The 70,766-nt window shown below is 36.3% G+C and overlaps 7 protein-coding genes across 8 annotated transcripts in view; 5 read left to right on the top strand and 2 right to left on the bottom strand.

The window, feature by feature from the left end:
• The window catches only part of LOC122050941 (pentatricopeptide repeat-containing protein At2g35030, mitochondrial-like), a 2,155-nt gene extending 1,905 nt beyond the window's left edge, over nt 1–250 (bottom strand). The window contains exon 1 of the mRNA XM_042611819.1: nt 1–250. This exon is cut by the window's left edge and continues 1,905 nt beyond it. Within this exon, the coding sequence (XP_042467753.1) occupies nt 1–131 (131 nt within the window). The 5' untranslated portion in view covers nt 132–250.
• Nucleotides 251–8,422: 8,172 nt separating this feature from the next.
• LOC122050940 (ACT domain-containing protein ACR12-like) lies at nt 8,423–16,102 on the top strand. Its single transcript, XM_042611818.1, has 10 exons — nt 8,423–8,774; nt 9,381–9,432; nt 9,967–10,086; nt 12,408–12,502; nt 13,852–13,930; nt 14,008–14,067; nt 14,664–14,719; nt 15,327–15,432; nt 15,506–15,574; nt 15,796–16,102. Exons 1-10 carry the CDS (start codon nt 8,614–8,616, stop codon nt 15,856–15,858), a joined length of 861 nt encoding a protein of 286 aa, XP_042467752.1. The 5' UTR covers nt 8,423–8,613; the 3' UTR covers nt 15,859–16,102.
• An 11,732-nt stretch (nt 16,103–27,834) lies between these two features.
• Nucleotides 27,835–29,789, top strand: LOC122050939 (alcohol dehydrogenase 3-like). Its single transcript, XM_042611817.1, has 9 exons — nt 27,835–27,976; nt 28,052–28,188; nt 28,273–28,319; nt 28,410–28,818; nt 28,891–28,966; nt 29,044–29,105; nt 29,168–29,263; nt 29,353–29,514; nt 29,591–29,789. Exons 1-9 carry the CDS (start codon nt 27,940–27,942, stop codon nt 29,705–29,707), a joined length of 1,143 nt encoding a protein of 380 aa, XP_042467751.1. The 5' UTR covers nt 27,835–27,939; the 3' UTR covers nt 29,708–29,789.
• Nucleotides 29,790–30,716: 927 nt separating this feature from the next.
• Nucleotides 30,717–43,595, top strand: LOC122050938 (beta-taxilin-like). Its single transcript, XM_042611816.1, has 11 exons — nt 30,717–31,292; nt 35,007–35,047; nt 36,348–36,456; nt 37,815–37,882; nt 38,016–38,093; nt 38,744–38,808; nt 40,132–40,198; nt 40,303–40,485; nt 42,444–42,500; nt 42,594–42,689; nt 43,177–43,595. Exons 1-11 carry the CDS (start codon nt 30,878–30,880, stop codon nt 43,333–43,335), a joined length of 1,338 nt encoding a protein of 445 aa, XP_042467750.1. The 5' UTR covers nt 30,717–30,877; the 3' UTR covers nt 43,336–43,595.
• Nucleotides 43,596–46,703: 3,108 nt separating this feature from the next.
• On the bottom strand, nt 46,704–49,253 carry LOC122050936. Its single transcript, XM_042611815.1, has 6 exons — nt 49,041–49,253; nt 48,600–48,735; nt 47,883–47,967; nt 47,746–47,793; nt 47,141–47,241; nt 46,704–47,041 (listed from the first exon to the last, which is right to left on the bottom strand). Exons 1-6 carry the CDS (start codon nt 49,201–49,203, stop codon nt 46,909–46,911), a joined length of 666 nt encoding a protein of 221 aa, XP_042467749.1. The 5' UTR covers nt 49,204–49,253; the 3' UTR covers nt 46,704–46,908.
• A 217-nt stretch (nt 49,254–49,470) lies between these two features.
• On the top strand, nt 49,471–57,125 carry LOC122050934 (AT-hook motif nuclear-localized protein 10-like). The gene is made up of 6 exons (XM_042611812.1): nt 49,471–49,861; nt 51,960–52,012; nt 53,041–53,202; nt 53,542–53,700; nt 53,793–53,991; nt 56,818–57,125. The coding sequence occupies exons 1-6, from the start codon at nt 49,522–49,524 to the stop codon at nt 56,868–56,870; spliced, it is 966 nt and encodes a 321-aa protein (XP_042467746.1). The 5' UTR covers nt 49,471–49,521; the 3' UTR covers nt 56,871–57,125.
• Nucleotides 57,126–57,421: 296 nt separating this feature from the next.
• On the top strand, nt 57,422–60,668 carry LOC122050935. 2 transcript variants are annotated; one of them, XM_042611814.1, is made up of 2 exons: nt 57,422–58,029; nt 60,451–60,668. In XM_042611814.1, the coding sequence occupies exon 1, from the start codon at nt 57,583–57,585 to the stop codon at nt 58,009–58,011; it is 429 nt and encodes a 142-aa protein (XP_042467748.1). In that variant the 5' UTR covers nt 57,422–57,582; the 3' UTR covers nt 58,012–58,029; nt 60,451–60,668. The 2 variants fall into 2 exon arrangements, with proteins under 2 accessions (XP_042467748.1, XP_042467747.1); XM_042611813.1 differs by lacking the exon at nt 60,451–60,668 and adding an exon at nt 58,113–58,281.
• The last annotated feature ends 10,098 nt before the right edge of the window (nt 60,669–70,766 follow it).

Here is a 70,766-nt window from a genome sequence, read left to right as displayed (position 1 = left end):
CCGGAGGCCGGGCAGAGAGACGAGGAGTGAGCAAGGTCGGAGAGGCGACGGCGGAGGCACCTGCCGGAGGGGACATGAATATGCCTCCAGAGGTGGAGAGCGGGCATGCACGACGGTCGTAGGGGCTTCATTTTCCTCTTACGGAGGCATACCGCATACCGCCGCCACAGACATCGACCATCCTCAATTTATTGTGGCGCCGCCACCGCCGCCGTCCCAACCCGGCCACTAAAATCAACATTAACCACGTTTGATTAAATTTTAATAAACAAGTTAAATTAAAATTATTATGAAGTTCATAAATTTTGAAAAATATTTTTAAGTCTAATTTAAATTAAATTCATAGTAATATACTTTAAAAAAATTTTAAATATTGAACTGATCTAAGATATTTTGAATGTCTATATTTTAATTAAAATAGATTAATTTTAAATATAGTTGCTACATTGAAAATTGAAAATTGCTAAAAGTGTTTCAAAAAATATAATAGAATATTGATATATATTAGAATATTAAAAATGTTTTAATTTTTTTAATGTAAATATGTATACGTTGAACTAATAAATATAAAATTAATTTTACAAGTATACTCATAAAATTTAATATGAAAGACAAATATAGGAGTGAATATGGGATGATTTATTTGAAAAATAATGAGTCATTTTCTAAATTTTTATGTTTTAATTGATATGAAAATGCAATATCAAAATTCAGAATAACTGTGTGATTAATAGTAGGTAATTAAGAACAATTAACTATATTTATTAAATTAAGTATTTAAGTTACACTATGGATTTTATATAAAAGGTGGAGATTGTCAAGTTTATTAAAGTCCTCGCGTTAAGCCCAGTTTTAAGTACTCCAAACTTATTGGGCATGTGCCCGGGTACGATGCGTTGGTAAAAGGCTGAGCATTTCTCCTAAACAGTGCTGGTTTAATTTTCACTTAAGGTGTACTTGTGGTAATTGAATTTTCTGATGACACATGAATGTTGCTCGTGCTTTCTAGATTTATCTAATGAGTAAAATAGAGCTTTCTAGATTTATTTAATGGTTAGAATATAGAGTCAGGTCTATCATAAGTTTACCCTCGTCGTCTGTTGTAAATATTTTTTGATTTATCTTAATAACTAATAAAAAAAATTATAGGATCAGATCAATCACTTTAGGACTAGTTGAATTTATTATTTTTTTATTTAATGAATTTAGAAGGATGAATTTTCAAAAGGGAGAAATATATTATTTGATGATAATATATTTTTTAAAGGACAAAAAAACGAAAATGTCTATTTTTTTTTTAATCATCAAAGACTGCTATTTTGATTTTTTTTAAAATTAAAAAAGACATCCTACTCATCAACAAATTATCCAATTATCTTCTCGTAGAAACTATAAAATTACAACTGGTACAACATGCCACGTAATATCATATATATATTTAATTTGTTAAAAGTATTTACATTATAATAAATATAATTTTAAATAATTATACTTAGATTGGTAAGAGCTCTATAATCATGGAGCTCATTTAATATCATGTCAATACCACATCAAAAATAAAAAAAAAATAAAAAATCTCTTAACAATTTTTTTATATATATATTTTTATCTCTCCTTCATATTTTACCTTATATATAATTAATTTTTTATAAAATTTAAATTCATAAATTACTAGACATTAATAATTAAAAAAATAAAAATATTAACATATATCAAATAAAAACACATAAATTATAATAATATATAAAAATAAACTTACACATATCTACTCTATGTTAAAAAATTTTCAATCATTTTCTCATGTATCCGAAATTATCTTGGTATCATCTCACTAGTATAGAATTTCATAATTCTTATGAAAGGTCTCAACTTTTTACAAAATCATTTTTCCATTTGATATTCTTTAATATCTCGTCATTCTTTATCGAGGATTTATTTCGTTGTGTCGCACTCTCTGATTTTAGATTTGCCCTTCCTCTTTGTTGTCTGTTGCCCTATCAGACGAATGCGAGCTTCAGAGTCATCTATATCAACACTCGTATCTGGATTTGGATTTAATGCTAAAGTGTTTCCCCCTTATTCGGATGTTTTTACCTTCTTGTTAGAGGAAAAAGCAACTGATTGTGGAGTATATTGTGAAGGCATGGGCAACTATACTTGAAATCCTTATTTTTATTGTTGGCTTTCCACATATTCAGTGCGTTCTCCAACATATTCTCGTCACCCCATCCGCTTTGACGATAAGTATACAAATTATTATAGGTTGCAGAAAATTCATTTACCATCAGCACGAACTTATATTAATGTGATTTGAGCACCTAATAACTTCTCTTCATAGTTTCTATGGGTCGATGTTTATTGCAATAATCAGCAATACGTTTCCAAAAAGCTTGATCCTTCTGGTCATTATCAATGACTGCGTTAGTACTGATAGTTTCCTCTGATTCAACTTTACACTCTTATTGTGATGAGTATGATGGCCACTGAGATGTTGGAATAGACGATCACATTAGAGGTTCTTTGTTGTTGATAGATGAGCCGATATTAACCCTTCTTGCTTCATTTGAAAATATGACTGATGGTTAAGGAGGTGAAAATTGTTGGAGATTGTTAGTGGCCAGCTATCGGAGGGATTGAATAGTCCTACAAAATAAAAATACCATTCTCGAACTTTAAAAAACACTTGCATAAATAATTCAATAAAGAAAGAAACTAAAAAGACGAGGCTCATGGGTTTGACTTAATTACAATCGGGGAGGTTGTTAATCCAAGGAATGAATCGCACTATGTATCTCCTTCAGGTGGAGAAGACTTTTACATTAGTGAAAGCACAGAAATGAGAAACTAATCTAAAAGAAGAGCGCACAAGTGTTGTTACAGTGATTGCTTGTTGTATTGAAAAACTTCTAGACTAAGGCTGTATTTATAACCTTGGTCGGGGTGCCTAGAGGGTTCCAGACACCTGGAAGGGGATAAAACTTTATCCCCTTTGCAATGGATCACGGTCAAATGTGATCTGGTCAAAGTCATATTTCGGGCGCTCGGAAGGGTTCCGGACGCCCGGATTGGTTCGGGCGCTCGGATTGGATCGAGCGCATGGATTGATTCCGGGCGCCCGAACCCTTAAAGTCAACATTGTTGACTTTTTGCGGTCTAGGCTCTCTGCTCGCTTTGGTCCAAATCTTCTGCTCCGTTTGCTTGGGTGATTTCGGCCAACCGAAATAAGGCTCACCTTAATCTAATTTTGGTCTTCTCGAGCAGGCTTCCGCTCTGGCTTCTAGTCCCTAGGAATTGTCGCATGTTTCCTTCTCGTCCACAGTGTACTCATCCGCAACTATTCATCCCTCAGATGCATCGAGCCCGTCGGCTCTCTCCCTTACCGACCTTCTCGCTGGCTGCGTCTCTTGCTCCCCGAGCAATCTTCCGCTCTGGCTTCTCGTCCCTCGGAAACACCGCACGCTTCCTTCTCGTCCGCTAGTGTACTCTTCCGCAGTATCTCGTCCCTCAGGCGCACTGAGCCCGTCGGCTCTCTCTCCTGGCGTCCTTCTCGCTAGTTACATCTTTCGCTCAACTTCTTGTGCTCCTAAGTCCCTGCATACTTAGACACAGGGTCAAAACACTACATGACCTAATTTAACTTGTTTGATCACATCAAAACAACCTGAGGTTCCAACAAAAATATGAAAGATAGAGAAAGTATCCCAAATTGGTTGCTCATAGCTGACCAATCTTGGCGTGAATACATAACAAATAAAGCTAAGGCGCGCTACTCTGAAAGGGAACTAAAACTTTTGAGAACTTTGAAAATTTAGAAAACTTTGTGGAACATATAAAATATTTTAAAATTTTGGATTGTATTACGTGTGAGAGAAAAATTGAGGATACTGAGTATCATGGTTTGGAGGAACGTATGTATTTTGAGAATATGTATTTTCTTTAATTTTTAAAGAATTCAGGAGATTTATAAAAGAAGTATTGAAATTAAAATGAAAGAATGAAAAAAAATAGAAAGAAGGAGATGAATGAAAAAAATAATAATTGGTGATGTATTTATAGAATTTTTTTAATTAAAAAGAATTTGAATATTGAACCATGACTATCAAATAAGCCGTTGTTTAACCTCTCATCTGGTTCAACGTTCAACATCGTGCTCAATATCATCTTCAACACATTGTGTGTGAATTTTTTTTAATAACAAATATTAAAAAAATTACTGACAACCAAGCAGCTCCGCAAAACAAACCTGAGAGATTCTCCCTCATGCCACGTTACCAGTGAGAACTCCTTTCAGTGCTCCTAGGGGAGATACTCCAAAAAAAAAAATATCCATAATGATTGGAACTGAGAACTACTTCGTTATCACATGCACAACACATTGAAAGTAAAAAATCTTAAAGTATCTCTCCGTAAAAAAAACCTCCGAATAATTTTTTCATGAATCTCACATCTGTTAAACCCATGCATCACATATCTCTATCCTAATTTAAAAGCGCCTCCAATATAATATTTAAATTAAAAATTATATTTTAATAAAAATTTAAAAAAAACATAAAGAAACGATTCCATACAAATAGAGCGCTCTTTGCCGAAATGAGAGGGAGTTCCTTCCTTCCGTGCCATCGTAGCGGTAGTTCAGATCATCTGTCTCAAAATTTTTCTATTCCCATATCCTTTTATCGATCAGACAGATCAGAATATATTTCAAGGATACATGACACATCACGAGGATACTGTACACATCTTAAAAATGTTGTGCATCCTTGAAATGTAATCTGATCCATTCGATCGATAAGAGGACACGGGAACAGAAAAATTTTGAAAAAGAAGATCCAAATTGGGATGTCTCGAGGAGTGAGATTTTTTTTAATAAAAAATTAAAGTGGAGCGTGAGGATTTTTTTTTTTAAAAAAAAACAAGTCCTCTTTTTTTATTTTTTGCCCTTTTAAAAACTGAAGATCCGAAAAATACGCCCCCTGGTTCTCGCCGAGCCTGGATTCGACGAAAACCAAACAAACTGTAACAAGGATAGCACAGGAATCAACTAATCTTTCTCAGAGAAGATCAAATCACGGTTTCCCGAAAAACTCCGGCTGTCAAGTCCAGACTTTGTTTGCACACCGATCATCCTTGTCAGGGGCATCCTCGTCAGACTTCTTAGTTTCCAAGGCCAGATTTTCAATTCTAATATCAATCTAAGACAGTCGCCGACTGCTGGAAGAACCAGAGCCAGAGCGTTTAATAGAAACAAGGCGAGATTGAAGAACTCGTAAACCAAACTTTGAATTAGCCAAACGACTTGCCTTCCACGCACAACGCTACCACGTTACAATTTCTCTTCCCCTTTCTAAAACAAGACCTACGACTTCCAGCCATATCTCCACTGCAGTCCCAGTTCAGGTTCTTCAATGCACGCGGCCTTGAAGCTCTCGCATTAATTTGTTAATTTCTCTACTGCCTCGGTTGACTGCAGTGGTTCGACTTCGGTCAAAACGCTGCTACGATTATCCAGAAAAGTCTGAGAATGCGAAGAAATTAACCAAAATGCAGATGCGAACGGAGAGAGAATTTACTTTGGAGGATGAGTCTCATCCTCATCGGCTGCGTCCCCACCCATTAGAACAGGATTCGGAGCTCCGCCTCTGCCACTGGCGCTGCTGCTGGCTATTGCAGCTGGCGCTGCTGCTGCTGCTGGCTATATAGCGGACAGGACAATGCGACAGTCTGGTGGATGCCAGAGAGAGGGATCGATCGGCATGCTATTCCTCCGTACTGAAGTCTTTCTTGACAGGGCGCCCGTCAGGATCGTCGCCGCCGTCGGCCAGGGCGGGGCGGCGGCGATTGATGGGATGGCAACGCTGACTCTGGTTTTACTCCTGTGCTCGTCTGTGCATCCATCGGACCGTTGGTTTATTGCCGTAGAGTTCGAATTGAATGCGGTGCGGTGGACGGCAAATCGTTTTCTCGGATTCATGCGAGTTTTTGTGAATCTGTGCCGGTTCTGCTACCGGTTCGATGAAGATTGTTAAACACAATAAAATAAAAAACAAAATATTCGGCAATTGATCGTAGTGATTTGTTTTTTAAACTTTTTTAATTGATTAATCTTCACCTATCCAGTTTTTTTTCAAACGGATTAAGAGTATCTCTGATAAATAAACATCTTAATGAAATTTTTATAACCTTTAATATATCACATCAACGTCATATAAAAATAAAAATTTTACGATTTTATATTAAAAAAACTCCTTTATAATTTTTTTGACAATCTTATATTATAAATCACAATATAAGAATATCCACGCCAATTTCTCTATTATTATATCTAAAATTTAAAATAAATGATTCACTTTATTAAATTTAAATAATCATTTTTCACTACACATTATATCAAATATCTTAAAATTTTCATCATCCTTAATTTTTTTTATTATTTTCTACTCTTTCTTTTATTTTTTATTATTATATTTATGAAATGAGAGGAATGAGAGAAATTGAAAAAATTGAGCCATAAAGAGAGATAAAAAAAATATTATTTTATTTTTAGGTTAAATGTTTCATTACCTAAATTTAGATATGGTAACTAAAGCAGAGAGTTTTTAATTATCCTATCTAACATTTAGGGTAAAATCTTTGGATAGATTAGTTGTATTATTAATTATAAATTTAATCTTCAAGACAAAAAATAAATTTAAATTTTTAATATGCTTTTAAACTATAAACTTTAAACTTCACATTTACAATAGCTCCATTTTATAAATCTCTTATAAATAGTAGAATATCTTCAATAGTTAAAATTCTAAATAAGTTTTCTTTTATACTTCCAATATATCACATTAATATTATAAAATTTTATTAAAACATCTTTAATAATTAGAGCTCTAAGTGAATTTTTTTTATCCAATTTATAACATGTAGTTGTATGTATTCATTCATATTATATCAATTTCAAGAAAAGAAATAATTTTTTTACTAAACACACAATCCGCACAAAAATAAAAAATATATTTGAGTTTCACTACTGCTCTTAAACTGCAAATCTCAAACCTTACCTCTATAATGATTCAAACTTTTTTATTTAACTTTTTTTATTCTACAAAGCTCTCACAAGTCTTGCATTGGAGATGTCCTAATCTTAAGTTGACTAATCTGGCTCAATAAAAAAATTCTCTCAATTATAAAGGTAAATAAGAAAATGCTGAAGAACCCTCCAGACGGCTAATATTCTTAAGCTCGCTATTTACTGAAGGGAAAATCTCTTGTAATACATTGCAACTGAGATTTCTGGGACAATGGTACAATAATTATGCCTTCCAACAGATAATCAAGTGATTTAAAATTCGAGTTTCAGTTGTGACGTACTACATGGAGTTTTCTCTCCAGTGAAAAATTGACTCAAGAATATTGTTCATCTAAATGAGTCTTTGTAAATGTTTTTTGATTTATTCAGATAGCTGGTAAAAAAAAATTAATAGAGTCCGATCAATTATTTTAAAATTAATCGATTTGAATGATTGAATGCATAATGCTAATTAAAAAAAATCAATGGCATTGTTGAACTTTCAAATTTATCAAATGACAAATTTAGTTTTCATTTTATCCATCACTGGAACGTTACATTCAGGATATGATGTTGATTTTAGAGTTTACTAATACCAAACTAAAATGATTAAAATATTTATTTGTTCTCTGAATCCACATCAGCATCAACTTCTCTAATACATAATTTATTTTAAATTTTATATTTCATATATTCTTTTTTTACATTAGCTAGCTATCGACTATCGTATCAATGTTTTAAATTTAGATTTCATAAATAATATTTTATTAAATTTAAAAAATAAAATTTATTTTTTAAATATTAAAATATTATTTAATTTGAAATAGAGAGAAAATAATAAAAATTTTAGGTTAGTTGATATATTATATAGTAAAAAATAATTATCTAAATTTAATAAAATTGATGATTTATTTTAAATTTTAAAAATATTATAGAGAAATTGATATGAAAATTTGATGTCGAATTTTTTTTTAAAATACAATATTACAGTACATCGCAATTTGAAAAATAGCAACTATGATTAAATAAGATACAATAGGCGAATTATGAGGAATATTTTAACCTAAAATCCTTTATACAGAGAGGTCAAGTAATCTTTGCATAGAGAGATCATATTCAATCAGTCATTTTATATCATTAAAAATTAATTTTAAAATCTATTAGTAAAAGTATCAATTAGGCCAACCTGGGAATAAGTTTGTGTTGCTTAAACATTAGCTATTGATAGTTCGCTAAACGATCGAACACGACCCGGATTTGATTTCTAGCAAAAAACGAAAGACGCCGTAAGGCTCCGGTTATCTATTTCTTAATTGCTCGGCTATGGCGAATTATCTAGTCCCTTCGGCCCTTCCGCCGGCATTAGTTTAAAGGTTTCCAATCAGCCAATTTCTTAAACGTCAGCGACGCACTAATAAAAAAAAAGTGGGGGGCGTCAGCGGCAGGAGGACTGAGGTTGTTAAAAGAGCGCACTCTCCAGCTCTTCCCCCAATCCCGTGCTCTACTTCGATCTCGGCGGAGCGCACTTTCCAGGAGAAACGAGACGTCGCGATCGGATGACTTTCGCAATCGCATTCCTCTCGCTCTCCGCTCCGGCCCTATCCTCCTCTACCGCCCCCCTCCTCCATCTCCATCCTCGCTCCCTTCGCCTTCAGATCCCGCCGCTCGTTCATCGCTCCTTCGGCTCCGTCAGCGGATTCCCACGGAAGATTCGCTTGTGGGTTTCATTTCTCTGCTCTTGCTTGTCCGATCTTTGTCTCGTTAGGTTATTCTTAATGTAGTCTGTTCGACTGGCTTCGGAATAATTGATAGTTGATGGCTTGCGATCTTTGTCCGTTGTTGATTTCTTCGGTTTAGATGATTTGAGGATTGTACTATCAACATAATATTCCTCAACGCAAATTCATCTCCTGTTTCCTTCTCGAAGGATCCAAATCTTGTGAAATATTCACTTTATATAGGAATCGGCAACTTGTATCTGTGGAGATTGAACATGGAATATCCATTAGCGTTTTTGACTTGTTATTTATTATACTAGGGGCACTGAGTTAAATCCCACTATACAGCTTGAATCGGATTATTTCATTTTTTTTTATGTTAAATGTATATCCGATTCATTTTGTTCGCATTTGAGCTTTATAATTTTTCATTTTGTTCGCATTTGACAGTTTCTATAGGTAAGATATAGCATGGTCCAAGTTGTGTACTAATTTTTTACTTATAGAGCTTGTACTTAACTATGTTGGGAACATTGCAACTAAAACAACAATTAAATCACTGAAACCTGACCATTTATCTTTTGTTATCTTACTATACTATGCAGGAACTATCCTCGGTCTTCCAATTCACCTGATATATTAGGATCTTCCTCCCCAGTGAGTCTAAATCTCCTCTTTTGTTTATTTTGATGTTTGATCATAATTATATGCCTAATATGAAGCAGTAAGATCTGTATTAGCTGATATTCTTTCAGTAAATCAAGAGGACAGTGCTACATTGAACTTATCATTTCAGAACCTATTTATTCTAGTTTTTCTAATGACGGATTTCAATATGCCAAATGCCTTGTAGGCATACTACAAGGAAGCTTAGTGGATTTCTTTCTCATTATATTTTCTAAACTTTAATAGTTTTTTATGGCCATTCAACCTAAAATTGAACAATTGCTTTTTCTAGTATCTCTTTAAAATGTGATGATTCAAAGACTGATTGCTAAGATAGTAAATTTTGACCTTCGAATTCTTATTTTGGTGAAAGTGATGGAAGAGATACAAACATGTTAAGGTAATAGTCATGAATTTGATGTTCTTGTTAGTAGAACGGATTATATTGGATTTCTCTTCTATTACACCAAACATTAGATAATGCTAGACTGTACATTTCTTAATCTCTCGAATAATCTTTGACAGATCTCTGATCAAGATGACTCACTCCCGATGCCGATAGTTCATATAGATCAAGATTCAGATGCTTATGCCACAACTGTGCAACTTAGCTTTGGGGACCGTTTAGGAGCACTAGTTGACACGGTAACCCTCTTTCATTTCCTACTACAATTTATTAATGGAATTTTATATAGCAATATAAACTACTCGAGTTAGGTAGAATTCTACTTTTGCAATTGTGTATACTTATTTATGATAGTATAAATAGATTAAACTCAAAATTTGAGCTGAGGAGAGGAACTTTGAAGACTAAAGATTTTAAGTGGAACTAGACTTTGGTATATGAAATTTAGCTTTGAAAATAATACAAGCAAGGACTAGTTAAGAAGCATTAAATGAAATTTATGCAAGAATTTTATATATTCAGATCTTTTATTCAATAAAAAGTTGCAATAAAAATGCTTTTGAATTATGTTATGTGCTCCTTGAGACAAGGAAAATTTTGTAAGATTTTAGTATGACCCACTATTCTTTATACATCAGTATTGAATGTTGATAATTAGGAAATATGTTGAAAACATAATAAAGATGAGAATGTTAAGATGAATACCTGAGGCTACTAAATAATATAATACCTAAGAATACTTTCTCTAATACCACTTGCCATTGGTCAATCCCTTAAAATCCATGTGACTCTTTAGTGGGAACATTCTCAAGGGCAGTTTTTGCATTGTAGTGACTTAACTTCTACAAGGAAAATTGAATACCAGGTTACTTGTAAATTGCTGTAAACAACCATATGACTATTTCACTAACTAAATTTCTTCTCACATAAGGGAAAGCTCTTGTACAACCAAAAACATAGCATGGCAAAGTATGTCTTGGAAAAGCTAACGCTTTGTGAAGTGAAAGTTTTCCTTGGCAATTGGACTCACCATAAGAACCACTTGGGTGCTAAGTGGTTGGGGCAATTAGGTGTGTCTTCACTAGATGATAAAGAGAAAGAAAACGGGATAAGATGAGATGAACATGATGAAATACAACAATAGTTTTAATAGTCAAACAAGTGGAACTGAATAGAGTTCAAGGATTAAAGTTTTGACCCAATTCTGACTATAGGTTAGACATTTGGAGTAGAATTCTTACATTTCAATTAAGCATCACTTGCTTAGAGGAGGGGGAGTACGAGGAGAGGATGAGGCAGAGCAAGAGGAGGAAGAGATGGATGAGGTGGTAGAGAAAGAGGTGGAGGCAAATAGGAGTAAGAATATATATATCAAAGAAACGTATGGGAACTTTAGTCATATTTGCTGCTCCCGAAGGACAAAGGCAGATCTTATCGTAGCATGAAATGTGGAGAACGAAGGTGGAGCTTCTTGTGGTCGTGTTAAGGGCTCAGGGCATCTAAGAGGAAGCAGGTGAAGCTTGTTGCAACCATGTTGAGGGCTTGAGGCATCCTGGAGGACCAAGTCAGAGCTTCTTGCGATTGTGTTGGGGACACACGGCGTTTCAAAGGAGGAAGATAGAGCTTCTCATGCCAACGATCAAAATAGCACTAGTGATTTACATTACATAAATTTAATAGACGGATAAGATTCATATAATCAATCTTGAGCTGTGTGAATAATTCTTGAGTTTCTTTGTTGAAAAGTATATAGTTGAAGTTGTTGCCAAGGTTTTGGGATAGTGCCATCTTTATCATTTGATTGTGATCTGCACTTCCTTTCTCTTACATTGCAAACGGATCTTAAGCAATTATCTGCATATGAAAATGTCTAGCGGTTCATTTGGTATGGACTTTAAATTTTTTCTCAAGGCCTTGTGGTTCAAACCCTGTCTTCATCATTTCATTTACCTTAACAGGATAGATATATTTGCATATTCTATTTTATATGTAAATAATTCAAACTAATACGACCATGAAGTCATATTTAGTTTTAAAAAAAAAAATCAATAATTTGTATCTTTTATTAAATATTTAAACAAGAAAAACTTGTTCACCAACATTGTTCATGAATTTCCAATAAACATTGTTCATTGACAATATTGAAGCTTGTTCACTTATCTTGTCAAACGACAATGGCCAAGCTGTTAACAAGCTAAGTGCTAAGCCTGTCCACAAACAATTGATTCATTTAAATCTTATTTTGCGCACATGAGATTTCTATTTGGAAATACTATATCTATTTCCTCAAGTTCTTATTAGTAATCATCTAGAAATTTTCTAAATATGCATACAAATAACATGTAACACTTTCTATAGTTTGGTCTTTCAGAGGCTTTCTTGTTATTGACATATCTCAAAGTTATTATTTTGACTTCAGTTTGTCCGATGAGGTGTATTTTTATGCTGACCTTTTCAATATTGTGTATATTTGGTCTCGGTAGCTGTATCTCAAATAATGAAAGATTGTAATATCTAATCCTGAAGTAGCTTGTTACAAATTTTCTTGTAATATTTGTAGATGCGGTCTCTTAAGGATTTGGGACTTGATGTGACAAAGCGAACTGTAACAACTGAGGATTCTGTTGTGAAGACCAAATTTCTCATAATGCGGGAGTGAGTACTTTAATTATCATTTAACATTATTAAGCATCTTTTAATTTTTTGTCTAAAGTTTTATAGCTTCTGGTTTCCATGTACTACTTTCTTTATGCAATTGTTCTGTCTACTCCATCATTCTTTCTGTTGACCAAACTGATTTACTGCAGGTTACTAACAGATGCTTGTCTAGGAATTATTGTTCTTTTTATAAGAAACATTGCAGTTGTGGCGATCAGTGAATGAAGGATAGAAACACTTAGTATTGGCATTGCTTAAGTTTTGATCCAATTATGAATCCATTAATGACATTTATGCTCAGATCCTGTTCTAGTGCTTATTCTCGCAAACATCTTCAAATTTCATGTCATTTCATTTGTTTGCACCATAAGCACGTTATTGAACCTCAATAGCTTATGCTTTGGCTTGGGCATTCAGTTGTGTTTTCATTGGTCTTGGGTTCTAGTCACATGTAGCACCTGTTATATACCCAATATTAGCCTTCTAATAAAAAAGGAAAAAAAAATAGCTTATGCTTTTAAATTTTACTTGAGTCCATCTGAAAAGATAAACTGTAACCAAACTGAATTGAAGGTGTTGAGTTTGGAAGTATGTGGCACAGTTAAAGTAGTGTGTTCAACTGATGCAAAAAACACTTAAACCAATAGAAGATAAAAAATAATTATTTTTTCAAGTACAGGGCATGGCTAAAGCAGCGTGTTCAACTGACTCTGCAAAAACACTTAAACCAATATTCAACCCAATAGAAGATAAAAAATAATTATTTTAAACCCACTCAATTACAAGTTCTTGACACTACATTGTGGATTTGTGATGCTCTATCAATCTATCTTAAAATTTGTTTCATTCCATATATGTTGATTCTGCAATACAGACATTTTGTTAGGCATTTCTTGTTATGCTTTAGTGCTTGATTTATACTTATTATCTCAAATGCCTAGTTACAAAGACATTTAACTATGTTTTGTGCTCTATCACTTGATTTATAGATTAATTTTATAACTCTTTATATACTCATGCATGTTAGAGTTTTTGAATTTTTTCCCTGATGATCATTATGTTTTGGTCATACCTCATGCATCTTTTTTTTAATGGTTTCTAATTTGTCAATCTCAGCTCTATCTTGTATTTATGCCCTTCTAGAATAAAATAAACATTAGCCGATTCCTTTTCTGTAGCTCCTGCCTCTCAAATAAAGGTATTCATGTAATTCTATCTTTGATAATGTTTGGTATCAGTACTGTATGGATAACTGAAGAGTTCAAGTATCGTATATGATGAACATAATTTCGTATGAACTGCATGTTTATCTATTATATGAATTGTTGCTTTAATTAACAATCTAGTGGGCGGAAGGTTGAGGATCCAGCTATGCTAGAAAAGATTCGTCTTTCTATCATCAACAACCTTTTGAAGTACCATCCAGTGTGTAATTGTTAACTTTCTTTATTTGTATGATGGTTTATTGGCTTTTTTTCCCAATTAAGTGCTTCTCTTACTAGGAATCGAGTGAAAATCTGGCAATGGGTGAAGTTTTTGGTATCAAAGCCCCGGATAAGAAGGTATTGAATTTGGAACATAGGTGAAGTCATTTAACCAAGATTTCAATGAAGAAATTTCATCCTGTTTTAGTTTACTTTCCATGTAACTGGTTGCTTTTAGGACTAGCATAAATCTAATTTTTAGTGCAGAAGTCAGATGAGGATCCTAACAGGCAGATGACCTTCTCTGAATCTAAAGAGATATCCATGATTTCCACATTCAGTTAACTCATTATAAGGATCATTATTCTTTAGGTTAATGCCAATATTCATATTTAGTTAGCGGTCATGTAAATAGAAAATTGCTTGCTTTTCAAAGCATTGTATATTATCTTTGATATTGCACTTCACAACATTGATATATTTCGTAGGTAGTTCACTGGCTATTCCATTTCACATTATCTTTATTTGGCACATAGTTCTGGTTGCAATAGCCATTTGTTTGCAGGGCTATGGTTGCTTGTTTGCAGGCATTATGAAATAGATTTCATGAAACATATCATTGTCCTGCACATGTATCATATACTTGGATATGAATTTTTTAAATTATCTTTTTTATATGTTGGATATGTTTTCATGACATTGAAAATAAGTTCTTGATATTTCCTATTTTTCAGCTGGATGTCGATGTTGCAACAGAAATATTTCTCCAGGATGATGGACCAAAACGAAGGTGTGCTAACTTCTTTCGATTTGCCTTTAACAGTGCTATGTGATTCTGCTGAGCAACACCTTAATGATTTTTTTTTGTCTTCAAAGCTACACTTTATGATTTATTAATGATAAAGAAGAAAAGTACACAACCATCAGTCAGAGTTCAAGTTCTATTAGGATGAAAAATCCTAGAATAAAAAAATAAGTGCATGGTGAAGCTATAATATTCAGTTCAACTTGGCCATACTATCTGGTGGCTGTTCTATTTATTCTGTAATGAAGATCAAGTGTGCTTGATTTTTTTTATACTTAAAGTTAGATCAAGCTAAGTAGGAGCCCACCACTATGTTCCATCAAGCAATTGTTATGGCCTGCATTGTTTCGTGGTAATTGAGTTTGAATTACTATACCAATTCTCCAAAGATGAAGATGAAATGTGACATTTAATGATTCCTTCATGGATTTATAGGCAACGATTGATTTGTATGTATACACTGCTTTTCCTGAGCATGTGGTTTGGATGATTTTATTGGTAAAATTGTAATTGATTTTTTTTTAAAAAATAAACTATTATTTTTGGAATTTCAAAAACTGTACTCAATTGCAATTGAACTTCTATGAACCAGTTTGCTATATATTGAGACTGCTGATCGACCTGGGCTCCTGCTGGAGATCGTCAAGATAATAACAGATATCAATGTGGATGTGGAATCAGCAGAGATTGATACTGAGGTACCTTTTTGATACCACAACGATTACTTGTGAAGAAAAGTTCAAGGGACAAATTCATTTTATTTACTTACAGGGTTTGGTAGCGAAGGATAAATTTCATGTAAGCTACAGAGGTGCTGCATTGAACAATTCATTGTCACAGGTAATAGTTTATTTTAAAGATATTTAATTTCCAATTACTAGGCTTGGGGCCTCAAATTTCTCCCTTTGCTCATTCCTGTCCGTCCTTTCACTTTTTCCTACCAATTATAAATGTTGACCGTAAGTTGCGGATGAAAGATATGAAAATATCTAGGTTTTGAGTGAGAGCTTTTGATTTTAGTTTTTTTTTCATAATAGTTGATAATATCAGCGTGGTTGCAGGTGCTGACCAACTGTTTGCGGTACTACCTCCGGAGACCTGAAACAGAGGAAGAGAGCTATTGATAATCGATTCCTGGACATCGGGCATTGTGGCACTGAGGATCATACAAATATCATTTGGTTGAACTGATTTAGCATTTCCTGCAATTAAACTGAGTTGATGACTGATTTTCCTGCGCCTGAAACTTTCTATTGGTGTCGAACTCTTGGAATGTTGTTTGGCTACTAATTTCAACGATGGAGCTCGACGTTGCAAAATTCTAGACCAAAAGCTAATATAAAAGCCAGTGTGTTTTAGTTTGTAAAACGCGTTAGGTTTTAGGACTTCAATGAATTTTACGTGCTAAATATTTGGAAAACTAAGATATTTTAAATTTTTGACCGATATCAATAACTAGGGTGGTTTTAAAATGTTCCTCTGAAATTTTAAATTATATTCACTAGTTCCGAGTTGGAGCAATTTGGAGGGTTGCAACTCTTGCATGCGTTGTCTCGATTGTAGGAATCATTTCACTAGAATTTTTATTAGGAGTAAAAGTGTTGGTGATGACTTTTATTTGGCATCACGTGTACTGGATCTGGCCTTGTCATCAGATACATGGCTTGGTCGTGTACCGATTTATTTACACGGATATGGTCGTGCCATCTGATACGGCTTGATCGTATCTGAATATGAGGGAACAGGCATGCTTGGGATATGATATGGTCGTGCCCCGTTATGGAAAAGTTGGTATGGGCATGGCCAGGGGTCGTGCTCGGTACTAGAGGCATAAGGAGTCTAGGATTTTTTTAGTATATATATATATATATATATATATATATATATATATATATATATATATATACCTAATTTAAATTTAAAGTTCTTGGTTATTTGTGGAATAGGAACATCGTCGAACTATAGTAATTTGTTATCGTCTTCTATCTATCTCAATTCTTCTTCCTCTTCGATTTCTCCTTCGACGATTCTTCTCGTTTGTTGTAGCATGATCTCAACAATTAATATCAATATGAATACATTATGTTTGGGATATATTCTAAGAAATTTAATATGATGAAGTTTGACATAACTAAAAATTTTCATTTGTGACAGAGGAGAGTTAAAGATTTGCTGGTATAATAAGGCATGATGAAGGCGCTAAGTGAAAAGAAACCAGAAGTGATGAAAAGATAAGATTGGGAGAAATTACAAGCGAAGGTGGTAGTAACGATCAAACTTTATCTAACAGATAACATGATGTATCATGTTATGGACGAGGAATGACTGGTGGCATTTTAGAAGAAATTGGAAAGACAGTATATGTCCAAATCTCTGACAAATAAGTTTTATCTTAAATAAAAGTTGTTTGGGCTTAAGATGTTAGAAGTCACGGATCGAAGCCAACATATTAACATTTTTAATCAAATTATAAGTGAAAGTGATATGAAACAGGTTGATGTGAATATCGAAGATGAAAATAAAGATAAGGTACTGATGTTGTTGAATTTTCTACCGTCATCTCCTATGTATAATAATTTGGTTACGACTCTAATATGGGGAAAGGAAACCCTCAAGCTAGAGGAAATCACAGGTGCTCTTTTGGGTTTTCATTAGAAAAAGAAAGCTAATGATGAGACATTTCAAGGTGAAGAACTCATATGAGAGGTAATCAGGAATATGGTAGCAGCAAGGCTCGATATGGGTCAGATAACGATAATAAGGCCCGATCTAAATAGAGGAGGAAGAAGAAGGTCACATGTTACAAGTGTGGAGTTCATTTTAAGAGAGATTGTCCAGGGAAAAGAAAGTCAATGCAAAGAGTAATGATAGTTTATCAAAAACTGCAAATATAGTGGAAGAAGAAAATTCAGAGAGCAGTGATGATGATATGCTTTCTGTTTCGTCTAGTTCAAAGTAATTGACAACAAGGATTTGTCAGACACCTACAAGCCGATGAATTCTGGTTCTATTCTAATGGGTAACGATGCATCATGAAGAGTCATTGGAATAGAAATATTAGAATCAATATGTTTGATGATATGATCAGAACGTTGGAGGATGTTAGATATGTACCAGATCTAAGGTAAAACTTAATTTCATTGGAAACGCTAGACAATAGCGGTTGTTGTTACAAATCTACGAGCGAAGTAATGAAAGTCAATAAATGCACTCTAACGACAATAAAAGGACAAAAACTAGTAAAGAACATCTACATGTTGCAATTGTAAGTGGAACTGTCGCTATAGAATCTGAATCAGATAAAACAATCTTGTGGCATATGCAGCTAGGTTATATAAGTGAGTGTGAGATGTTGGAGCTTCATAAAAGAAATTTATTTAAGGGTATTAACACATGTAAACTCGAGTTATGCAAGTATTGTATTCTTGTAAAAATAAAGCAATGTAGTTCAAGAAAGTCATACACAAGATGGAGAAAATTCTAGACTATGTTCATATGAATCTATGGGGACCAACTTGTGTAGCATCACGTAGAGGATAAGTATGTTTTGTAAATTTCATCGATGATTACTCACACAAAGTCTGAGTGTACTTCATACGTTACAAGTCAGAAACTTTACCAAAATTCAAGATATGGGAAATTAAAGTAAAGAACGAGATTGGAAGAAAGATCAAATGTCTTAGATTGGATAATAGTACTGAGTACATGGATTCAAATTTCCAGAAATTTTATGAGCAACATAGAATCAAGAGACATTTCATGGTTTGCAGGACACCATAATAAAATAGTGTAGTGGAAAGGATGAACAGGACAATAACCGCTAGATCTCGATGTCTCAGGTTGAATGCAAGGCTTATGAAGAACTTCTGGGCAGAGGTAGTAAACATTACATGTTTCTTGATCAATCAATCACTAAGGGCAATAGTAGATAACAAAGTTGTAGAGGATCTGTGGACAGTAAGTCCGATTGATTACTCTAGTCTGAGAGTATTTGGATATCCAACCTACATGTATGTTTCTAGTGAAAATAGATCAAAGTTTAATGTGAAGTCTAGAAAATGTATCTTCTGGGTTGTTAAAAAAGAGTAAAAGACTTCAAGCTTTGAGATTAGAAGATAAACAGGGTGGTGATCAATAGATCTGGTATTTGATGAAAGAACCATGTTACAACGTACTTGTTGGGACAATTTTCCCAGGTCAAGTTTGATCAGTTTGACTAAGCTTAAGTTGAGTCAAGCTTGAGTCAGGATTTGAGTTTTGATGTTTGACAATATAAGGAGATTGTTGGAGCAATCATCCGGTTATGGAGATGGTCAAAGGGTTGACCAGGATGATGAGAATACTGTTGGTTGGTCCTAGGAAGATCATACCGGTTCCACTGTACAAAAATTTTGTACAAGTGTCGAACCTTTCCTAACAACCTATTATGTTCTTTAGAAATTAAATTCGGAATCGCAAATGGAACTTTACATTATTGATTCCAAATTTAACTTATCTGTTCTTAATGGTTTAGACTTGGATCGCAAACGATACTTAACATTATTAATCCAAATCCACCTATGTTATAAATTCAATTAAATATTAGTTTCTAAAATTGACTTCCAGGTTAAACATGACGAGGCACTAGGCCTTCTTAGATATGGGAGCAACCACCATTTCCTAGACAAAGCCTTTTAAAGAAATTTAATATTTAATTTCCTTATATAACTCTAGGTTTAACCAAAAGGAACAATCGAATCACAAATTCGAAAAATAAAAAAAAAACACAAACTCGAATAACAAATTCAAAAAATAAAAAAAAACACAAACTCGAATCACAAATTCGAAACTCTAGAGTCATATGCCTCTTGTGTTTGGAATTCATACAAAGAAAAATTAGCATGATGCGGAAAATAATTTACTAGTTATATCTTTCTTTGTATACAACGACCTCTTGATCTTCTACCGTATTCCTCTTCTTATCTCGGACGTTGTGTGGGCAACGATCTACCGAGATGAGAACCATCCAAGCCCTTCTTCTTCTTCACCAAGTTTCAGCCACCAAGACTCCTCCAAGGATGTAGAGGTTCGGCCACCACCACCAAACTCTAAGGGATGCAAGAAACAAAATCTCCTTTCTCTCCTTCTTCTCCTAGTTTGAGCTGGCCACCAACAAGAGCTCCAAGAGAGGGATGAAACCGACCACTAAAGAAGAAGAGAAGAGAAGGAGAAGAAGCTCTAGGGCCGGCCACCACCAAGGAAGAGAGGGAGGAAAATAGAATAGAGTTGTTACCCATGAAGGCACCTCTACCCCCTCTTTTATAATCCTTGGTCTTGGCAAATAAGAAAATTTAAATAAAAACATCCTTAATTCCTTTGCCATGAAAAGGAAAATTTAATTAATTAAAACTAAATTCCTTTTCTTGAATCATATGGTCGGCCACCTTAAGAGCTTTCAAAATAGGCAAGTTTTAAACAAAATTAAAACTTCCTTATTTGTTTCCGGAAATTTTAAAAATAAAATTTCACTAATAATTTATCCCTTCATGATTGGTTATAAAAGGAAATTTCTTTAAATTAAAATATCTCTTTTAAAACATGTGGATGATTTCCAAAAAGGAAAGTTATCAATAAAATTAAAATCTCCTTTCAATCTACAAATAAGGAAATATATCAAATCTTTTCTTAATCTTTTGTAGAAACTTATAAAAGGAAATATTTAATTTTAAAACTCTCTTTTTAAATCATGAACATGGTTAAAAAAGGAAAGTTTTATCAAAATTAAAATCTTCCTATCAATCTACAAATAAGGAAAGATATCAAATCTTTTCTTAATCTTTTGTAGAAAGCTATAAAAGGAAAGATTTAAATTTTAAACTTTCTTTTAAAACCATTGAATCCACATAAGAAAAATTTTAAAATAAAAACTCTTTTATTTTGCTTAGGGTCGGCCACACCATGCTTGGGCTCCAAGCATTGGCCGACCCCTACTTGACTCAATCTTTTGATCTTGGTCGGCCCTAGCTTGGGCACCAAGCTAGCTTGGCCGACCACCAAAGAGTGGGTAGAAGGTGGGTATAGGTGGGTATAATTCTCTATATACAAGAGGCTACGATAGGGACCGAGAGGAGAAATTGGTTTTGGTCTCCCGATGAAATTAAGCTTCCCGTGTTCGCCTTGAACACCCAACTTAATTTCATCAATAATAATTCATACCACTAAAAAATTATTATTGAACTACCGTACCAATCCCAAATTATATTTTGGGCTCCTTCTTATTATGAGTGTGTTAATCTCCCTGTGTTTAAGATGTCGGATGTCCACTAATTAATTGAGTTACTGACAACTCATTTTAATTAATATCTTAGTCCAAGAGTAGTACCACTCAACCTTATCGTCATGTCGGACTAAGTCCACCTGCAGGGTTTAACATGACAATCCTTATGAGCTCTTCTTGGGGACATTATCAACCTAGATTTCTAAGACACAGTTTCCTTCTATAATCAACAACACACACTATAAGTAATATCATTTCCCAACTTATCGGGCATTTTGATTTATCAAGCTAAATCTCACCCTTTGATAAGTCAAAAAAATGAATACTAAATATATGTGTTTGATATTATATTAGGATTAAGAGCACACACTTCCATAACAACTAAGATCTTGTTCTTTTATTAAGTCAGTATAAAAAGAACTTACCTTAAATGGTCCTACTCAATATACTTAGAGTGTACTAGTATAATTTATTAGTCAAGATAAACTAATACCTAATTACACTACGACTATTCCAACGGTTTGTTCCTTTCCATCTTAGTCGTGAGTAACTATTTATAATTTATAAAGAATTGATAACATAATCTTCTGTGAGTGACACCACTCACCATGTTATCTACAACATAAATTAATTGAACAACTACACTTAGTAAATAAATGTAGACATTTGACCAATGTGATTCTTTATTTCAAAATAAATGTTTACGAAAACTAGGCTTTTAGTATACACTCTAACAAATACAATTCAAGTAGGTCAAGGTTGACAGGAGGTTTGACTAGTAAAGTCCTAACTGGAGGTTAGGCGTATGGAAGTCCTAACTGGAGGTTAGGCGTATGGAAGTTCTAACTGGAGTTTAGGCAGTGGTGGAAGTCCTAACTGGAGGTTAGGCAAATTGAAAAGTCCAAGTGTGATCTTGGCAAAGGAGAAAGTCCTGGTGAGGAGCCAGCCATTTAGGAAGTCTTGGTGAGAAGCCAGGCAACTAAAAGTCCAAGTGTGATCTTGGCAAAGGAGGAAGTCCTGGTGAGGAGCCAGGCAATTGGGAAATCCTAGTGAGGAGCCAGGCAACGGAAAGTCCAAGTGTGATCTTGGCAAAGGTTGTAAGTCCAAGCATGTGGTCTTGGCAAGGTAAGTCCTAGTGTGATTTGGCAAGGAGAACTCGATAACTAGGATGAGGCCGAAGGAAGCTCTTGAAGGCAAGGCGTGAATGATGGGGAGATATCCGAGCGACGCAAGGCTGATGGAGGAGGCTAGAAAGCTAGTTCGAGGTTGGTCGAGTGTGGTGGTATAATCTGACAACTAGGATGAGGCCGAAGGAAGCTCCTGAAGGCAAGGTGTGAAGGATGGGAAATATCCGAGAGACGTAAGGCTGATGGAGGAGACTAGAAGGCTAGTTCGAGGTTGGTCGGATGTGGCCAAGTGCTAGGCATGAAGACCCAACAGGTCACGGTTGACCGGGAGTTGGGTTTGGGAATTTGGACTTGAGTTTGAGTCAAGTCTAGGCTGGTCAATCGATCGGGCGATCGATTGAACCAGAGTCCAATCGATCAGTGGATCGATTGGAGTATGCTGCGATTGTGGGAAGTCCCAATCGATCGGTCGATCGATTGGGATGTGAAATCGTGAGCACAGAAGCTTTCCTAATCGATCGGGTGATCGATTGGGAGCTGCCAATCGATCGGTCAATCGATTGGGCAGGGGAGTTCTTGCGCGATCGCGAGAACACAGAAAGCTTCTGAATCGATCCATCGATCGATTCAGATGTTCCCAATCGATCGGTCGATCGATTGGGATTCGACCGTTGCGCAGGATGCAGGTGATGGACAGCTGCGATGGAACGGTGCTGACGTGGCAATCAATTGGGGATGGATTGGATCGATTGGGAGCACTGTTTAAAGCCTTGGCGGAGTGTTTTCTTCGCAGATCTTTTGCGATTTGTTTCCTGCGAGCTTACTGCGATTCACAACGAGTTCTTCCGATCTTCACCGTCAGTTCTTGAAGGCTCTTGGGAGTGTTCTCTCAAGGTTCAAGAGGCAACAACAAGCAACAAGTAAACAAGAAGTAGTGTTTTCATTTGTATCTTGTACTCTCTTCTTGTATTTTTGTTTGTGTTGTTGTGTGAGTTTGTACGAGACTTCTCTACCTCCGGCTGTGACCGAGAAGGAGGTTTTCATAGTGGAGATAGCGTGTTATGTGTGAATCCTTGGATTAGTCACCTCATCTTGAGGTGGATACCAAGTAAACCCTAGGTGTTAGCATTGTGTGTGTTGTATTTTATTTTCCGCTACATATCAAGACAAAGCAAGCACAAGTGCACGACGAGACGCTATTCACCCCCCTTTAGCGGGCACAAAGGTCCTAACAGTACTCAGGGGGAAGAGAGACAAATATCATAAAACAACAACAATAAGGATATTGTGCAAGTGGAGTTAGAAACTTATGATCTTAATGATGTTAGCTCAAAGAACATGGAACATCAGACTATAGCCATAGAGAGGACCAGACGTATAATCAAATTACCTACTAGGTATGGTTTGGAGAACTTGATATCTTATGCACTTATCACTGGTAGTAGAGATCCTACTACTTTTCAAGAGGCAATACACAACTCAAAGAAAGGATAAGTGCAGGAGTAGTATAGTTGAGGAGATAGAGTCATTACATAAGAACCAAATATAAAATTTAGTGGAGTTTCTTGAAGGGAAGAGGGTCATAGGATGTAAGTGAATGTACAAGAAGAAAGAAGAATTTTCAAAAAAGGAGGAGAAGTTCAAGGCTTGGATAGTAGCAAAAGGTTACTCAATGTTAAAGAGGATTGACTATGGTGAGATATTTTCTCCGGTGATCAGACATACATCTATCAAGGGAATATTGGCCTTTGGTAGGATATCATGATTTATAGTTGGAAAAAATGAATGTGAAGACAACGTTTCTTCATGGTGATTCGAAGGAGCAGATTTAATGTCACAACCATATGATTTTAGCCAGTCAAGCCAGGAGCACTTAGTTTGTAAATTAAAGAAGTCACTTTATGGGCTAAAGCAATCTTCATAACAGTGGTACAAGCATTTTGACTCCTACATGGTTTAGAACAGATACATGAGATGTGAGTATGATTGTTGTATTTATGTGAGGAGCCTTGACAACGATTCATTTATGTTCTTGCTACTTTATGTTGATAATATGTTGATTGTTACGAAGAGTTTGACTTAGATCAATAAGTTAAAGAAGTTAATGAGTAAGGATTTTGACATGAAGAATTTGGATGTAGCCAAGAAGATTCTTGGGATAGAAATACATAGAAACAAAGTCTTTGGAAGATTATTGCTATCTCAACATAGTTATGTTGAGAAGGTGTTGGACAAATTCAACATGGATAGTGCGAAGTCTGTAAGTACACATTTGTTGCATCATTTCAAATTATCTCTTGCATAGTGCCCAAGGATGGATAAAGAGATCAAGACATGTCAAAGATTCCCTATATCAGTGCAGTTAGTTGTTTGATGTATGTCATAGTTTACACAAGATCTAATTTGGTACAAGCGATTAATATGATGAGCATGTTTCATGCAAATCATGGTCGACAACATTAGGATACAGTCAACTGGATTTTCAAATACTTGAGGATTATTACAGACATTGAGTTCAATAGATAATAGGGTGATTTTTAGTTACAAAAAATATAGATATAGATTATGCAGGAGATATAGATGACATAATATTTACTATAGGGTATGTTTTCACTATTGCAGGAGAACCTATTTGTTATAAGTCTATGATACAACCTATATTTACATTGTCTACTACTGAGTTAGAATATATATATGACAATAGTTAAAGTAGCTAAGGAAATGTTGTAGTTTATAAGGTTGGTTAGAAAACTGGTGTTTAACAAGGAGGAGTCAAGTTGTACTGTGATAGCTAGAGTGCATTCTATTTGACGAAGAATCAGGTGTATCATGTAAAGATCAAACACATTGATATGAGGTTTCACAAGATAAGAGAGCCAATTTTTTCCATAGAAATACTACTTGAGAAGGTTCACACTTTTAAAAACGTTGCAGATATGTTGACAAAGTTAGTTATCATAGAAAAGTTCAAACATTATTTGAACTTGATCAATTTCTCTAGTTGCTAGAGGGAGGAGGCCCAAACTCGATGTTCTAGGAGGAGTTCTTCCTGGATGCTCATAGTTCTCCAAAGGGATAGATACTCGCCAAGGTAGAAATTGTTAGGGATAATTTATATTTGTCCATCACAGAACACGGTCGTGCTCGAAGGTATGACCAGGTCGTGTCTACTTTTGAGGTACAAGGCACGATCATTAAAGGTGAGTAAAAATTTAATTAAACTAAACAAACCGACCGAATTTTAAAATTCAGTTTAGTTTTTTCGATATTTCATTTGTTTCAAAAAAAAATTAATTTTCTATTAATTCGATTTGATTTTGATTTTTAAATTTCTTATTTGATTAAATCGATTAAACTGAAATACAAAATGTCAAACCAATAAATCTCCATTGATGATTGTTAAAAAAAAATCGATTTTGGTTTCAATTAAATCAATTATTGTTAAAAAAATCAGTTAATTTGACCAAATTAATTAATATTTTCTCAGTTTGGTTTATTTATTTTTTATTAGAAAATTCGACCGATTCAGTTGATTTAAAAAATCTTAGTTTATTTAGTTTTGATTAATTCAGTTCGATTCGATTTTAATCGAATACTCACTCTTAACGGTCATGCCAACGAACACGGCATGGCTGTGTCTGGATCTACTTGCATGGGCATGACCTGACCATATCCGGATATGAAGGAATGGGCACCCCTATGACACAATATGACCATGCCCCATTTTGGGAAAGTTGGCACAATTGTGCCCAGGGGCATGGCTGGGCTAGGCCATGTGCTCGAGGCACCGAGAGTTCAGGGTTTTTTTTATTTACTTGATATTTTTGATTCAAAATATCATGTGTAACATGGACTTTGATCATTGGTTGTCTGAAGTAAGCGCATTGCCAAACTATGATAATTCATTATTTTTTTTTTCTCTTTAGATCCCTTTAGCATTGATATAAGTTATGTACTTTTGATAAGAAGGGGCACTATTTCTAATATAACATAGTATATTTAAATTGTTATAATTCCATTTTGTTTCTCGGATTACTTAGACCAAATCCATTAATGAAACCTTCATACATGGGGGTGTATGGTTCAAATTTATTAATCGTAATAGTAATAAATTTAATTAGTGGGTCAATAGGAATGAAAATTAAGATTATATTATCAATATTTGATTCAAATTCTAAATGCATATAATTATAGTTGATAATTGATTCTATTCGAAAGTCGATGATTTAAAAAGTTAGGGATGTAACGTTTCCGTTGATCGTCTGTAGACTCTACTCCAACCTGCAATATAGATTATGTCAGTGTCAAGTCAAGGAAGGAGTCCCGACATTGACCCTTCGACGTTCAAGTCAGTCATCTGCGATGAAATAGAAAGCGGAGCAATAAGAATGAGCAGTAGTGAGAACAGTATCTATCGCGTATTACGTACCTCCGTCGATGCTTAGACCCCCCTTTATATAAAGCTCCTGTAGCGAGTGTGCACGCTCTCCAAGACGGATACGCTTCCCCAAGTTTTTCTTGAAAAGACTTGTCAGTAAAGTGGTCCTGACACAGTACCTTAACATGCCAGACATATCTCTGAAGTGACAGTGAAAATTTCCACTGTACGATTTTCTAATTATCCATGCCCGGTGTCAGTAGCACTAACTTCCAAAAAGATGTCGATGGATATTAGAAGGAGTATACTGTTAGGCCGAGCGGGTTGGCCGCTCTATCAGAATTTCGCTACTCCTATGTCTCGTCCGCTCGGTCGGAACTTCACGACTCCTGTGCATGTGCCCGCTCGGTCGTAACTCCACTATTCCTGTGTCTCATCCGCTCGCTGCCAATGTCAAATCCTACAGCCTAGCCGAGCGGGGTAGCCGCTCAGCCCAACTTCTGCACTACATCATCTCCTCCTCCGTCTGGCGTCCAATACTCCATTGAACATCGGTCATTTGACACCTCCCCGTGTCAAAGACGGGATCGGAACGACTTTCTCCCCCCGGTCGGGGTATGCTCGCCCGACCGACCGACCGATGCTATCTGCATGTTGATCGCCTTCACATTGATCTTCACTGTGATCGTTATCCTCCGCGAGATAATCCCCTCCTTATCACTACATCAATAATATTTATTTCGAATAACATTGATAATCAAATAAATTTTTAATTTTACTTTTATTAGTTCATGTATTAAAAAAATTTTAAAAATATTTTTAAATTTTTAAATAATATAAATGTCATCTTAAAATTATCGATAAAAATATTTTATTTTTTTTCATTTTAGTATTCCACATCTTTTATTATTAATTAATTTATTTTTTTCCATTTCTCTTTTAAACCATTATTCTAACATTATAATTCAAATAAATAAATGCAACTCCCTTTTTAACCATTGTTAACCATCTTTTTAAGGACAAATTTTGATCCTTAAAAATAAAGAGAAAGAGCAACATGAAAAATGAATGATTGTCAAATTATAAAAATTCATTCCATCATTTATATTCTTATTCTCTTAATCTAAATATTAAGAGTAATAATTATTTATTTTCCCCTAAATCAAACGCCCCGGAAAATGAACGGCACCCAAATAAAGAAATTTGTATATATAATAAACGTGGCAGATCTCACCGAAGCCTAGGAATGATTTGGCAGCCTCTGAGCTCTTCGTTATGACACGCGTACAAGCCAGCAACGGCCGAGAGTTGATCACGGCTGCTGCCCTTCTTCCTCTCCTCTCCTCTCCTCTATAAAATGCCTACCAGCTTCATCAGATCACCAAACAGAAACAACTAAAGAAGAAGAAGCAGAAGAAGAAGAAGAAGTTTGTTCGAGTAAAAGATGTCGAGCACAGTCGGCCAGGTCATCAAATGCAAAGGTTTCTCCTTTCTCCCGCTAGATTCGATTCACTATTCTTGAACTCCTACACTTGTAAATCTCGCTGTGTGCTCAGCTGCGGTCGCATGGGAAGCCGGGAAGCCGTTGGTGATCGAGGAGGTGGAGGTGGCTCCTCCTCAGGCGCAAGAGGTTCGCCTCAAGATCCACTACACCTCTCTCTGCCACACCGATGTCTACTTCTGGGAAGCCAAGGTACAGAACAAGTATAAATATATACACACATTGCAGCCCATTAACAAATCTGTAGATTGATGTTTGCGGACATTTGTCTTGCAGGGTCAGACTCCTCTATTCCCTCGCATCTTCGGGCACGAGGCAGGAGGGTACGCACGCACGCTTGCTTAATTTCTCTCTTGCAATTCCATACAGATCCCATTCACTGATTGGCGGCTGGCTCTGTTTCATCCCTGTAGAATCGTGGAGAGTGTGGGAGAAGGCGTGACTGACCTCGCTCCGGGCGACCATGTCCTCCCCGTCTTCACCGGGGAATGCAGACAATGTGCTCACTGCAAGTCCCCCGACAGCAACATGTGCGATCTCCTCAGGATAAATCCTGACAGAGGCGTCATGATAGGTGATGGCCAAGCAAGATTCTCCAAAGACGGGAAGCCGATCTACCATTTCCTCGGAACCTCCACTTTCAGCCAGTACACCGTCGTTCACGTCGGCTGCGTCGCCAAAATTAACCCCTCCGCGCCGCTCGATAAAGCTTGTGTCGTCAGCTGTGGCATATCGACAGGTTACGGTGCTTGTGTCAATGTGGCAAAGCCTCCGAAGGGTTCATCAGTCGCTGTCTTCGGCCTCGGAGCTGTGGGACTTGCAGTCAGTGTCTTCTTCTTCCTATTATCTCACATTCGAATTTACTTCCACGAATAAAATTCACACAATTTATAGGCTGCTGAAGGGGCAAAGGCTTCGGGAGCATCAAGGATAATCGGTGTCGATCTCAATGCTAGTAGATTTGAGCTAGGTGAGATTATTTACCTTTGCCATTATATTTCACACGCATATTACTAAATCGATCTTTGATTTTTTTTTCTTTGACAGCTAAAAAGTTCGGTGTGACTGAGTTTGTGAATCCGGCGGATCACAAGAAACCAGTTCAAGAGGTCAGTTTCTGAATCGTGTAGTTGCGATGATCGCTTATCGTTTAATTCGCGACGTCCATCAGGTGATTGCTGAAATGACTAACGGGGGAGTCGACCGGAGCATCGAGTGCACCGGCAACGTGAAAGCCATGATCTCGGCGTTCGAATGCGTTCACGATGTATTCTTCTTCTTCTTGCGCTTCGATCTTGCGCGCGCTTTCCTCCGACATCTCGGAGAAATTAAGCATAAAAAAATTGAACTATGCAGGGCTGGGGCGTGGCCGTGCTCGTCGGGGTGCCGAACAAAGACGACGAGTTCAAGACGCATCCGATGAACTTCCTCAACGAAAGGACTCTGAAAGGGACGTTCTACGGCAACTACAAGCCTCGCACCGACATCCCGGGCGTCGTCGAGAAATACTTGAACAAGGTGAACGAATCAATGAGCCTATAAATAAACACGCTACTGATCGCTCTGTTTCATCGTCTGTTGGATGGGCTTGCAGGAATTGGAGTTGGAGAAATTCATAACGCACACGGTGCCCTTCTCCGACATCAACAAGGCTTTCGACTTGATGCTGAAAGGGGAAGGCCTCCGCTGCATCATTAAGATGGATGACTAGAGTCGGAGTCCCAGTTTGAATGTTTTCAAATAAAAATAATGTTTTCTATCTGATTGATAATAAGAGTGTCTTGATTGAGGCATAGAAGCCATTTCAGTAGTTCTATAAAATAATAATTTAATATCTGACTTAATTTCGCAGTATTTTCTTTGTTCTAACTTATAAATTTTCCTTATTTTAAAATAAATAAATTTGAACTATTTTTTTTCCCAAATATTTAATCATTATAATAATTGTAATAGTCCATCCCGCGTGAGATATTAAATGAGTAGGATCCTCTAATCCGTAATTTATAGATCAGAGGATGATCCACTCTACGAGGATGATTGATTTGGATGAAGTCCATCTTTAAATTGGTAGGATTCATCTAAATCAAGGGTCTACAATAATGGACCATCCTCTGGTTCGCAAATTGCGGACCAGAGGATTTGTTCTCGTATTAAAAGCCGAGCACATATGTCTTGGATTTTTTTTTTTATACAAGGAATGTGTCATTCGTATTTACGGTGGAATTACGATCGTGATTCATTTGGTTACAATTTGCAATTCCTTCTTGGGTTCATCGTCCTCACCCTATTATAATTTTTATTCTGAACGGACGGTCGGATGTCACCCGAAGACCTCCGATGATAGATAAATGACTAGGTTAATGGGCCGAGCGAGGATGTCCTCCGGACGGTCTTCGACGAGCATCTCGATCAAATTACAAGTACGAGTGGCAAGGAATGTGTCATTCGTATTTATGGTCGGATTACGATCGTGATTCATTTGGTTACAATTTGCAATTCTTTCTTGGGTTCATCGTCCTCACCCTATTATAATTTTTATTCTGAACGGACGGTCGGATGTCACCCGAAGACCTCCGATGATGGATAAATGACTAGGTTAATGGGCCGAGCGAGGATGTCCTCCGGACGGTCTTCGACAAGCACCTCCATCAAATTACAAATACGAATGGTTAATCCCTTAAATCATAAAAAATAGGATCTCCGGGCATCTCGATCAAATTACAAATACTAGTGGCTAATCCCTTAAATCATAAAAAGTAGTCCGGGAGTTCCTGCCTCTTAAACGCCGAGCCCCTCGACCAGTCGACCTTCCTCCGATCTTCTCCTCCTCCATTTCGCTGCAGTTTGTCGGTCTTCACTCTTCTTTGGTGTTCTGCAACAGATGGAGGTTTCTCCGGCGAATCGCCTCCCGGAAGCTGATTCCTTGCCCGACGGCTTCGTTGAGATTTCAGCGGACCTCTCTTCGCCGCCGACTCCCGACTACAAAGAGTCCTTCGTCGATCGCCAGCCACCGGACGAACAGTTCGTCGACCCGTATCTTCCGCCCTCCGGGTCAGGTGAGGAAGCCGTGTCTCCGGGTCTCCTGGTGAATGGTTCGGAGAAACTGATCGCATCTACGGGCCTTTCGGCGAAAAGGGACAGCGTCGGAGATTGTCCTAATTCGGAGGGCAGAGACGGGATTTCGGAGACAAAATCCGATAATGAGGCATCCGAGTCAAGCATACCGAAGAATGAGGTTTTGTTAGGTGCGGCAATTGAAGGAAACAGCCAAAGAGACAGCAAGAGTTCGGAAACAGGTGGGGAAAAAAAACATCCCTTTTTCACCGTATTATTTATTCTATTTTAGTTTTATACTATTATTACCTTCCTAGGATTCCATAAACATTACAGGTAAATCATGTTGTGAGTAGATGATGCTGATTTGTCAGATGGAACATTTCCACTTCAAAAATTCCACTGGAATGTGACGAATGAGGATGAGCTTTAGTGAATCTTGCCAGTAGACATCATGTAGGGGAAAGTTGATCTTTAAAAGGCTTGAGCTTGAACACATGGAACGCATAACAAATGCAAGCTTGTGTTAATTTGAGCCTGTAAGTTGCTGTTTGGTATTAGTTTGCAAGCTGAAATCAAGTAATAAGAAGGCCACAGAAGGGAAGCTCCTATGATTATCACAGCATAGCATTTAACGATGATGCACTGACCTCCATAACAACTTACTTTTGGAAGTTAGAGTATACAGATCAAATTCAAATTGATCATCTTATAGTTTAAGGGGAGCTTTTGTGCATCTCCTACTGCATTTCATCTCACATGTTGCTCATCATCAAGTCAACAGACAAAATATGTAGACCTTGCTCAACATCTTCCACATGTTGATCATCTTATAATGCCTTAAACTATCCTTTTATAAAGATAAGGATATATTGAAAAGATAAATGGAGCATACATTTTAGACCTTGAATTTGTTCCTACAGAAATAGAACATCAGCTGCGTAGAACTCGAGAACATTAAACTCGAGAACATTAAAGAATCTTAGAAATTTGCTAAACCATTTAGTTTACCTACATAATACTTTTTCACAAATCTCCATAAAAATTGACAGTTCCTTTCCAATCTTTAGAACTCAAATCTCATGCCAAATTTTTAGTTTTCCATTCAACCATTGAATGCTCTAGGTCTTTTCTGTGCTCATTTTTCATGCTTAGAATAAGTTCTTAATTTGTTTATAAAGATTAGGTTAGTCTCCAACTTTCTTCCTCGATTGAAAAGGACTTCACTCCAGAGATTGGCTTGAGAGATATCAATGTGAAAGATCTAGTGCAAAATCATGAAGCTCCTTGATTTTATTTCAAAATCTGATCTTGTCTCATTTAATGAGAACTTGTTGCAATGACCAGCAATATTAGATGCTCACTAAAAAGGGTCTCTACTGTCATTGTGGTTGGGAGAGTTAGAGCTTTGGGCTGGTCATTTCCAATAGGAATTTTAATTTTCAAGTATGCTCAAAAATGAAGGTGATCCTTGGTGCAACGGTAAGTTGCTGCCATATGACCTGGTGCTTACATATTTAAATCACGGAAAAAGACGGTGTACAATAGACCATTCCCTAGGACTCACATTGGTGGGAGCTTCGTGCACAAGACTGCCTTTTTTAAGTATTCTAAAAAAATCGTGGTAAGTAGTTAAATATTTCATGTTGAGAATGAAACTAATATTCATATCAACAGGTAAATCAAACCTCTTTGCATTGATTCTCAGTATTTGGGTGATGGGAAAAAGGACTACCGACTTAGACATGAAGTTTTTTAATGGACTTTCAGGAATCTCTTTGAGTAAATGCATAACATGACTCATCATCAATATGAGATTTTTTTTATTATTTAGTTGGCATTAGGTATCCAGTTTATGCTGACTAATTATGGGGTGACAAGCCCGACCCTACGGAAATTTTCCATCGGCTACTAGGATAAATCAGAAAGCGCTTGCAGCGGACAATCCATCAACCCAACATTCTTAGGTCAACAACCCATTAAGGAAAATTCATCCGTTAATTCGTTGAAGGGACTCGATCCTTAAATGTCTAGGAAATTGAGAAGGCGCCATCCGCTGCACCCTTGCCTTGAGGGCATCATTATGAGATTCTTGATCCTTAAGAATAATGATGTGATCATTATTCAGGCAAATTTTCTCTGCCTTTCTTTTGCAATTCATGAATACGTTGCCAAAGGAACTTACTCAGATATACTATAGTTAGGTGGAAACATACTCAAGTGACAAGTCAATGGAAGTGCAAGGAGCATAGCCAAGCACAAGTATGCACAGTTTATTTTAAGTGTTCTAGTTGATATAATGATCATAGGCAAATTATAAATTGTCCAACTGAGCATTTAGGAAGATTACCGAAAGAAATATTCGTGACTTTAGTTTGAGAATTTAGGGTGAACTTAGTCTTGTGGTAAATTTTTTCCACACCGTTTTCTATAAAAATTAACAAAGCTTAATTTTGTTTGAAACCATAGTGTAAGGTAGACTCGATGTAATTTAGCTATTTTGGAAGAATAGCTTGGCAATGTATGAGGCACTAACGTTTCCTATAAAAATTAACAAAACTGAATTCTGTTTGAAACCATAGTGTAAGGTAGACTCGATGTAAATTAGCTATTTTGGAAGAATAGCTTGGCGCACTAAGGGATTGGTGGGTTTAGTGAAGAGAATAAAGTGGGCCATTTTGGAGGATAGATCAACAACTGCAAGATTGGAATAATGTCCACCAGCTACAATATGCTTACTTCGGTAGGGGTGTAAATGAACCAAACCGCTCGCGAGCTATTCGAAGCTCGATTCGATAAAAACTCGTTTGAGCTCGTTTAATGAGGCTCGTTAAGATAAACAAACCAAGCTCAAGCTTCGTAATATTCGACTTGTTAGCTCGTGAACACGTTTGTTAAGCTCATTAAGCAACTTTTAAATAAAAAAATAATAGTTTTGATATTGAATTTATAGATTTTACACTCTACTTATGAAAAATATAGATAAATATATTAAATTTATTTATTAGAATAAAATTATAAAATTTAATAATATTATTATAATTTTCTCTAAATATATAATTTAGTTTTTAATGAATATTTAAATTTATGATTTACATTTATTAAGCTCGTTTAGGCTCGATAAAAGCTCGAATAAGCTCGTGAGCCATGAATATATTCGTTAAATACAGCTTGAGCTCGGCTCGATTATAAACGAGCCAAACTCAAACATTCAAGAGTTCGGCTCGGCTCGGCTCGATTACACTCCTATACTTCGGTGACCAACACAACTCGAGATTTTAATTCATGGATTATATTTTTAAATTTTTTTTTAAAGGGATATTGCACATAGATGATCTTAAGTGGATTTGTGCGAACGTCAACATTGATACAGTAGAATTATGGTTGGCAGTGGGAATGGCAACAATGAGAACAAGGTTGACTCTAATACCATTTGATGCCACATGAGCTGAGTACCAGTCTTATTCAGTAGTCTTACGAGAGAGTAGAGAATATGCAGATGGAAATTGTGTCATTGCTTGAATGAAGTAAGTAATGGGCTCAGGCACTTTTTAGTCTCATAAGACTCAAACAAAGAAAACTTGATGTATAAAAAGTTTTAAAATAAAAAAATAAAATCGAGTTGAAATATAATATAATTATACTTTAGATTTTACACCAATTTATTTTAAAGTAGTCTATTTGCATTAAAGAAAGTCTTGTTTGAACCTACTTCCATTATGATCTTTTCTACCTATGCAAAGAAACAAGTGTTTTGAGAAGTTGCAGTGTGTTTAGGAGAAATATTTTCACACTGCATATCAAGATTTGCATTAATGATATTTTATAGCATTTTTTTTTGAATTTTCTTATCATTTATATTTCCTACCATTTGTTGTCTTAATTTTTTCAATGGAAGTTGCACTAGCTATTCAAAGAAGATAACATTAACTTTACTTTTCACTTGGATTTTGCAGAAACAAAGGATAAGATGGAATTGCATCCGACAAGTCTAAAGGTTATATGTATACCAGGATATGCTTTTTGCTTAAAATTTATGATATTTGTAGATTTTAGAATAACTTGGAAAATTACATCAACAATATTATAGGCATACATTCAGAGTTCAATATGTTTAGATCTCATAGATAATTTGCATTGTACAGGCGGTGTATCTGCCTTTTCCTTTCTTCTTTCAGTCTTTGATTTTGTGAGTCTTTCACTATGATTGGCTTATTGCCTAATAGTTGAATTCCTTTTTGTTAAAATATTTTTTTATTTGCTACATCTGTTACAATGAGATTAATTGCATTCTCTACCTTTTATATTTCACTTTCAATTGTTTCTTTAAATAGGAGTAGACATTTGTTTTTGACTAACAGTTGCTACATTGATACGGTTTATCTTTGAGTGGATGAAATTGCTTAAATTGATTTTGATGTATGTTGCGTTAATATGGATATGACCTATCTCTAAATGGATTACAAATTGCTTGTTGCCATCATCATGTCAAACATGCTTTTTGCAATCAATTTTGTTTTCTAAAAAATGAAAACTGAAAATTAGAAAAAAAATTCAGTTTTCAAATGGACCACCCTAAACTTTTCTTTTCTTTTTTAAATAAGAAGATTCAACTTTCATTTACTTTTTGGTTATTTCCCTACTTTAAGACACACAAAGGCTTATTTTAGGTTCACAATTATCATATTTTCAATCCTACTATATACTGCTTAACTAGTTGGTTTCTTTCCAAGTTATATTTATCTGTTGAAATCCTTTAGAAATAAGTTTTTTTTTTTGAGTAAATGGCTGTGGGTTTTTAGAATTCATCTCTATTTCTTTTATGATATGTACTCTTAGATCCACATTAGTTTGTCTAATGAACCATTTATGTTTGTTTTTTGCACAACTTTCCGAGCGTCTCATCGCCAAACTTAGTTCTCTAGCTACTTTTTGCACTTTTTTCCCGGTTTGCAAATATGCACTCACTTGTTTCAATAATCTTAAATGAATATATAGTTGCTATTTCTAACTATTTATCCACCAAATTTTGTTGATTATTAGTATTTGTTTGGTACCACTATATGGATTAAATGGCTAAATGTCCGATGGAGGCCAGAATCTACAGATATTGCTTGCTTTCACATGGCATCTACAATTGTTTAAATGATTGTATAAGTTGCAACATGTCTTGTACATAATTTGGATATAAGAATGATGCTTTGTTTTTTTGGTAATTTTCTTTGACCTTCTGAAGCTTTTCGATTCTTAGCACTACCTATGGTCTAATTACTGTCTTCTGTTGGGTGGTATTTCAGGAAAGCAGTGAAACAAAACGTAAAACTGTAAAGCGTAACACAAAGTCTGATAAAGAGCTGCTAGAATTTACTTTGAAGTATCAAAAAGTTGTAGCAGAAAGAGATGCAGGTGAGCTAATGGACAAATTTATTTAACTTTAGTATGGCTGTCCATAAATCGAAAACCTTGTTTTTATGAAAGCTCCACTTCCATTCTCATGATAGTTTTTGTTGGTATCTTATTTATATCAGTTTGTTTGATAACCAAATCAGTGAATTACCATCTTGGTTCGAGTCCGAGTGGCAGCATACTATCCTATCAAACAAATCTTCTAAAATAGACACACTGGATCATATGCAACGGGTCCTGTAATGTATTCAATTTTTTATTTGTGAAATCCAAATGCATGAAGCTGTCATTCAATTGTCATCTAATCTCTTTTAACTGAGTTTGATGATCAAAATTTTAATTCACATAAGTGTATCTACTAACAATTGCAAATATCGATTCAAACAATCAATAAATAAATAGGTTACACAAGCACGGTGACCAGAATAATAATGTATGCCTGATGATCAAACAAATAAGCAATAAACAAGTAAAATATACATTGCTTGATCACAAGTATAAGAAATTAAACAGGGTGAATAAACACGTAAGCAATAAGCATTTCATTTCTAATAAATAAGTAAAATATAGTAGCATTCACGGATACAAGAAACTAAACATGGTGATCAGACAAGTAAGAAATAACCATTTTATCCTCCTAAACTTACACATGTCTTCTTATAGATTGAAACATTTGTGCTCTTTCCCTTTTTAAATGAGATATGATATGAAAACCATGAAATTTTCAAAAAAAAAAAAAAACATGAAAATAAGTCAAACAAAATAAATATCAGCTCTTTTGGATTTTTATTCAAATATACAAATATATAAGACATGTATTTATTTATGATAATATTTATCTATATTATTATTGACATCTTTTACATTTTCTATTTCTAACTTATCCTGATATGGTAAAAATGAGAAGATAATATAAGTTTCATTTATTTGATTGATGTTTTAACTAAATTGTAATGAAAATCTTTTTGTTTATAATGGTAAAATTTTGTGGTTCAATCTTGACTCGAGCCTGACAATTTTTTTAAAAAATAAGTTAGCTTAAACGTATTTTATAAGCTCAATAAGATAATCAAACAAGCTTGCCAATAGTCAAGTATGATTTGGCTAGGTTCCTTTATGGCCCTATTTGTTACTAATCATCTCCTTATGGGAAGTCCTTATTCTGGAGTAGGGATTTTTTTTTTGAATAAATTAGCTTAAACATGTTTTATAAGCTTGATAAGACAATGAAACTAGTTTTGCCCACACTCAATCATCTTCGAGAGGGAAGTCCTTATTCTGTATTACTCAAGTGTGGGAATATTGACTTAAAGTATTGTTCTATGCTCTTTCATGGTTAAATCACTTTTTTCTTGCAGCAATCTCTGTTCGTGAGAGGCTTGAGTCACTTTGCAGGGAGTTGCAACGTCAGAATAAAATGCTGATGGTGCATTTCATATCTAGAATAAGATATTTAACTATTGTTTTATTTGTGTGCATTTCATATCTAGAATAAGATATTTAACTATTGTTTTATTTGTGTAACTGGGCTTTTTCCCTGATATGATTTTCTTTGTTAGGATGAATGTCAAAGAGTATCCACTGAAGGACAGAACATGAGACAAGATTTATCTACAAAGTTCAGTGATGCAATTAAGGTATAAATGCTATTTAATGGCTATGATAATTTATCTTCAAAGGTCTTTGGTTTTCTAGATCTCATGTCATTTATCTTAGTTTTAGAGTTGAGTCCTGAGGTCACCTCCTATCAAACACTTGTAGTCCAACTAATTTTTGTTAGAACTAGAAATCTAAAGGAATAATATACTTACGAGAAAAAATTGCTTACTGCTGAACATAAACAACAGTTCGAAGTGGAAGGAACTTAATATAAATTCTAATACAACAGTAAGAAACTGATGCAAAATGCCATAGCTAGTAGCATTTTTTTTTCTTTTGAGCCTTGTGTATTTTAGGATTTCTTACATTAAACCAACTGACCATCTCAGACACAGTACTTTTTGATCCTATGAACAGTAGTCCCTGTTGCTGCCTGTGTCTTTTCTTTTGCTTTTGCATTGCCATTTTTTTTTTTTTTTGAAGTATGACACTGAAACTTGGACTGTATAATAACTACTGAATGTGCTGCTTCAGAATTGGGTGATTGATTGTGAGACATACTTCTTTAGCAGAATGTAGCTATAGTCTAATGATCATTTCTACAACCGTGCACTTTTTAGATGATAAAATTTTTGTACTTTTATTTTCATGCAAGAGATTGATTGATTAATTAACACTCTTATATTAGGATATCAGCCACAAGCTTGAGGTGCAAAAGGATGATTGCCTTTCTCAGCTCAATGAAAATGAGATGTAAGATTGTTGAAGATTCTTCTGCAGATATATTTAAACAAGGATATCTTGTAATGATTAAAATTGATAATGGGCTTCCTTTTTAGATGCATAACTCACTACCACTTACAATGCCTGTATTTTTCTTTAAAATGATGCATTTAAGGGCAACTTGAAAAGCTCGGTTGTGTAGTTCTATTGCGGCAGCTAGCAAAAAACATTTCATGGGGTGTGCTTATTTTTTATTTCTTGGTGCATTTTCATTATTTAACAGGAATTGTTTGATGTAGTGTAGTAGACTCTGATTGTTCTCTATTCAAGAATTTGTTTAGGAAATTCATATCATCCATGCATAGTGTTTAGATCTAAGATTACTACTCTTTTGTGTTTTGTAGTAGCTGTTCGATGTAGCTAAGATTCAAAATATGGAATAAAAAGTGTTTTAATCTAAGATTACAATTCTTCTATTCTTTAGCAGTAGCATATTATTCCATAAAATGAAGATCCAAAATAGAGAATAAAGTCAAACTTGGTCCACTTTATCCCTTTTCATGGCCACATCTTTACAGCTAAGAAATGAAAAATTTTCTCCTTTTTTTATATGAACCAAATGTTTCATTTCATCCCACAGAAAAATCTCAGATAATAAACTCTGGCTTCTAGGCCATCTCTAGCGATGAATCAACAATTCACAATTCTTTTCTTGCCTATTCTTGATGAACCAACATGTATACATGGATGTAGGAGTATTCATCTAAGAAATAATAAGCACCTTTTGACATCTCTTCATTCACAAAGAATTCTCCCTTAAATGATCTGATCTGATAAGGAAATCACAATTCAGTGGGCCTTTTAATATTAATTGGATAGATTGGTTTAAGGGTGCCACATTTAGGAGGCCAAACCATGTGATCGAATAAATCCTCCATTTGTTGCACGCCAATGTCCTCTTTCTCTTTGTCTTGATTTTATTTGAACTTCAATTCTTATTATTCATATTTTGAAACATATCTAATTGATTCTTTGACTTGGATTTCAAAGTGTGTGTGTGTATATATATATATATATATATATATATATATTCTCTCACATGTATTAGTTAATCAGATAATTGACTACTTAGGCAACATATTGATTAAGGATGGCCTTGTCGCCATGCTTATGTGATGAAAATTACATTATCAACTTTTGTATGCTTAAAATGCTTATGTTTTTGTTAAATCCAGTTTCTATATATTCATTTCAACTTATTTTCCATTTTATTGCCTTCATGCCAAATGATGACCTTTCCATTTGTTTTGTAGTGGTAGTTTTCCTGAATGATGAATTTCTTTCCTTCTTTAGGCTGAGAAATAAGTTAAAGCTCCTTGCTGATCAGTATGCTCTGTCTGAGCAACACTTTGGTCAAAAGGTAAGGTCTACAAGGTAGAATCTTAGCAACTTTGTTTGTATAGAGCTATTTTTGACTTTTATGCTCACTGCTCTTACCTCATGTACTGAACTATGAGCATACAGTTACAGCAGAAGGCATTAGAACTTCAGCTCGCTGATCTGAAACTTCAGCAACAGGATGAGAAGTCAGCTAAGGAACAAACACAGATCCAGTTATATGCTGAACAGGTTTCACAGCTTTTGACAACAGAGAAAAATTTAAGATTACAACTAGCAGCTGATGAAGAGAGGTTTCAGCAGTTCCAGGTTTTTGTCTGTTTATGTTGCACTACCTGTGAGGCAATTTTTGGATTCTATACAGATTAATTTTCCAATTATTATAAGGTTAAAGCTAGAGTTGACTTGGCACAGGGATTCAAGTGCCAATTGTGCCAGTCAATATTCCAATGAATTATTCCACCTTGCCAAAAAACTGACCAATCCCATTAAATGTCAACTTTACAGAGCACACTATTTGGTCAGTGCTTTTGCATTGGCCAAACACATGACGGATTATCCTAGCAGTAAGAGGTGCAATTGCTTGGCGGTGAAACACACAAGATCACAAGATAGAAGGCATGGAGTTTAGTAAATCTAGCAAATAGCAACACAGTTGTAACGTACCAACACATGTTAGGATGACCACTAAAGCTGGGAGTGACATGAAGACTTGTATCATATTACAATCTCTTTCTATTGAAGTCAAGGAGCATGATGTCAACATGTATCCCAATCAACCACCTCAAGTTGTTAATATCTACTACTGCAAACCTTATTAATAATCACCGTCATCGACTTAGATTCTTGGACTAGGAAGAACTCCACTCTACTCTTCCTCTCCACTGAAATTCAATATAAAAGTTTTATGAGGAGAGCACTTGGCCAGTTCCACCATCTTCATCTGTAGCTTGCAGAGAACTAGGCTTTCATTTCTTAATTTTACTTTGACAAATATTCCCATTTTAAGTCATCCTATCTAAGGTCAATTCTATTGGATACAATTAACTCTTGTGATATATATTTGGTGTATGTTTCTGTTTTTACAATTGTGATGCCAGGCAAGATAACAATTATCCCGCGGGCTGACAAAAAAGGAGTTTTGAGGAGAAGGCAAGAAGAGAAATTGCCGAAAATAAAGAGATCGAAAATAAAGAGAAACTATCGTCCTCAAGCTTTTCTAACAAGGAAATTTTATTATATAATAGAGGCTAGTCCCTCGAATGACTAAACAGATACTTATATTCAGATGTTTATATATACTCTAGATCCTAAGACATAAAGAAAGGAAAGATGTACTAACAGAAAGGAAAATTTTCATAATAGACTCAATCCTAAAATCCCTAAACGGACTCAATACAAAAGACAAAAATTACCAAAAATACTCTAAATACAAAAAAACCAAAAAAAATAAAAATTACCAAAAATAATAATAAAAATCTTTGGGTCCTCCTGCATCAAATTGCAATTTTTGTAGATTTTGATTCCCTCAATTTGGTTGAAGCTGTAAGCAAGCCAAGCCTAGCCAAGCATTGTGGTGTTCAAACTTTTTTGATAAAGTAACCGAGGCAAGCTGAGTCGAGCCTAAAATGAACTAATATGTTAAAATTATTGTTCAAGCTTGGCTTGATTTCTTTTTTATGAGCTTGAGCTTGAGCTTAAGCTTGGTTTGAGCTTGACTTGAGCTTGGTTCGTTTAGATGTTATCGAGCTCTCAATTTAAACTTGTTTGATTGTTTGAAACTTTTATATTTTAAGTTTGGTTAATTAGTTATTGAGCTTGATAATACAAATTTATTTGTTTATTTTGAAAGTTTATTTATTTAGCAAGATGATGGGAGTTTTATTGATGAACATTGCTCACGAAGTTGTTCACGAACATTAACGAGCTGAACACATATGTGTTCAAGTATGTTCGTTTAGTTAAACGAATTGTTCAAGCTTGTTCATTTAATTGATCTTGTATATATTGAACGAACATAAACAAGCTCTTACCAAGCTGAACACCAGGCTTGTTCATGAACATTCGGTTCATTTACTGTCCTTGGTTCAATTGATATCATGATTTTTGGATTAACCCATCCTGGCATTGCCAACTATGCCATTGTCTATCTTTTTTTGTATTTTGTCCACTCAAATGTTCAGTTTTTTCATGATTATCAACTGTTTATTCATTTTGTTAAACTTTGTTCAATCAAGATAGTTTAATACTATTGAAATTTTATGCAGGATGCTTTGTCAAAAAGTAATGAGGTGTTTGAAGCATTTAAGCTGGAGATGGAAAAGGTCAGATTAACTACTAGTTGGTATTGCATGTGATCCTCTCCGAATCAAAGAAAACTAAGTGAACTTGCTGATTGTAACTTGAACTTTGATCAGATGACAAAATTAATAAAGGAACTTAAGAAAGAAAATGAGTTCTTGAAGGGCAAATGTGAGAAGTCAGATATAGCAATCGTGAAGCTCATTGAGGAGGTAAGGTCAATTTAACTTACTTTCGGCTCAAGTTTTATCCATGCACTTCAGATGGTCAATGTGATAACGTGGAAGACGTGTGTGATTTTTAGTTGTCTCAAGTGTTTGTTTTTGCTAAATTTGTTTCAAGTGCATACTAAATAATTATTTTGATAACGTGGAAGACGTGTCTGATAACATATCAACTATTTTTTCTTCATCAAGAGTGTTTTTAGTCGTCTCAAGTATTTAAATATTTTAAATGTCAGTAGCGATATTACTTTTAAAAAAAGCTTGATGGAGAAATAGGATTCATCTAGCTTATCCCAAATAATTGGGACAAACATTGTTGGTTTGAATTCATGAGAACATAATTTACTCTGTTACTAGATGCATGTCCATATCTTTGCGTGCATGTTTTTCGCGACTTGTCATTGTTCTCCTTTCACTACCTACTTATGTTTGTCGATTATGTGCTAATTGTTTTAATTTCTTTATGTTTCAAAAGCGTGAATTAATGAAGAAACAACTGGATAAAGTGAAAACCCAAAAAGAAAAGCTTGAATCTTTATGCCGGTCGCTGCAGTCAGAGAGGAAACACAATTTGGTCAAGGCTAACTCAGATCCTGTTGCCGCACAGGTATCTACATCCAGTGAAGATCCATAGCAACCCCTCAGGACTTGGTATCTATCGATTGTGATGAACCAGCGTTCTGTATCGCAAATGTGAGAGTTCTGCAAACACATAAGAAAAAGTAGCAGATCAGATTGTGTATCCCCTTTACAGGAAATATAATTTTCATGGACGAAGTAATCAAGTTAGGAAAGTCGTTTTAGAATTATGAGTACATTTCAAAGAGAGGGATACATGCAATATGACATGTGTTAAAAGTCAAAACAATAGATTAATCAAGCTTTTGTGAGGCATTAGAAGGTCTGTTGGAAGAAACTAGCTCGTCCATTTGCCCACACCACAATTTGTCACTCGTGCACACTTAGATTATTTTGTTTAAAATTTGGGTTGTTTATTCTATTGCCGCTCGTCAAGCATATATTGAAGTGTTGAATAGAGGTAATTAGTTGGAATTATACCTTTCTATTCAGAGCCAATTTGCATTGGACTCGGTGATTAGTTTGCCCTGTAAATAATTTTAAATTGAATTGAAATTTTATCAATGTCCTAATTGGGTTAGTCTATGTGGATTGCAGGTCCAAATGGGCGGGGTAGTTTGTGATGGACTTGGGTTGGCTGGCATATTAAGTAGAAAATTTTTTATTTCAAAATTTAAAATTAAAGTGAAGAATTAATGAAATTTAAAATTAAAGTAAAAAAGCTAATGGCTTTTGGGTTGACTCGTTCAATGTATAATTCAAATTTAAAAATTTAATTATATATATATATATATATATATTATTTATTAGTGGGTGCTAACTAGTAATTCACTTTGAATTTGATTGGGTTGGGTTGGTTATGCTCTATCTGTTGTTACACATATAGAATTTGAAAATTTATATTTGTTATGAGTGAAATCATAATCGTCAAATTTTTAATCTAAAAATTTCAACGTTTAAACTCATTTTAGGATCTTTTTTACTATTTTTTGATAATTTTTTTAAAAAATATTTAGAAGAATTTTAATATTTCTAGTATATTCTAGAGAGGATTTGTCTTTATTTGAATTAAAATTTCTTTTTAGGTAAAAATCTAATTTTTTTATTAATTTTAATTATTATAATTTCTTTTTTATTTAAGATTTAGATTATGATTTATATAAAAGTCATGTTCAAATATTAAAACAAATATTAAAAGATTAACCCTTAAATTTTAATAAAAATTTTCTTCTTAAACATTCCTCTTCTTATCTCCTTTTTTAATTTCTTTTCGTGTTGACGTTATCGGCACAATTTAGCAGATTTTTTTAAAGCGTGAACAGTCATAAATATCCATGTTTGCTTGCGTGGTCAAATATAAAAAAGTTGCATCTGCCGGTTGAGCAAAGCATGAAAATGTCCGCCCACACAAATTAATGCCCATGACATCTGTCCATATTCGACCACATACGACACACAGGGTCTATTTATCGTAAAAAAATAGTGCTTGGTCAAATCGTTAAACAATCCCTTAATTCAAACACTATTATAATTGGATTGCGTGGATCCAAATCCAACTAATAGCAGCTCATTAGAGCATCTATAATAGTATGAAATATTTCTCCTAAATAGTTGTGGTCTTCATTTTCATATATTTTTTTAATATTTTATTATTTAAATATTTTAATTTTTATAATGAAATATCTTACCATTTAAATATTTATGGATCCCACCAATCAAATATCTCACTCTCAAATATCTTCAACTTCACAATCAAACATCCCACCAATCAAATATTTATGGGTCCCATGATCATTTTATTAACTTACATATAATTTTATATTTAAATAAAATTAATATATATTTTTAATATATTTCGTCTATCATTTATTCATAAATATTTTTTTAGACAATTATTCAATATATTTATTTTAATATTAATATTTTTTTTAAATGAAAACAATACAACATCGGGCGTACACATTTTTAAAAAAACTACAATATAGTTCAAATATTTCACAAAATCAGAATTGAATAACTAAATATATTTCATATATAATATATTAATTATTTACTCATCACAATGACATGTTTAACAAATGTGTTCAACCAAATTTGGAGAATTGAATAAATCCCTAAAATAATGACCAGAATTTTTATCCATTTCTCTCCAAATTTTTGATAGGTAATGGGTATGGAAATAATGAAAAATAGATGAAAGAAAGAATATACATATAGGGAGAAATTGAACGTTACCCAACGTTTAAGTTTTCGAACGTTTAATTTTCCGAACGTTATTTTTTCGAACGTTAACGTTTGATTTGTTTTTTTATTTTAATGTTCAAAATTTAATTAAATTAAAAAAATAAAAAAATTAAAAGTCACGACACCCACCATTTTTGATGGACCCACCATATTTAATTAAAATAAAAAAATAAAAAAATTGAAAATAGTGGCAACCACCAAAATAGTGGGCACCACAAGGGCACATTTGTGCCCGGTAATTTCCATTCATCTCTCAAATATCCCCCACAATGAGGAATATGGGGAGGATATTTAGAGAAATATCTCCTCCAAATATCCTCTATTGGAGATGCTCTTACAGAAATGGGAGATGAGGATGAATTATCTCTTCCAAGTCTATGGCGATTTATTTTGATATAAATGGAACGTTGGATTGTCCACCATGCTGTCTTAATTAATTAATTAAAGAGAATAAGCCAATAGATTCTATGGCAACCAATTATTGGATATCTAGCTAAATTCGATTTTGAAAACTGATATGCTTAAGGAAAAAATCTCAATGAAAAGTTCAAAAATAGGCACATAAATGATAGGGTCCAAAAAAATGAAATTGTGGGACATGAATTTATATGTACTTTTCATTGAAATTTTTTCCTTAACATATCATTGCTCTTCGATTTTTCCTATAAAGCCCTTCGATCCCCTCTAAATCTACCAATTTTTGTTAATCCGAAGAGAGATTTAGCAGAGGTTAGGGAGGAATATCCAGATGAACTGAGGAGGACCGTCTCTTGTTCTACCATTACGGCGCCATGGAAGTAAATTAATGAAGTCTCTTGGATTGATTGCCTCTACTTGAAGACAAGCATTCATTAATCGGAAGGATCACAGGGAGGAAGGCAGTGAAACAGATGGATTCTACAGAGAAATCAGAAAACTGAAAAGCAAGGATGAGATCTCCAAGTGGCGTCAGCTTTGGCCATCAGATGCTCTGGACTGAAGTCGAATACTCAGTTTTTGGCGGATTGTTTTCTGCCAAAATCATCATTGCATTTGAACTCAGGATGAGAGGAAATTACTTGAGGGAGAAATACAGCTTAAGAACAATGAGATGCACTACGTATTGTAAAATTTGTATTCCAGGGGGCATACAGGCAACATGTGTTGTAGAAAGGACTAGGTAATGATGCGAATTACACGTCTAGGTTCATATACTAAAAAATCTTTCTACTTGTGTCCCAGCATTTCACCAAGTTATTATTGAGAGGTAGTAACATAGAACAATGCAGCATTATAGTAACAACATCACAACAAAAGCAGCATCCTCTTTCTACTTGTCCCAGCATCAGCACTCGGATACACATTGAAAAGAAAAAAATGTCACTAAAATCAATTGATAAGTCATCTATTGGAGAACCCGCACTGAGACTGGATTATTTTGGCAGAAATTCCTGTTCTTCCAGCAAAAGGCATTTGTTGCGTCAATCCTCGACATGAAGTGGACAATTGCAAGCTTTACAGGATCTGGGAAACCTGGCCTGCAATGAGGCAAAGGTAAAATATATTAGAGTTGAATAATAAAAGTACATTAATTACGATAAAACTAGATAGATAAAACTAAAGTGTAAGCATAAAACCTGACAGAAGTCTGGAATCTAGAGGGATCGAAGTTGCAGCCCGACAGAAATCGCTCAATATCCTCTATAGTGGAATTCAGGGGGAGTCCTTCCAGCATAACCTGCCCAATGTTTTAGAATAACCAATGACCAAAATACTTTGTAGTTGTGAAAATTCAGATTTGACAATGTTTTAGGAAACTGCAAGTATAATCTTTTTTTTGTGAATCCTAATTAGAGCAGTTCCAATGAAACTGAAACTAAAATATAAACTAGAAACAAAGACTAAGAATTTAGAATGTCTTATTAAATGTCAATCTAAAAAAAATAATAGTAGAATATGTCCATTGTCTTAAGACTCTGGGATCAAGTTGAAATCACTGGCGAATGAGAATCATTCCCAGATCCCAGTAGAATTTAACCAGATGCTTACGTTTTTTATAATTAAGAATCATAGGATCATACTTGTAAGTGTCAAATAACTGAATTTGAAATTTTTAAAATGAATGAGAATGACATAATAAACTCATGAATTTTTCACAATTAAGAATCAACAGGAGAATGCTTTTAAATGTCTTTAACTGAGATTTGAAGTTTTTAATAAAGAAATAAGAAAGTCTGCTCACCGCTTTGCCATCATATGAGATTGTTAGGTCCCAATGGGAACGATCAACCTGCATATAATAGTACATTTGATCATTTAACTATGAATTTTAAAAAATATACCAGTTACCGGAGGACAGGTTAGGTTCCATTCTATTACCTTCTCTATCTTGAATAGACGACCTTTCCTAGAATTTTGCTTTAGTGCCAAGTCAAATGCAGACTGAGAAGAAAACTGCAACAACCTATTCTTATAGACAGTAATTTAAGAATTAGACAATTGATATTACATACAAATTAAGAATAAACTTGTAGAATGTAAATAAAAATATGTCATTCCTAATGCAAATATTAGGAATGAACACAAACTGGCAAACTAAAGAGGATTGGAACATAAGCAAATTAATCTACTAATGTAACAAAAATCAATAGAATGAAATAGTGATTCAACTGCTGAGATATGAAATGCGGCTGATAACTGACAGTGATAATTGAGAGATATTTGTTTCTCCATGATAATATACATGATGTTTTATAAAAGTTAAATACCATCCGTATCCTTGTAGATCACATAAAAGTTTCAATCAAAGCAACAAAAGTAAGAGACAAAATCCCCTTTAGATAAAAACTTCAAGACCAGTCTAACCATGCATATCTTGGTAAATGACAAAAATATCTAACGGTTATTATTGCCGTTTTTTCTCATTTTATCTTTTTTTGGATAAACCAAAGAAAATCCCTCACTCCTTCCTTCGTTCTCCCTTCCTCAACACTCTTGCTTTCTTTGCCTTCTTCGTCCCCTCAGTAGACAAAGCCCTAGTAATCAATCAAAAATAATACAAATAATCACAAATTTAGAAGAGGAAGATAGACCTACATGCCAACTGGATTGTATGCCTTCGTATATTCGACCTTTATATCATCAGTTGACAAATTAGATTCGTCAAAGAAATTAATAACATCAGTTTTCAGCGTATTCCACCCAATACCGGTCACTTTTGCATAGATCAAACCTGCACACAGAAAGGTTATGAGCATCAAATTTCCAGTGCCATGTTCTGTGATGTAAATACATTTGAAAGAAAATACCAATTTAATCAAGAAATAAATTTGAGAGTTAGAAATGATCAAGAGAGAGAAAAAAATCGAATGTCTGACCACAGAAGCCCGCTATCATAGGATGCAATGTTACGGTTTACCAGACACATAAAGGCAAAAATGTAGGATAACTACTGCTAAAGGGAGTAATTTAGTCAGCGTAAACAAGGATCAGCAAGCATCCACAACGACAAGGCAGAAACTAAACGACTGAACTCACCTTCTTCCGGAGTTCGAAGAAATGGATCGTCCGAAGCATCCTGAACCGTTTGGCTCTCCGTCGACAGGCGTCTCAGCGAGTTCATCCGAATAAGAGGGCAGACCTGAGGCGCAACGGTAGATCGGAGTGCGTTCCTAAGGGAGAACAGCTTCAAAGCCGCCATTTTCGGTGTCGCCCTGGGAGTCGGAGCGGCGAGCTCGACTGTCAGCCTTCACTAATCCTTTTCTTCCGAGCTGACCTAAAAAGGGCAAAATATGGGCTTGGCCCAATTCATCGTATCCAATTGTTTTCTGAGATGGGCTGGGCAATCCATTTTGGCCCAATATTATAATAATAATTATTATTATTATTATTATTATTATTAAAAAAATCATTATCTGGGAAGAGAGATAATTTAAAAATCGAAAAAAAAATTAGAAAAATTCCCCATCCCAAATCCCACATCTCCCTCCCGCCTGCCCTGCTCTGCTCTCCACCGAGCATGGATGGGGTCGATCATAGCGGCCTCCTCTCGGCCTACTCGCCGCACCATCCCCACCACCATGGAGGCGGCGGAGTCACCTCCTCCTCTTCTGCACACAACGCAATGTTCTCCTCTGGAGCCTCCGCCGCCTACGCGTCTCCTCCAGCGGAGCCCGTCCGGAGGAAGCGCGGCAGGCCGAGGAAGTACGGACCCCCGCCGCCTTCCCGCTCAGCCTCCCAACCCAAGACTATGACCGTTCCTTCCTCGTCCCCGACTTCTCCTTCCGCCTTCGTTCGCGCCAAAGAGGGCTCCTCTGCCTCGCCCTCCTCGTCGAAGAAACCTAAGCTCGCGTCGCTCGGTTCGTTCGCTGCTTCATGACTTTCTCATATTGTCTAGAAGAGACCTCTTGTGATACTTTAGTCTCATATCTAACTTTCGGAAGAAAATGAAGACGTATGAATACAACTTCATTCACAAAGTAATGTTCTTTGGATTGGCACTAGTTGTGTAGCCACATGTCATATTGTACATGAACAGTTCAGATAGCACTGCAGGCTTGATGGGTGCTAACGGGCTGTACCTGTGCGCTTGAGCCTTGAGATTCATGTGCACACATTAGTCACGGTGTGATATTTTATTTTCATCCACTGTGATACTTGGATTCAACATTTTATCTCATTGTACTTCTGTCGACACAATGTGGTATGAGCGCGGATACAAAAAAATGAGTCTAGAGTAGCCTAACTCACTTGTAGTTGTAGAGAGCAAATGGAAGAAGAAAAGTGAGTGTCTCGCAAGCAAACAAACCTCTGTTGTAAGTCATAAGGCGGCGAGGGAGCCCCATGTCTGTGTCAGAGGAAAGGAAGGGTCTCATGTCATGAGGGAGGGAGTAGTTTGTGTCAAGGAGGTGGGTTAAGGTTTTAGTAGTGTCACTTTGGTGCTCTCATTAGAGTGTGAGGTGATTTAGAGTGAGAGTTAAAGATATTATAAGCTATAATATTATTCATAAGCAAATATTATATTATTGATAATATAATTGTTAAGCTGATATAGAGATATTATAATTGGTAAGTTATGAGGTATAGTTACAAGCCGTAGAATTTTATGTAGCTGTCATATAACTTATAAATAGCAACTAACATGAGATTTGCAACTTGCTTGAATTATGGTTTAATGGTAAAAAGGACCTTCCTAAGTATCCAACCAACCCATAGCTATTGGGACTTTAAGATTCTTTTCACTGTCATTATGCAACAGCCAATCCTTATTTGATTCATTCATCTTTTTAATTGTCTTTCACTATTCATGATAATTTTGATCAATCCATAAAAAAGAAAACATAAATATATACTTCAGTTTGTTTGACCAAGACCATCGTTTTTAATTTTCTTTTTTTTTTTAAGTGGATCATTGTTTTATAAAAAAAATATGTGGCTAATATGCATATGTAGGATTTATAGCATTGCAAATGCCCTCATATGCATTTACAACCTCATTGTTTTAATCATCAATTGGCAGAAATAGATTGAACTGGTGATTAGTTCATCCCAAGATTATAGTAGGATAAATGAGACAATAAGCAATGCCCAATTAAATTTATGTTACTTTCATCCAATATGTAGAACCAATAGAATGGAAAAAGGAAGAGTTTCCTCAATGAAAAAATGTTACAAAATTAGGAAAAAAAAATTTGTGATTATCTCAAAGGGAAGTTTTCTAGTCTAACATTTTTAAGTTTTAAGAATTTGAATGATGTTTTCCTTGTACCTATTACATGGTAAGCGTAAATTATATTTCATGGACTTTTTTTATTTCCATTAGACTCTCATTGAAGTTAAATACTTCTAAGCATATACATCTATTATTGTGCCTGCATGTTACATGTGTACAATCTAATCTGAACCACAGAACCATGGGTGTTCCTCATGCATACCCTTCTTCAAAATCATGTGTGATTGTACTCGAAAAGGCATTATCTTTGATGTGGCATTGCTTTTGCTTCCTTGTTTTGAACTTTTCTTGCTCCCTTCCCTCAACACACACAAGACACAAAATCCTTGAAGAACATCCATAGATAATTTTTTTGTTGAAGACCCAATTATGTTAATAATGGATATCATCATTCTCTGATTCTTGCAGTAACTGACAAGCTAATTCTGAGTCTTCTCTTCTCATTGATCAGTCATTTGTGCATTCAATCATCCATTATTTGTTCTAATGTTTTCCATAATTTTATACTTTTGCAATTGCTTGTTTGCATAGGTCTACCTTGCTAAATTCCCTTTTGCATATTAGTCTGTGCGCCAAATGGCATATATCTTGCCATGGTTACCTAAAGGTTCAAATTGATTGTGTGCTCTTTATTCAGGGTAGAGATGATAACATTTTTCTAACTTCTCAGTTTACTTGAAATTCCATGTTCAGCTGCAATATTTCATTACCAAATTATTTTGCAGGAAATGCAGGGCATGGCTTCAAGACACATGTCATTACAGTTATGGCTGGAGAGGTGTTTTAAGTCTTTATTCAGTTACTAAGTTTATTCCAATTGTTCCATGCACTTGAAAGCGAGCACATTTTTTTCTCTTTCAGTTGTCTTTAATCCGGAGCATAATACCTAGATTCAATTATGAGATCTTTAATCTGGAGCATAATACCTAGATTCAATTATGAGACACATGATGACATCTCTAGTTTAGGAGGGCAATGGCTAACTCCTGAGATGGGCAACAACTGAAACAAAATAAAATCTGTACTATGCTAGATGGTCTGCCAACAACAGAGATGTCAACATTGTTGCTTAAGCTTGCTGCCTTGGATGACCTCGCCGCCCTCAAGAGGTAGGCAGAGGACGATGACTCCCTCTTGCAACCCCTAGTATCACTGCTCTTCTCCTTTCGATGGTAGATTCTATATATTAAAGAGATAAGTTGAAGAATGGATTGGGAAGGAATAAGTTGAAGGATGGATCATCTCTCTCTTGTTTCCTTTAAGAAATAAATATGGAAGACCTATATTTGAAGAGATAAATTTAAACTTTCATCCTTTTAACTTGTCTGCACTTGTCAATTATATAAAAGGAGGCAAGTGGATTTGTGTAGTTAGTGCAAAAGATTGAGGCGATAACAAGTGTAGGTGAAGTGGCTTCATCGATGCTTTCACTAAATTTCATTGGACCAATTTTGGGGAGAAGAGGGAAAAAAATCCTTAATTTCTTTCCCTACTGAACTTTTCCACAAAAATTACTCATTTTTTCTCTTTCCTCCCTAATTCTCTTCTTTCTTTCAGCAATGGAAACAACTCAGATATGTTGCCTTATATAAATTATGTGGACCATTCCATCATTTGATGTTCATTAATGAATTATGATAAGTCTTCATTTGTGGTTCCCACTTACATATCTTTGATTATGTTACATTGAAGATTGGTCAGCTATTAATCATATTACCTTGTCCTTCAAAGGACCACATTGCATTTTTTTGTTCTTAGCTGTATCATTGATAATGATATAAAGAATATTATACCTTTTATCTGCAGCTTAGTAACACAAAATTTTCTTTTGGAAAGGATGTGGCACAGAAAATCATGTCATTTGTACAACAATTCGAACACACATTTTGTGTTCTTGCAGCCTCTGGTTCAATTTCTAAGGCATCTCTTCTTCATCCAGCAGTCTTTGGAGGATCTGTGACCTATGAGGCAAGTTGCCTTTTTAACTCTTGTACTTCTTTTTCCTCTTCCATGATTTTTTGAAACATTTTATTCACATTCACTTACATGCATATATACTTCTAATAGTTGTTTCAGCATGGCATACAATTTGTTCACTGGAGAATTTAAACCACTAAGCTACATCTTCTGCTTCCGCTAAGCCAAATCTTCTGCTTCTGCTTTTGCTTGTCCCCTTTACTTTGCAACTACTTAAACCTTTATTGAACACTACTTAGGGTGCTTCACTTTTATATCTGCAATCTGATTTCTTTTAAGTAGGATCCTATCGCTACACATAGGTTAAAACTTCCTGTGTAACTTTTCCAGGGGAAGTTTGAGATTCTATCACTTTCTGGCTCCTTTGTGCATAATAGAGCTGATGGGGATTTGAGGACAGGTGGACTAAGTATATGCCTTTCTGGGGCTGATGGTCGTGTAGTGGGGGGTGGTGTCAAAGGCCCTTTGGTGGCTGCAGAGCCTGTGCAGGTGAACCATTAATCTGGTGTTACCAAGCTCCTGTTTTTTAACATCTATATGGGGCATCTGTTTAATTGACATTCTCAGTCGATATGTTGCAGGTAATTGCTGGGTCATTTTTAATTGATGGCGATGGTTGCTCTATTGATAGTAGAGCAGCAGTGCCTACTGGAAAGTTACCCACCTCTTTAAATGCTGGATTAACATTTAGTACAGCCACACTTGGATTGTCAACAGAATTCACAGGAAGATATGGTAGTGAAATCAATCATGTCATACAATCTCCAGCAGATTGGTCAGGTTTGTGTTACATTAAAAGTCTGGAAGAAGTTACACTAAAAAGTTTCTTAAAGCTCAAAATTCTCATTTGGTTACTTCAGCGGCATTTCGTTCTTAAAGTCATTCTGATGTATTTACTTCGTGTTGCATCCTTTTTATCGCATTTTTTGCATGATTGCATAGAGATTAAGCAGCGGAAATAGACTAGTAAAAGCAATACAAGTGACTCGTTTTTTTTTTTTGGGGGGGGGGGGGGGGGGGGGGATAGCGTTCGTTTAAAAATCTTTCTAAGCAGCGGAAATAGACTAGTAAAAGCAATACAAGTGACTCGTTTGGTTACTTGATCTGGAGCCTATGTTGACTCCTACTCCAAGATTCACAATTGCACCGTTGGAGAATAAGAGTCTTCTTTCCAAAATCTTAGGAGAAAAAGTAACTTGTACAAATGATGTATAGGATAGTAACAAACTACTATCTTACAAAAATAATGCAAACACAAAATATACCTACAATAATTGAAGAATTTGAGTGCAGATCGTCAGAGAAGATTCGTAGCAACTTGCACATGTAGTTGAAGCATAGTAGCAGTACGAACCGAAGAGTAGTAGATCAGAAGGTTGCACAGCAGTTGTTGTCGTCGATGTTGATCTCAAGGTTCTTTTATAAGTCACGTTCGGTCGACCGATAAAACGTTGGGTTGACTGATCAATTTTGTCGACTGATCTCTCTATCAGCCGACTGATCAACTAGCCTTCCTTCTTTGTCGAGATTTGATATTCGCATCATTAATTGCATTAATTATTCGGTCGACTGATCCATGAAACTTTCTTCTTCACCGCGATTCGAATCTGCCACTGTGTATACCGAAATTTGTTCGGTCAACCGATATCTGGGTTCAGTTGACTAATCCACCTGAATTCCATTTTTGCTCTGCACAATCTGACTCTGTCACATTAGCTAGGTTCGGTGACTAAACCTTCTTTTCGGTCGACCGATCCACTTAATTTCTGCAAAACAGAGTTAGTTGACACAGCCTGCAACACAAAGTTAGCACAATAGTATAGTGTTGCATGAGTAAGAAAAGATAGTAAGACCTGTCTTGACCTCAACTTGAAAACCTCCCGATTTCTTCAGTTGGATCAGCGACCTAGAGTTTGTCCCTTCCCGGGAGACAACCTCTCCGTCGCATCACTCCAATTGTTTACCTCAACCATTTGGTCCTCCAAATCTGTTTGAACTTTAAAGTTCAGTGTTTGATCGCCTGATCCACTAAAAATTTTTCCTGTAATACTAAATTATTCAATAGCAATAATAGTAATGCAAAATACTATGGTAAAACTAAACTTAGATTTACCAAGATCCGCTGGTCCGGTCGATCGACCTTTTTTGAAGTTCACTCCTCTAAGACTTCTTTTTACCTAAAGTTACCTTGTCCTACAATTTTCTCCACCTGCCTTCACTCACCAAGACTTAGAGTTATCTCCCTCTAAGATTTTCACCACATGGCTTCACTCACCAGGACCTAGGGTTACCTCCCCCTAGGGTTTTCACCATTTGGCTTCACTCATTAGGACCTAGGGTTACCTCCCCTAGGGTTTTCACCACCCGGCTTCACTCATCATGACTCAGCATCGGATCGGCCATTAGGGGTTCGATATCGGGTCCTCTAGACCTACCGAATCCTTCTACCTGGTTTCCACGATCTGTTGAAATTTTCTTTGCATAATTGTGACTAGGACTTCCCTTGCCTAACCACAATTAGGACTTCTCATGTCTAATCGTAGTTAGGACTAGTCACTCAGTAAACCTCTCACCCTTACTAGCCATCCGATCAACCTTGACCTAACTAGAATCCATTAAATGTATTGTCAAACAAATATCAAAACCCTAGAGGTCAATTGCACCAACAATTACTACTATATCTTTATTAAAACATGTCATTGTAGTTAGTCAAACATTGTGATATTGCAATTCAAATATCACAATATTATTTTGCACTGAAATAGCATGGAATATTCATATGAAATTAGTCGAGTAACCTTCATTGTCCTTAGGCCTGATTGATGCATTTCTGGCTTCTTAACCCTAATGAAATTGCACTATAAATCGTATATGGCCATATGGGTAAATTCAAAATATTGTATTCCATTGTAGTAAAAGGATAGTTACATGTACAGGACTCAATGTACAAAACTAAACCTAAATTATCAATATGAGACTTAATCCACTACTCCATTGTTCCTATTATCTTACTACTTTTGCCAATCTTTGAGCTATACCTATAAGATTCATACTATCTCTGTTTAGCTTGTTATATAAATTAGAGAAGCCTCATAAGAACAACATATATTTAATGCAACAATAATAAAATGAGAAACATACTATACTAGAAATATGCATGCAAATTTAAATAGTTGATGGACGTAGGTGACAATTCTTTTAACCTTGGACCAGCCAACACATCAAGAAATAAAAATTAGACCGATTAGTCAAACCAGAATGAAGATTGGTTTTAGGAACTAATCCCTTGAGTGGGCTTCTCCTGTAACTATGCATACAGCAACACAATAGATACCTCTTTGAAAATCTAAACCTTGAAAGGGAGCTTTGATAGCATCTAGAATTTATGAAAGTGAAAGATTTCATTACCTTATTTCAATGTAAAGGTAAATGACAAACAACATAAAGGAGTCATCGTAGAAATCCTAAACTCACTATAAATATGGCTGTTATCTTAATACCTCTAACAGTTGTTGAACATATGTGTATGGTGCTGTTTTAATCTGTTGTCGTGAACTCACGATTGATGTCTCCAAAGTCTCACAGGCTAGTTTATTCTTTTTGCAGGAAGGCAAGAGGACAGGCACAGTGGAGCATCTCATTTCTTAGATGAAGACTAAGTTAATATATCAGATGTGGGCAACTAATTAACACTGGAGAATCGTCGAACAAATTCATGTATAGCTTTTACTAACAGTCGGGCAATAGCTGTGCTCCTATCGTGAATGTATTCGCTGCACAATCGAGCAGGAGAGCCCTCGCTACAACCTTATCGTCTTCTAAATCTCAGTCTGACTCTTAAATGTAACGTCTCTGTCCATATTTGTATTTGCGAATAATTTCCAAATGTAAATCATTATCAATTGTTTTGGGCACGAGTTGTGGTTGCTATGAACAATCACAAGCTGTGGAACAAAAGCACAGTTTCTGTCTTATAAGGCACTACCTAAAGAAAGAAGAGCAGACCAACGAAGGGAGATGGTTATTATTGTTATTATTATTATTATTATTATTATTCAAAACTTTACAAATAATATTAATTAAAAAATTGTATAAAAAAAATATATTGCATGAGGCGTGTGGGACACAGGCACTTCAAAGAAGTCGCGTATAATATCAGTATTTTATAGATATATATATTGATTATATATATATATATATATATATTCAGCTTCACTGACCTACTGAAACAGGCACCTCAAACTGCCACGCCTATTTCCCTATTTCTAGAATCTGATCTGGTGCCGCCGCCTCTCCCTCTCCACCTTATCCTTCTCCTCCCCTTCGTCGTCCTGTGACTGATCGCATCACCGCCGGATTGAGCGCTGCGCAATGCCCCTCTTCACCTCGATCTGCCTCCTGCACTCGGCGGTGGCCGTCACCTGCGGCGCGCTCATGATGTTCTACCTCAGCGAGGTCTCGGTGATCAGCCACGGCCGGGAAACAGCGCAGCGGCTGCAGGGCTCCACGCCGCACGACCAGCTGCTGATCCAGACCTCTGACTCCTTCGCCGGCCTCCTCCTCTTGGCCATCGGCCTCTTCCTCTTCATGATCGCCTTCGTCAAGGACCGCGCCTTCCAGACCTTCTTCGCCAAGGGATGCATCCTCCTCCACGCCGCTATGGCCCTCTGGCGCCTCTACTTCGAGCGCCGCCTCGAAGATCTCGCTCGCGACTGGCCCCGCCAGATCGTCGGCGACCTCGTCCTCAGCCTCTCCTGGGTCATCTTCCTCGCCTACTCCTGGCGGGAGAAATACGACTAGAATTAGCAAGATCCAAAGGTACCAAACTCGCATCGTATCGTTGCAATATTATCTCCTCGTCGAGTTTCGATAACTTTATCGATCTGTGCTGCATTTTTCAGTCGTTGTAAAGTTGGATCTTTTCTAAAGCGCAATCAAAATTGGGTCGCGTAATCGGTTTGATCTTCTGCTTTCCACTTTATCGATCTGTACTGCATTTTTGAGTCGTTGTAAAGTTCGATCTTTTCTAAAGCGCAATCAAAATTGGGTCGCGTAATCGGTTTGATCTTCTGCTTCCCTTCTTGTGGGGCAAAAATTACTTTGTAGCTTCCTTCTTGGAAGTGCGCTAATACTTGGTGATGAATTTGTTTAATTTTATTGGGGAAGAATGTTTCGCATCTTTAAAACAACTTGTCATAAAGCTCAATAAGACTAAAGTAGCCACTGGGTTATCCGAATTGGTTAAGGCGTAGAAGTTTGTCCAATGAATGTGGATTCAAATTGCGGCGGCAGTAAGGGTGTCAATCCCTTATCCCCGTGTTCCTCAGCTCATTGCGCCTTAAGTCCTTCGGCTATTGTGATTAACTCCCCTTGTGATTGCTTTGGGCGAGGTCCACAGAGACACTGGGGGCGAGCGTTATCGTCTTTTTTACCCAATAAGACTAAAGTAATAGGATTCAACGCAAGCAAACATCGAAATTAAAATAATAATAATAATAAGACTCAAAATGGTGTGAGATATTTTAAAAAAAATAAAAAAAAGATGAGCTTGCTTAATAAAAGGTGGATTCCGATGAATAATAAAAAATAATAAGTTAAAACAAAAGACAGCCTGTTAACTAATAAAGAGAAAAAAAATTAAAATAGCATCTCAAATTAAATTAAGTAAATAATAATAACTAAAAAAATATCTCATCAAATGTTTTATCTCAAAATTATTTTTACTTTTGATACTTAATATATAATTATTGTAGTAGTTAATTAATAGTTTCTTCCTATTATAGCAGTTATCTAATAACTATTATAATTATTTTTAAATGATTTTTTTCCATTTAAAATAATTTTGATGAGCTTTAAATTTGACTAAATTGATAAAAAGTATTTTAATATAATAATATTAAAATTTTATGATTTGGAATTTAATATTTTAGGATTTATAATTTATTATTTAGCTATAACTATTTTAAAATGATGTCCATGAAATTTGAATAATTTTGAAGTTAATAAATAGTATTTTAATATAACAGTAATTTGTATTTAATATTTTAATTATTATAAAATAGTTGATATGAAAATAGCTGATTATTCATATTGGAATGATGGTAACAGTTTTCTAATATCTACTATATAATTGTAGTGCTCTAGATAAACACAAAACTTTGAATCTTAAATATTAAACTTCCAATGTTATTATATCCAACTATTTTTACCAATTTGTTAAAATTATTAAAAATTTATAAAAGTTATTTTAAATTAATCAACATCAATTTAAAACAGTTTGAGAATAACTATTACGTATTCTAATAAGCTAATCGTAATCATTATAATAATATTAAAAAAGTAAAGAATAATATTATGGTAACGGTAAGTATCCGGTCATAATTTTGATGTAATCAATCAAGTTAAGTTAAGTTCGGTTATATTTTAACCCTTATGTCTAAGTATACAGTAACTTAGGAGCACAGGAAGTCGAGCGAAATACACAGTTAGCAAAAATGACAGTACGAGAGAGAGTCAACGGGCTTGGTACATCAGAGAGACGAGGTGATGCGAAAGAGTACGCTAGTGGACGAGAAGAAGACGCGCGACGTTTCTAAGAGACGAGAAGTCGAAGCGGAAGTTTACTGGAGAAGGTCGGAAAATGAATTCGGGTGAGCCATATTCTGAATGGCATAAATCACCTAAGCGAGCGGAATCAAAGCGGAAGATTCGGACCGAAATGTCAACAGGAGGTTGACTTTTGGGTCCGGGTGCTCGAATCACCTGGGTGCCCTCTGGGTGCCTCGCCCAATGGGGGTTGTGTCGAACCCAGTCCGGGCGCCCAAAACCTTTCCGGGCGCCCGAACCATAAACTTTATCAAAACGCGATATGCGCTTTCCGTTACGACGAGGATAAAATTCTATCCATGTCCAGGCGTCTGAAACCCTTCCAGGCACCCTAATCCGGGGTATAAATAAATATAGTCCTAATCTCAGAAGCTAAACAAAACACTTGTAACGATTTCATTTGAGTTTAGCTTTGTATTTGTGAGTTGTGACTGCTGTAAGAGGTTTCTCCATCTGAAGGAGACTTTAGTGGACTTTCAATGTCTTGGATTAGCAATCCCCTAATTGCAAACCAAGTAAGCTGATGTGCCTCTTTTATCTTTAATTAGTTTTTTAATTACTTTTATGCCAGTGTTTATCTTAATAAAGCTGTAAAATTTGAAAAAGGTTTTTGTTTCGTTTATTTTTGTACAGGGTTATTCACCTCCTCTAGCCGTCTACCATAAGGAACCAACAATTGGTATCATAACAAGGACATTTTAAGAGGGCTAACCACCAATCGAAGCATCAGGATGATCGAACCGTGCACCTACCCGCTAAGTTTGAGGGGAAATTTGCGATTTGGAAAAGAAAGATTGAGGTATTCTTCAAAACAGATTTTGATTTATTACTAATTTTAAAGTATGATTTTGTAGCACCAAATGACAAAGATGAATATCAATGAACCAAGAAGGAGTAAGCATATTTTGTAGTAAATGGACGAGCCGAATTTCAACTATTGAGCATGCTACCTCGGTAAGAAATCAACAGAATCGGCGCCTATAAATCAGCAAAGGAACTTTGGGAAAAGTTTCTGGAGCTACACGAAGGTATGCCCGAAGTCAAACTAGCGAGACGAGACCTGCTCCGAACCATATCAGCAATCTCTGATTAGAAAAAGGAGAAATCATTGCACACCTTCATTCAAAGATTAAGGAGCTCATCACTAAACCCATGAATCTTGGAGAAAAGATAACCAAACGAGATTCGCTAAAGTACGCGCTTAACATCTTTCCTAGGAATTCTAAATGGGTATTCATAGTATATGCTTATTATATCTCTAAGGATCTAAAGGTAAGTACTTTAAAGAGTTATTTTCAACATTTGAAGTTTATGAAACAAGATGTACAAATCTCAAGCATAATATTGCCTTAAAGGCAAAAATGGATGAATTGGATTCTGAAACTTCTCTCGATGATGACGAAACAACGTTCATGGTAAGGAAATTTAAAAGTTATAAAACTAATAAATTTAATCAAGTGCAGAATAAAAGCAGAAGAAGAAAGGTAAGATACTACCGCTACAATGAATAAGGGCACATAAAAGATAACTGTTCTAAATTAAAGAGCAAGAACAAGAACAAGAACAAGGACAAGAGCAAAGACAAAAAATCAGTTCTGACAAAGCATCGAAATCTAAAGGCAACGTGGGACGAAATGTCGTCCAAATCGGAGATCGAAGCCATCGCTGAACTTGCACTAGTGGCAAGTCACCAAGAAGAAGAAGATGATGAAGCAAGCTCATCTTCAATGAGCATCGAGAGCATCAATGAAGAGGGAGCATCGTCAAAAGAAAGCAGCATTATAGGGGGAACATTATAAATCAATAAGGTAAATCAGGTACGATCTCTGTCTTCTAACCAATTATTTAAATTTATAAAAATATTGTAAAAGAGTTCTTACAAATTAGAAATAGAAAACAAAAAATTATTAAAAGAAAATGAAGAGTTAAAATTAACCTTAGCAATATTTGTCGATTAGAGGATTTCGACAAGATACAACAACAACAACCAAGCATTTTCCCACTAGGTGGGGTCGGCTATATGAATCCTTTTACGTCATTGAGCTCTATCTCCTATTATATCATCATCTATATTTAAATAAATTTTATCTTGTTTTATTGTTGCTAACCAAGTCTCTTTTGGTCTTCCTCTTCCTCATTTTATATGCATGTTTATCATAGTTTCACATTGCCTAACTAGAGCATTTATTAGTCGTCTAAGTACATGTCCGTACCATCTTAAACGTGTCTCTCTGAGTTTTTCCTCAATAGATGCAACTCCTACTTTCTCTCTAATGCTCTCATTCTTATTTTGTCCATCCTCGTATGTCCACACATCCACCTTAACATCCTCATATCTGCAACTCTCATATTCTGCTCATGTGCTCGAGTCATAGCCCAACATTCAGCTCCATATAACATAGTAGGTCTAACTACGGTTTCATAGAGAATTTCGACAAGATAAAAATGAAAAATGAAAAATTGAAAGAAAAAATTAAAAATTCTGCATGTTCAAATATAACTACTTCTAGTTTCAAAAATTATAATTGACTAAATTTGTACTTTAGATATCACAAAGGTCAAATCAAAAAAATATTAAGAAAATATATCCCTAAGAAATTTTTGATTAACCCAGTTGAAAAAATCTATATTGGGTTTCAAAATCATATTTAATTTTAAAAAATCATTATGTATATTTTATTTGTAATTTAATTTCATATTCTTACTTAGAATTATCAAATAAATTGTTATGCATAATTTCTGTTATAAATTAATTAAAATTAAATTCATTCAAGAAATAAAGTTTCATTATTATTCTATAGAAAAATTTCAAATTTTTTTACCGTTGTATTATTTTTCTATGGATTTTTTAACAAAATTCATATTCTTCAAATTAAAAATATCTAGTAGTGCTATTTTTTCCAAAATTCATTTTTTTTTGTGAAACTTTATTCTTTTCTCTATCTAAGAAAATTGTCTTGAAATTTTTCACTATTTTTCTATAAATTATTTATCTAAATAGAAATTTTTATTATTAAAAATTCTCAAAAATTTAATTTTTTAAATTTTATTTTTCTACAAAGTCACTTGCTATTATACATTGTTAGAAAATATTTTAAGATTTTTCGAGGTTAACAACTATTTTTAAGCATATTTTTTAGAAATATGACTTTATATAGAAAATAATTTATTTCTGCTTATAAAAATATAATTTTTTTTAAAAAAAATATATCTGCTTTATATATGACAGTTCAATTATTATAAAAAAAAATTCAAAATTTTTCCAAGTCTAATTTTTTTCCAAAAATTATTTATAAATTAAAAAAATTCATATTTTCAAAACTTAAAATTTCTTGATATTTTAGTCAATATATTTTATCCCTTAGACTTTGCTTCAATTGATTTCTAGTTATTTGCATAGATTATCTCATTTTAATGTGATCAAAGGAGAGAATTAGTGATTAAGTCTATGGAAAAGTATCATTCATTCATTTTTCATTATTTTTTTTTGCATATTTTGTACTTGCAAAATTCATTATGTTACTGTTATTTATGTTTGATTTATCCCAACTTAACTTGGATTATTCACATAAAAAAAGAGGAGATTGCAAGCACCCCGTGATAATTTTGATGTAATCAACCAAGTCAAGATAGGTTATATTGTGTTTTAACCCTTGTGTAAGTATGCAGGAACTTATGAGCACAGGAAGTTGAGCGAAAGACGCAGCTAGCGAGAAGGATGACACAGGAGAGAGTCAACGGGCTCGGTGCGTTCGAGAGAGAGGTGTTATGGAAGAGTACGCTGGTGGACGAGAACGAGGCGTGCGACATTTCCGTGGAACGAGAAATCGAAGCGAAAAGTTGCTCGAGAAGGTCGAAAAATGGGTTCGGGTGAGTTCTATTCTGGATGGTCGAAATCATCCAAGCGAGTGGAACCATAGCGAAAGACCCAAACCGAAAAGTTAACAGGAGGTTGACTTTTGGGTCCGAGCGCCCAGATCTCCCAGCGGGGGCTATGTCAACTCGGTCCGAACGCTCGGAACTCTTTTGGGCACCCGAACCAAAAAGTTTATCAAGACACGACGTAGCGTGTTCCGTTGCGACAAAGATAAAATTCTATCCACGTCCAAGCTCCTACTCCACAAAAATACACAAAAGGAGTAAACACGAGAAAGCAAAAGACAAAGAGGAAGAAGAAGAGTTACCGTGGTTTGGCAGCGTGCCTACTCCATTAAAATGGCCGAAGCTTTATTAGAATTTTCTCTACACAATTAAACTATATTCCATGATTTATATGATTGTACAAAAAGTTTACAATGATCCCTATAAATAGTGCATAAATATCAGGCCTAGTAAAATTGTAATAAAATTTTGTTATGAAAAATCGCAACAGAGTTTTGTTATGATTTTCATAACAGAATTTTGCTATATAAAATTATAATAGAATTTTATTATGAAAAAATTTAACAGATTTTTCTTCTATGACATCTCTCACATTGACCTTCATCGAAATATGAGTTATTCATCAACAATCTCTCATCAATAATCTCCACCTTGGCGAATATTCATCCATTCGAAAAACACAAGTATCTCAACAAATTCTACTTGGGTCTCTGGGTCTGGGCTTCCTATCTCTGGCATTCAGAGATATGGATCAAGTTCAAACAATGCTTGAACTTCTTTGTGATCACTGGCTTTGTCAGCATGTCTGCAGCATTGTCTGCAACATTGTCTGATCATACATCAAACATTTTGATTCTGACATTCCCTATGTCAATAACTTTGCATGACGCATCATTTTCCATCAACACTGAACCAGAATCTACTACCCTATAGGTGTAAAATCACTCCTTGTTTAGAATCATGTGATATTAACATGCAGAGTCTAAAATTTATGCATCGTTAGGTGCTCCGAACTCGACATAACTGATAGCATATCTCTATCAGCGCTCTCTGAATTTTCTTCTTCAACTTTATTTGCAGACTTTGTTGAACTGCCTTTCTTTTTGTAACATGTTCTTTATCTTTGGACAATCTCTTTTGATATGATTTTTTCCTCCAGACTTGTAGTACTTGATCACCTTCTTCTTTCTGGACTTAAAACGAGCCTTATTGTTGTTATCCGATCCGTATTGAGATTTGCTCCTATCACGCTCTTGGTTGCTATTTATCATAAGTTTTTCTCCTTGAGAAATTTCATCACTTGTTTTATTCCTTTGGTACAAACTTAGCAATGCCCTGTGATTTCCTCTAATTTGAAAGTTTCCTTACCCCACATCAAAATAGTAACTAAATTCTTGTACGTAGGAGATGAAAGTAGAGAATTCAACAACATTAGCACCTTGTCTTCATCTTCGAACTTCACATCAACCTGCTTCAGATCGCTCACAGTCTGGTTGAATACGTTGATATAATGGCTTATATCGGTTTCCTCTATCATCTTCCGTCCGAATAATTTCTGCTTAAGATACAACTTATTTGTCAAGGACTTTGACATGTATCGACTTTCCAGCTTTTGCCAAACTGCCATCGGTGACTCCTCGTCCATGACATAGAACATTACATCATCCGTAAAACAAAGCTTAATTGTTGCCACCGACTTCACATGAAGTTCTTCCCAATCCGATCTCTCCATACTTTTCAGTTTCCTTTCTCCTAGCACCTTTACCTTGCTTTGTTGTACCAACAAGTTCTTGACCCTTCTATATCATAATCTAAAGTTTTCGATTTCATCAAACTTTACAGGAGTCGTCCCTGACATGTTGAAGAGATCTGTTAAAAACCTGTAGCTTTGATACCAATTATTGTGTAAAGAGGTAGGGGCAATACCTCTCAACCTCTAACGTAGAAGAAAAGGAAGAGAGAAAGAGAGATCACGTGGAGCAACAAGACAAAAATGTATAAAAGGAGCAAACACGAGGAAGGACAAGAAAAAGAGGAGGAAGAAGAAGAGTTACCGTGGTGTGACAGTGTGCCTACTCCATAAAAATGACCGAAACTTTATTATAATTCTCTCTACACAATTGAACCATATTCCATAATTCATATGATTGTATAATAAGTTTATAATGATTTCTATAAATAGTGCATAAACTCTAGATCCGTAAAATTATAATAGAATTTTGTTATAAAAAATCATAATAAAATTCTTTTATGAAAAACTATACCATAATTTTATTATATAAAATCATAATAAAATTTTATTACAAAAAATTTTAATAATTTTTTAATAATATTTTTCACATTAGACTTCATCTAAATATCTTATGAACCACCCATCTACATTAGGATGCTGTTTTTTTTAATAATAAATATTGCTCACGTGCTTGTTCACTCATTTTATTTGTTTTAATTGTAATTGTGAGACGATTATTTATTAATAAATATTTTATTTAATTGCATTACAATGATTCCTTTCCTTATGAAAGAATGTTTATTATTCTCTAGGTTCTTTCCCAGTGATCCTGTCCGAACCAGGAGTCAATGGACGCTGGGGATGTGGCGCTCCCTGCTGGATCCTCGAGTGCTCCGGCGAACCTGCAACAAAACCGAGCCGGGAGGGGTATCCCGGCGACGGCCCTCCGACGCTCAAGTCAGGCGAGGAATAACAAAGAGGTGGCTTCAGAGATTCAGACCAGCGAACCTCCGGTGGAGAAATGGAGACCTTATATAGACCTCTCGAAGGAGCCTGGACGCGCCAATCAAAGCAATCACCTGCTTTCGACCATGCCCAGGTATGAGTCTGTCAGAAGGGCATCTATAAGGCCATGCTGCTACTGTATCGACCTCTCCGTGATGTGACGGCAAGACCCTCTATCGTGAAATCTTGTGTACGGCATAATCATCAGACATGCCTTTGCTGACATCCCATATCCTGAGCCGAACGAATAGGCCGCTCGGCTAACCTTTGTATCCTCGCCCTTATCCTAGCCGAACGGACCACCCGCTCGGTCATTCAGTCCTCCCGGCTTGGCGTCGGAAACCCAAGCCTATGGCTAGGTTATCTCTGGCTCCGCTCGGACCTGCTCAACTGCTTGACGCGGCCATTCCATCCGTCCTCAGGCTGGGACCCTTCAGGAAGTGGGTCCCCCATTCTTACCGCCGGATCACTTGCCTCCCCTTCAAGTCTAGTCGAAGGAGGCAGTGAGTCCGACTGATTGGACTATGTGTCCGAGCGGGCGGTCGTCGCCTTACCGTCGCTTATAATATCCCTTGAGCCGTTCGGCCTTTATGCCAAATTCAGTCGCTTGGCTCTTCGTTTTGGATGTCTTGGCGCTCAACGTGGATGTTTGCTTGTCTAAATCTTCTCAAAAATCACGCAAATCCTTTTCATTAAGTCGAAGCATGCGCGGTATGGGCGCATTAATTGCGCCTGGTGATAGAGCGTCACGTGGCTCTTCTCACGTGGCGGTGATGATCCGTACGATGGGACGCCGATTGTTTTGAAATGGACGGTTAGATGATGACCTCGTCTCTCGTGACCTGCATCCGACGGACGAGGCCGACCAGCCTCATTCGCATAAAGCCTTCGTCTTCGCCCTTACGCTGCATTCTCTGTTTAATTGCGCTTCCTCCGTCGAAGGTGCCCACGGCTGCATCGTTCCGGCTGTCCTAGTTCTTGCCTCTTGGTGGTTTTCGGCTTTCTGGTGATCCTCTCCGTTCATCTTCCCTCAGTAAGCTTCTCCCTTCCTTTCGTTCGGCCTTTCCCTTTCGCGGGGAACTCCTTTCGTCCCCTTGCTTGCGAACTTTATCTGTCCTCCGTTTCCGAGTTTCTTTCGGCTTCCTTCTTTCTTTTTCTTGGTACTTTAGTCATGGCGAGCACTTCCGTACCCGCTGTTAATGTTCCTGGTCCCTGGTATATGACCATGGAGAGTAAATTTGACGAGGAGGGCGCTCGGCGTCTTGTTCGGACGTACGGGATCCCGGACGACCATGAAATAGTTGTAGCCGAACCGACCGACCGGCCCCATAACCCGCCTATCGGTACCATTTGTTTTTTTCTGGACCAATTCCAGGGCGGCCTTAGATTTCCTACCCATCGTTTTGTTTTGGAAGTTTGTAATTATTTTCGCATCCCGCTCGGCCAACTTGTGTCGAATTCCTTTAGGCTGCTGAGCGGGGTGGTCGTCCTCTTTAAGCTGCACAGTATCCCACTCGACCCCAAAATATTCCACTACTTCTTCTACCCCAAACAATCCGAGTTGGGTACTTTTATTTTCCAAAGTAGAATAGGCTTCAAATTTTTTGAGAATATGCCGACCTCCAACAAGCACTGGAAGGAGTTCTTCTTCTATATACGACTTCCCGAGCGGCCAGCATTCAGAACCAAATGGCAGACCAGCCGGAGCTCGGCAAATTCAGAAGCAATCCAGCCTACCTTTATGCGGCAAACTGGTTGTCCGGTCAGCGGTACAAAATCGACCAGTTGCTTCTCAAGGGGGTGTTGTACATTTTTGGACTATCTCCCGTTCGGGCCAATCTTCCCTACCGCATGGGTAAGGACTCTTTACTCACTTCGCCTTTTTTGTCTAACTGATTTTAATTTTTTCTACTGCAGCTGAAGTCATGTGACGCTCCAAGGCTACTGATCATCTGAAATTGAAAGCCGTGGAAATTGAGGCGGCTACCAAAAAAGAACTCGCCGAGCGGGGTCTGATTCCCAGCCGCCCGACAGCTACAGGAGAGGGGGGGACGCAGTCCGCCCCTGAAACAGAAGTTACCCCAGCCGCTTCAACGGAGGTTGAGGCGGATCTTGTTTCCTCTGCTCCAGCAGAGCTGGGAGTCCCCCAGGCCGGGGATTCACCACTGGAAGTTCGGCGGAAACGTCGAAGGGACTCCAGCCTTCCGCCGACCCCAGAGGGCGAACCGCAGGCGCCGATCGACATCGCTTCGCCAGATCGCACGCCGTCGAAGATCGGGACCCCAGTGGCCTCGCCCACCGCACAGCCCTCTAGCTCTCCTCCACGGACTCGTCGTCGCTTACGACGGTTGGGCGAAACTTCAACCATAGGGGAGTCCTCGGGCCAGGCGACTGCGGCTGAGGAAATGCCGGCCGGCCACCCGACCATCAAGACTACCCTTCGATTCCCATCGGAGGAATATTTATTGTCTGCCGATCGGCCATCAAGCCCAGTTCATGAAATAACCTTAACGGGTCCGCTCGCCAAACTTTTCAAGGACGCCCAGATTCGGGTGGCCCTCATGACGCCCAAGCAGCTCGGCGATAACCACATGCAGCAGGACACTCAGGTAGATTCATTTTTCTTCCTGCGTCATGCTACTGTTTGGTTTCTGATTTTATTATTTCACTTACAGCATTGGGCGGAGCAAATCGCCACTAGCCATCGGCTGGCCGAGCTGGAGGATCTCATGGAAAAACTCCAAGTCTCGGGGGGTCCATTGGCCGAGGGGGGGAAACAAGTCCTCGAGGCCGAACAGAAGAAGGCCGCCGACCTGGCTACAAAGGTGGCTCGACTTGAAGGATTGGTGAAGAAACGCGACGCAGACATGAAGCGCGCCAGTAGCCGGAAGAAGCGGGCGATCGCTGATCTGGACAAGATGAAAGTTGAAGTCCGAGCCCTAGATCAGCAATCTAAGGATTTGGAAGCCCAATTAACTGCCGAACGGGATGGGCGCTCAGCTGAACGCACTAAAGCGGAGGTGGACCAAAAAGTTCTCCAAGATTCACTAATTGCCTCCCGAGCGGCGCTCAGAAAGTACAAGGAAGGGGAGCCGAGTCGTCTGGCTGCTGCACGTCAAGATTACCTCCGCTCGGAGAGGTTCGGCACGAAATTTGGCGGTAGCGTCTCTTCAACCTTTGCCGAGGCGGTCAAGGTCACCATGGCGTACTTGAAGAAGAGGGGGTGCCTTACTGCTGACCTGAGCATTCCCTCTTCAGATCTGGCGGCTATGATTGACGGTATCCCGGCCGCCTTTTTTAATTTTGAGGACCCGGAGTGAAGCGAGTTCTTCTAAGTACTTTTTGTATTTCATCCGCTCTGCTGATGTAAAATTTTTGCATGTGCCGATCGGCATAATTGTGTTCCTTTGCCTGTATTTTTGTTTGCCCTTCATTGCCCTTTTTTTTTTGTCTGTTTGGTGCTTATCCGTAGAGTCAGTTAAGCTCCACGTGTTCCCCACTAGGCGACCGATCAGGTTAATCAGTTGACTTGTTTTCCTCGAAATCGTTTAGCGCTTGGCTATGCTGTTTGCATTCAGTGGATGCGAAGTATTGGCAAACTGATGGCCGATCGGACTTAATCAATTTAGTACTTATAGCCGGTCGGCGCGGCGGCGCGGCTCTCGATCTTTAACGACGGAGCTCGTCGGTGCGGATATTTATAGCCGGTCGGCGCGGCTCTCGATCTTTAACGACGGAGCTCGTCGGCGCGGATATTTATAGCCGGTCGGCGCGGCTCTCGATCTTTAACGACGGAGCTCGTCGGCGCGGATATTTATAGCCGGTCGGCGCGGCTCTCGATTTAACGACTGGGCTAGTCGGCCTTTAAGGCTATCTTTACCGGTCGAGCGACCTTGGCCTTCCTTTCAGCAGAGGATACTCTGTGCTTTCATCTTTCTACTTCCTGCATCGCAAGTACATAGGCGACCAGTATATAAATTTGTATTTAGCGCACTTTCGCCCGACTTGATCTCGATCTTTAACGCCGGAGCTCGTCGGCGCGGATATTTATAGCCGGTCGGCGCGGCTCTCGATCTTTAACGACGGAGGTCGTCGGCGCGGATATTTATAGCCGGTCGGCGCGGCTCTCGATCTTTAGCGATGGAGCTCGTCGGGCTTTTAAGCCTAATTTGGACAACGTTTACCTGGCCGAACGGCACAGGGTCTTCGGAATTGAGCATTTGGCTCGTACAATATACCTCCGGCTAAGCAGCTCGGGGCCTTCGTCGTCGAGCGCTTGGCTCCGAAAATTTACCTCCGGCCAAGCGGCACGGGGCCTTCGGATAACCAA

This window comes from Zingiber officinale, chromosome 3A (assembly GCF_018446385.1).
Source record: "Zingiber officinale cultivar Zhangliang chromosome 3A, Zo_v1.1, whole genome shotgun sequence".
NCBI lineage: Eukaryota > Viridiplantae > Streptophyta > Magnoliopsida > Zingiberales > Zingiberaceae > Zingiber > Zingiber officinale.
Note: the sequence above shows the minus strand (reverse complement) of the source record. Positions and strands in the feature narration are given on the sequence as shown.

What these genes read in the sequence shown, in the direction of transcription:
- LOC122050940 (XM_042611818.1), top strand. Translation starts at nt 8,614, where the DNA reads ATGACTTTCGCAATCGCATTCCTCTCGCTCTCCGCTCCGGCCCTATCC. An exon ending in TTCCCACGGAAGATTCGCTT is followed by an intron (nt 8,775 to 9,380) that starts GTGGGTTTCATT and finishes TATACTATGCAG; the next exon opens with GAACTATCCTCGGTCTTCCA. An exon ending in CAGCAGAGATTGATACTGAG is followed by an intron (nt 15,433 to 15,505) that starts GTACCTTTTTGA and finishes ATTTACTTACAG; the next exon opens with GGTTTGGTAGCGAAGGATAA.
- LOC122050939 (XM_042611817.1), top strand. Translation starts at nt 27,940, where the DNA reads ATGTCGAGCACAGTCGGCCAGGTCATCAAATGCAAAG. An exon ending in CCAGGTCATCAAATGCAAAG is followed by an intron (nt 27,977 to 28,051) that starts GTTTCTCCTTTC and finishes CTGTGTGCTCAG; the next exon opens with CTGCGGTCGCATGGGAAGCC. An exon ending in TCTACTTCTGGGAAGCCAAG is followed by an intron (nt 28,189 to 28,272) that starts GTACAGAACAAG and finishes TTTGTCTTGCAG; the next exon opens with GGTCAGACTCCTCTATTCCC.
- LOC122050938 (XM_042611816.1), top strand. Translation starts at nt 30,878, where the DNA reads ATGGAGGTTTCTCCGGCGAATCGCCTCCCGGAAGCTGATTCCTTGCCC. An exon ending in CAGCAAGAGTTCGGAAACAG is followed by an intron (nt 31,293 to 35,006) that starts GTGGGGAAAAAA and finishes TGGATTTTGCAG; the next exon opens with AAACAAAGGATAAGATGGAA. An exon ending in CAGCTCAATGAAAATGAGAT is followed by an intron (nt 38,809 to 40,131) that starts GTAAGATTGTTG and finishes TTCCTTCTTTAG; the next exon opens with GCTGAGAAATAAGTTAAAGC.
- LOC122050936 (XM_042611815.1), bottom strand. Translation starts at nt 49,203, where the DNA reads ATGGCGGCTTTGAAGCTGTTCTCCCTTAGGAACGCACTCCGATCTACC. An exon ending in TCTTCGAACTCCGGAAGAAG is followed by an intron (nt 48,736 to 49,040) that starts GTGAGTTCAGTC and finishes TTCTGTGTGCAG; the next exon opens with GTTTGATCTATGCAAAAGTG. An exon ending in GTCTATTCAAGATAGAGAAG is followed by an intron (nt 47,794 to 47,882) that starts GTAATAGAATGG and finishes TATTATATGCAG; the next exon opens with GTTGATCGTTCCCATTGGGA.
- LOC122050934 (XM_042611812.1), top strand. Translation starts at nt 49,522, where the DNA reads ATGGATGGGGTCGATCATAGCGGCCTCCTCTCGGCCTACTCGCCGCAC. An exon ending in ACCTAAGCTCGCGTCGCTCG is followed by an intron (nt 49,862 to 51,959) that starts GTTCGTTCGCTG and finishes ATTATTTTGCAG; the next exon opens with GAAATGCAGGGCATGGCTTC. An exon ending in ATCTCCAGCAGATTGGTCAG is followed by an intron (nt 53,992 to 56,817) that starts GTTTGTGTTACA and finishes TTCTTTTTGCAG; the next exon opens with GAAGGCAAGAGGACAGGCAC.
- LOC122050935 (XM_042611814.1), top strand. Translation starts at nt 57,583, where the DNA reads ATGCCCCTCTTCACCTCGATCTGCCTCCTGCACTCGGCGGTGGCCGTC.